The sequence below is a fragment of the Vicugna pacos genome, unplaced genomic scaffold, assembly GCF_048564905.1.
Source record: "Vicugna pacos unplaced genomic scaffold, VicPac4 scaffold_21, whole genome shotgun sequence".
In the NCBI taxonomy this organism is placed as follows: Eukaryota; Metazoa; Chordata; class Mammalia; order Artiodactyla; family Camelidae; genus Vicugna; species Vicugna pacos.
The window spans coordinates 14,865,079-14,936,841 of NW_027328742.1; the positions used below are offsets into that span (position 1 = coordinate 14,865,079).

The following is a 71,763-nucleotide window of genomic DNA, read 5'->3' on the forward strand; positions in this document are numbered from 1 at the left end:
TGATCAGCCGGCTGTAAGGCAGTGAGGGCCACAGATTGAAACCCCTGCGCTGCGGAGTCCAGACCGCAAAGCACAAAAGGCGGGACTTCTGAGTTCAGAGACTGTTTCAGAAAGTCTTCCCGGGGTCGGCCTTTAGCTCTAGAAGATGAAGGACCCTGGATGAGACACAGGCACCACTGGACAGAGTAAATACTCACTTACACGTGATGCTCATGCTGCCTGGAATGGGTGACGGGCAGGTCCGGGTGGCCGCTGCCCGAGCCCCAGACTGCCAGAGCCGCACGTGCAGAGCAACCGGAACAGTCACAGCAGGTGCTCGGCGCACGTTCTCACAAGCTCTCACAAGCTCTCACAAGTCTCATGCTTGAACTGTTCGCTTTTCACTCTGGTGTAAATAAACACACTGTGTGTGTGTGTGTGTGTGTGTGTGCAGAGAAATCCAGCTCACTGTTTTAATTTAACAAAGGTCGTGAAGTGCCTCCAGTGTGAAGGCCTGGCCAAGGAAGAGGTGGCTCGCAGGAGGCTGGCATCACTGTTGCTCTGTGGCTGAGGTTAGGCAGTCGGACGTCAGGGGCAGAGGGAAGAAAGGCGGGGAGTGGGGCTGGATTGTTGTCAAGCTGGAGAGGGGCAGACACCTCCCTGAGATTGTCGGGTGATGTCAGCCATGTTACCACTTGACCATGTCTTCACAGTCTCTTAATGTCCTGCATTCTGATGCTTTGACATCTGGGCCTTGCTGACACTGGAGCGACTGCCCCTCCCCAGGCCAGCCTGGTTCTAGAGGGAGAAAACCCCAACCATTCTAGGACCACACCCCAGCCACCCCCTTTATCTGCCTCTCCCTCTCCAGGCCACTGTCCCCCTGCCCTGGGCCAGCCACCAGACAACCAAGGCAGCCTCTGTACCTGAGAGCCAGCTGGAACGACTGACCCGTCACTGCCACATACGCACACCCAGCCTCGTGTTCCTCCCCAGGAAACCACAAAACAAGCTTGCCGCCCTACCCCCACCCCGCTTCCACTGCCTCCAGCCGCACCCGGGGGCCTCTCCACATGGCACCCCACCCCCGCCCTGCCCCCAGTGCAGTGTGGGGTTTGTGAGTCTAACGAACTGTCTTTGCAGTGGAAGTCCTCTCCTGATTTACTGGCCTGTTATTATTCCTAAACTGACATATGCCTGCCTAGGAGTTACACATGAATAACCACGAATATCTTCGTTTTACAGACTATAGTTACCAAAGGGGAGGGGGGAGAGGAGTACATTAGGCATCTGGATGAACAGAAACACACTACTACATATAAAATAGATAAACAACAAGGACCTACAAGGAACTATATTCTGGTGATAATCTGTAATGGAAAAGAATCTGAAAAAAATACACATATATGTGTGTGTATATGTATAAGTGAATCACTTCGCTGTACACCTGAAACTAACATCGTATACCAACTATATTTCCATAAAAAATAAAATTCAAAAAAAAATTTGTTTTAAAATAAACCATAATGCCTGAAGCTGGCAAGATGCTGTGAGAAGAATGTAGGAAGGGAGGCCGTGGGAATGAGACGTCCTCCTTGCCCTTACTTATCCAATCAGGAGACGGAAAAGTTTGTGCAAAACAACATGACCAGCACATAAACACCAGCACAGAAGAACAGAGTTGTACCCTTTTATTGCCACAGTAACTTTTCAAAGGTGGGTATGAATACAAAGTTCCAAAGAGCAAGACATGATGGTCTGATGCCAGTACTCAGAACTTCCTAGCAGTGGGCCGAAGCCATGGATAAGCAAGACCTGTGCATCCAAGGAGGCAGAGGGTTCGGGGTGGCGAGCCATGCAGGGAAGCTCTGCAGGGACCAGGTCTTGTGGAGCAGCCTGGCCGCTGCAGCCAGAGGCTCTCAGTGTGCTGCCCTGCACTAGGCAGACCTTTGAGTGGACACGATCCCTTCACGCCCCAGCTATGAATCTGAAGCCCTGTGAGTGAGTTGAAGCGAGTGCCTCACTTCCTGTAACCCCTGCCCAAGTCAGGAGATGAGATTTAAGTAAAGAGCTCCCAACCCACATGCCCAGAAATACGAGGCACGGGAAGGCACCGCCTGCTGACCAGTGAATGAAGCAGAAGACATGGGATTGCAGCCAGGGGTTTGCATGGCTCCACACGGCGAAGCAAAAACAACGATACCGTCTCAGCGTTTTCAGGTACTTTACATTAAAAAAAACAAACATTAAAGGTATGTGGGAAAAAATTCTAGAAATGATGTTTTAAAATCTGTATTTTGAAGAAAGGGAGCACCACCAATTGCATAAAGATATAAAACACAGTAACAAACGTAAGGAACGATCAGGATCGGAACTGCAATAAAACACAAACACCTACAAAGAAAGAGAACGTATGTCCTGTAGAGTGTGTCCCAGGGTGACCGGAGCACAGTCGCGCGCGGTCGGACCGCGCAGACACGGCTGCGCAGCGTGCGTGGGCCCCTCCTCCCTGGCGTCCTCTCCCTCCGCGGCCGCCCTTGGCCCGGCCTCGCTCTCGCTCCCTCGGGGTCGCACGGCCCGGGTCCGCGGGGCCTGAAAATCCGAGCGTACCCCGGGTGGGAAAGCGCACACGCACACACATGCATGCACGCGCGCGCGCACACGCCCGGGGGTCGCGTGCACTTAGCGGGCTGCCCTGTGCTTTGCGTGGAGACGTGCGGCCTGAGCGCCCCGATGCTCCCGACGCCGCCCCGCCCGCGAGCCCGGAGCCCGCGCCGCCTCACAGGGTGGTGTCCCAGAACTGGGAGGGCATCCGGCTGCAGGAGGCCCCCTCGGGCTTCTTCAGAAGGGTGGGCTTCTTGCAGGGAGGCGGGGGCGGCGCCCTGGGCTCCGAGCGGCGCAGGATCTGCGGCCAGTCCCCCCGCTCCTCGCAGAGCCGCCGCCGCCAGTCCAGCAGCGCCTGCAGCGCCGCGCTCTCGTTCTCCGAGAGCCGCAGCTGGTGGATCACCTGCGGGAGGAGAGGGGGAAACGGTAGCACCAAACACTGCGGACGCGTGAGGAGGGCCACAGGGCCACCCACCTGGACCCGGGGCGCCGGCCGGGGCACACGCACCCCGGCCCCGCTCGGAAGCCTCCCGGCTCTGCTGCCCCGGGAGCAGCGCGCCCAGGGCTCGGCGGCGGGCTGCAGAATTAAGACAATAAATGGAACTTGTGGAACAGTTAGGAGGGGGCCCTGGTCAGCATCTGATGTACACCCAGGGATACTAGAAGGAATGCAGTGTCTGTTTGCCGTCTCATTGTATACACTCTTACAGCATCACCCACTTGGTCATTTAATGTATCGCAACTATAATTCCATCTGTAATAGATGTGCGTGGATTTCTGAAGTCTCACCCCATTCCAGAATCCACTCCTCTGCCTACTCAGTTACTAGTCGACATCTTTTGAGGTCGTGTGACCCCATTCTGACCACCATGCATTAACCAGGGGGTCCGCAGAGATGGGAACTTCAGGGGCCGTGGGGGCAGGGCATCACAACGTGCAACTGTATCGGCTGCTTCATCGGCTTCCTTGAGGTCCCTGGAGAGGCAGAGCTTGCCCGCCGGGGGCGACTGGGATCCTTCCAGACAAGCAGGCTACATGGTGTGGGTTCTCTCTACTGCCTGCAACCAGTAATCTGGAACCGCTGTGCATGGCAGAGACCGATTTTTCTGTCAATTCTACAGTGAGTATGCTGGTTGAAAAAAATGAGATTCTGGACATCAGAATGGGGTACTGGGGAGGATTCAGAGGAAGTGAGACGGCTCAGCCCGCCTTCAAAGCACCTGCTACTTTGTTCCTGCGTCACCTCCAGCCTCTCCATCAAGACAAAGGAGAATGAAACAAAGGCACCACTGGTTGGCTTAGGTGAGAACAGTCATCTGAAAACAACAAGGACCGTCAGCGTCCCAGGACAGGTCTGGGCACCCGGGCCTACAGCCGACAGAAGAAGATTTTTAAAGCCTAGAACCAAAGCGATGGGCAGAACGTTGAGACATGATGTTAAAACACAGAAGCCAGGAGGTCAAATGCATGTCTGTAGTGCAAAACTAGATTTCTGGAACTGGTTATTAGCAAAAGGGGGTCGCCCCAAATTGAATCTATTGATAACCACATTAAAAAAAGGAAAGCAAGACTATGATTGCCCAATCCCTAAAGCAAGCTCCAGGCACTGATCAAAAGTGAGCTGCGCAAACACTACACCCCTTGAAAAGGGTGTTTTTCTCTAGTTTCCAGGATTGTACCAGAATGACCTGCAAACCAGGCATTTTCCTGCTGGGAAGACTCTTGTGGAAGCCGGAAAGCCTCCACTGTCAGGGAAGCGAGCCAAGAAAACAGGGGGGAGGGCATGCATAAAATCAGTTATGGAATGAACACTTCAGTGCTAAGTGTGTGTCAGGTGCCTTCCTGAGCACCTTGCCGATATGAACTCGTGCAGCCCTCCCAGGAACTCCGGAAAGCACTGCAAGCCCTTTGCAGGTGGGGACACTAAGGCGCAAAAAGGTTAAGTAATTTCCCAAAGCCACATGAAAATGGTGGAACCAGGCAGTCTGAATGCAGAGTCTGTCTTCCTAACTCTTGTCCCACAAGGCTGATTATTTATGTAAAGAATTGATGTCGAGGATCTGAAAGACCAGGGTCCCTACACCGTCTCCCTCTTTCCTTCTTTTTCTAATTGGGATTTGAGTGAAGCATGTGTTTCTTTCACTCATGTATTCTAGTTCCTCTATCTTCTCCACTGGCGGATGCTGTGTTGATTACATTTAGCATCAGTTTGATTTACCCTGTAAATCAAATTGAATATTGAATATTTGTATGTATGTTCCCTGGCACACAGTCAGCACATAACAGCAACCTCTGAAAAACACTGTCCTTGGATTTACTCTTACGGGAGGATATTTAATGGATGGAAGTGTATCCCTCTCAGTTGTTTATTTTCCCAACATTTCATAGAGATCTCATCTTTCTGAAGTAACACAACTTCACATCGATCTATTTAGAAACAAAAGAAGGACCCTCTACATTGGATGTTTAGGTCACGGCAGGTTACTGCTCCCATTGTAAAAGTGCAAAAAAGGGGATAAATTACAAAAATCATATTTTTGAAACACTGGAAAACTCTGGTAAACTGTGAATTAGAAAAACTAACATAATGGATGGGGAGAATCTTTCCCAGCAAATGGATAACTGGATAATTACCAGCTACTTTTTTGGTCTTCTGGGGACATGTGGAGTCCTTCTGTAGGTCTCGAGAACCCTTTTTAAAAGAGAGAAAATCCATATGATATTTTGCAGCTGGATGAGACTAGATGAACCATTTGAAAACTTGAGAACCCCCAGATGCACGGTCATTTTCCCCAAGAGACGTTTGTTGAGTTCTTCAACTGCATGAGTGAGTGGGGCCCTGAGCCAAAAACTTATAAAAAGCAGAGTGAAATCGCCTAGACGTGCTTCAGAAGCAAAAAGTATGACAGGAGAGGTGATAGCCTTAAGTATCTGACAAGCCTCATCTTCAAGACTTGCAGATTTTGGAACTGAGTGGGGCACACAGCAGGAGAGCCGGGCCAGGGGCTCTGAAACGCACAGCTGGAGCTACAATAATGTTTCAGTGCTGATGAGCGCACACTGTCAGGGTCTCAGTCCGCGCACAGGAGGGCGCGGCCGGAGGATTAGCGGACAACCAGAGGTAGGCTGGTTTTCCATCACAGCTCAATACTTGATTGGATTAAGGTGATCGCCTCTTGCCTTTGCTTCCTGACGCAGGCTGGTGAAATCCTCTTAGGGAGAAGGCGTCATCTGTGGTGTCTGTAGTCTGCTCACCCACAATGCCTACTATGCAACCAGAAGTTACTATACATGTGAACAGACAGGATATTTACCCAAAGCCAAAAGCTAAAACAGACTCATGGATGGTCCAGGTTTAGAGTTAGCAGAAACAGACTTTAAAATTACCTATAATTAAATGCTTAAGAAAATAGAGAAAAAGATGAATAAATAAAAGAAACAGCAGAATAGACATGCACGTAAAAGGAGCAGAAATGTAAAGAAAGTGGCAAAGCAATATTCAAAGCAATAAGTTTCCAGAACCTGGGGTGGACAAATTATGAAGTTCAGCAAACCGCACACAAGATAAATCCACACACTGCCAGCAACAATAAGGACAATTTGTAATCAGTAAGACACTGTATTAAAAATGCCCAAGGTCAAAGACAAAGAAAAACGTTTTACAAATCTAGAGGAAAAAAACCCAATTACCTTCAAAGGAGCAATCATGAGAGTGAATGCTGACTTCTAAACAGAAACGTTGGAAGCCAGAAAACCACAAATTGCAGGTTAAAGCACTGAAAGACAGTAGTTCAACCTAGGATTCTATACTCAATCAAGACATCTTGCAAAAATGAAAGAAAGCTGAAAACAATTTTTTGGACAAACGAGAACAAGGAAATTTGCTATCACAAGTCTTGCCTTTTTTTTTTTTTTTTTTAAGGTGAAGAAAATGATCCAAGGTGAAAAATGGAAATTTAAGAGAGAATTAAGGACACGGGAATTCAGTCCATGGGTAAATATAAATGATATGCTTGCAGTGTCTTACAGACTTTACATCGTATGTAGAACAGCACACCAACAGCAACTGCAAGAGCCAGGAGGGAAACGTGGAGCTTAGAGGGTCGAAGGTGCCAGCGGTATTAGGGAAATGACCAGAATAACGTAATTTATTAAGGTGAAATAAATCAAGGAGTCACGCCTTATTCTCCAGCAAAAGTACAAAAAGAATAGTGAGAGGAGGTATAATTAACAAATTAATATGAAATAATAAATAATTAATCTAAAAGAAAGCAAGTAGAGTGCAAATATATATACATGTAAAGATGGAGGCCAGTTCCTAACAAAACAGAGTAGAGCATGAAAACACAATCCCAGTCTCCACCCAGCAGCTGGAGATGCTTTTCCACGACCTGATGGCTTGTGCTGTATTTATGCCACTGCTGGTGTGCACAGACCCTCTGTCCTCGTATGAGGCACAGAATCTATCCATTCTGTATTTCTTTTCCATGCTAAACTCTTTTCAGCAGCTTTTCATAATGGCCAAAAATATATACTAGGTGTGACCCTCTGCTAAGACCTTCATAATAGGGAAGATTTGGAGAGTGAGTCACACCGCAGAAGCAGCCCATCTGCTGAGAGTGACTTTCAGCGGCTGCTGATCTGAATTAGGCTTGTGGGGAGGGATTTTGACATAAAATGTCCCAAATCCCCTGAGTCATTGCTTCCCTGGGGAAACAAACAAAAAAAAAGCTCTCTAGCCTTTCAAAGCTTCTCAGCATTTACTAAAAATATCTGAATTCCCCAGCACATTATAAAAGGTGGAAAATTTAAGACACACAAACCATTAGAAGGCATTTTCTTAATGAGGATATCGATGTCTTGAATAATGTAGTGGAGACAGAAGCCCACCCTCTTTGAATCAACCACCAAGAGCTCTCGATGCTTCCGTGATAAGCAAAAATTTGACTGATGTTTGCGATAATCAACCAATGCTCAGAATAAACCTTCTCACTGAGAGATCCCATGACTGTATCTTATATTATGGAGATTAATAGGCACTGAGTAAAATCTAAGAGGTATATAAAAATAGTTGCCAGAGTGGCATAAATGAGATGCTGAAATATCAACGGTATTGATCTTTGTTAAAAAAAAAAAACACACATACAATGAATCTTCACAGGTTGTCCTAAATTAAGGCTGAAATTCTGTGTAAGGACATATGCTCGGCCACCCCTTTTGACACAGTGAAGGTCAGAGGGCACTTGAGAACTATGATCTGTGAGACAACGTGGAAAAGATCAGAAGACAGGGACCGTGTGCCCTGACTAATGACGCTCAATCTGCTTCATTTAGATTTATTAAATTTACCAGGTTATGAGGCACACAAGTCACATTTGTCAAAGACACTGTAAGAGCTTCAGTGTTTTAGAACAGCAAACACATGCAACTCTGCATGTTAGTTAAGTGGTGGTCAAGTAACCTATGAGGCAGAGAAAGTATTTGCAATATTATCCAGCAGCATAGAAAATATCAAAATCGGTGTTTGGTCATTCTTTATATTTCACATCCCATTGGTGGTAACAGAAACCGTTACAACATCCCTTGCCATCATTTGCTATTTCCCAATAAATTGAATATGATAATTTATTTATTTATTTATTTATTTATTTATTTATTTATTTATTTATTTAAAATATTTCAATTATTTATTTTATTACTGGCAGGGGGCAGGTAATTAGGTTTTCTTTCTTTTTAGAGGAGGTATTGGGGATTGAACCCAGGACCCTGTGCATGCTAAGCATGAAAAATTTGGTTTGGGTATTGAAAGGGAACCATTTCTTTTCAGAAAGAAGAGAGATGACTGTGGGGTCAGGGGTGCCCCTGGCAGTGTGGCCTGGAGTTAGCCGGCTTCTCCCTGGACCTCATTTATCCTGGTTTGTTTGAAGCATAAAAGGAGCCATACCGGTGTCTTCAGTCTGGTTTTCCATTGTTGCCAAAGATGTATCTCCCCCCAAGTTATCCCTCCAGACAGCTGGTCCCTTACCTAGTTTTTCTTCTGACATGTTCTATATAATCGTGTTTGCACACAAAATCATTATCTTTCAGAACCAGAGGGCAGCACTCCCGCTGGGAAGTAAGACAGGACCCGGACCGCGGGGCTCTACGCGGTAGCACCATGAAAGTGACAAGTGTCCTGCTTCTAAACGAACTGGTGGACATGCCAGCCGTGCAAGTGTCTTGACATGAGTGGGTCAACAAGAAGGAGTCTTTTTAAGCTTTTTTTCCTTTTTTTTTTTTTGTATCATTTACCTGGAGAAGGGGGCTCTGTAGAGGAAGGTCTGGAGAGACTTCAAAGAGGTGGTAACTTTGCTCTGAATTTTGAAAGACGAGATGGGCCCCAGCTGGAAAGAGGGGTGGAAAAGGCCGGGAGGCATTTCCACGGGGCTTGATGCAGACAAGTGCCGGTAATGACACTGAGCTTCCGTCTCTAACAGAGACTGGCAGACCCGCGAGGACTCTGATTCTGGTTTGAGTCTGGGTGGGATGTGGACAAACCACGTCTCTCCAGTCAGGGTGCCTGGATGGGAATCCTGAATTTGCCACCTAATGGATGTGTGACCTTGACCAAGCCCATCAGCCTCCTCACCTGTGAAGTGGGTTCACAGTCATCGTCAACCTCAGAAGGACGGGGGTGGGGGTTATATGGATGCCATATGTGAGCTGCCTTTAAGTGCCTTGAAAATGTAGGGAGCATTCTATAAATGTGGGCTCTTATGATTTTGTCAATTGTTAACTCTTTGACTCGAGAAAACCCTCAAACATACTGACTTATGATTATCTTGATGACTCAATCGGATAATGTTAAATCAAAGTAGTTTGCATGATTTGTGGCCCTATGTAAATATAACATGTTCTTTTCCTTCCTTATTAACAAGAAGATCTCAAAATACTGGATTTATAACATAACTATGATTTCTATATGATTTAAAATAAAGAAAATTATGCAAGAAGAAAATGACAAAAGGTCTAGATGTCTTTTAGATTTTGGAGTAAGAGAAAAAGCACTAAAAATCAGATATTAGTGAGTAATTTCAACAACTGTTACCTGTTTCTGAAATTGAGATCTGTAAATGTTTTTCCAGGGGTCCTCAATTTCTTGGGACAATCTAAAATTTTTTTTGCTTTTTTTTATTTTTATGATACTTTAAAAAAATTGGTGTAATTGTGCTTTGGACCACTTGAATGCCTGCTTTTTAAGCTAGTGCTCAGTGAGATTTCATTTTCTGATGTATTTTATTTACAAGCAGACTGACACAGGTAACATTATTTACATCGTTGCAGGTTAACGAGGAGAGAGTAAATGGATTTAATATTCAGATAAGGTGTTTTCCTCCAAGAAAATGCTAAGTGATTTGACATTGTAAGGTAGGTTGCCTAGGAGTTCAAATAGAAAAGATGGAGACGTGGGTCAACCAAAGGCACACGACAGTAGATCTCACTAAGGTGCAGGGATCAGAGTCAGAGCCAGGTTAGTATTTTCAACAGCAATTTCATTTCATCTAAACAAAGTCATACTTCAAATAAATGTAAATGTTAGCTTTTTTGGCTTTTGTAGGTTTTGGTTTCACTGAATCAGCTTTGATTTCTTAGCTATACTGAAAGCTAAAAGAATAAAGGGATTTTATGTAATGATGTGGATGCAGGTTTCATTAACATTATAATAAAATCACTTAAGAACCGTTAAGAGTCAGGGATAACTATTATATGATTTAAAAAGGGTCACAGACATAATGCAACTGGGGAGAGTGCTGGTCTGTGCGGCTGGGACGCCCCGCGGGCAAGATTCGTTTTTGTGTGGTGAGACTCTGGGTGTCTTTTGGAGACCGAAACTAGTGAGTTAATCTCTGCCCAGCACAAGGCATCCGGTGCACTTACTCAGAGGGTCTGAGCCGAGTGAGTGTATGAATGTTTGGATGCACGTTTGAGAACAGGGACAAATGTCACTACAGTGTATTAGACTTGTGGTGTCACTGTTTTGGAAACTTAGGGGCAATCAGGCACCTCACCCCATCGAGGCCAGGGAAGTGTGAACGAAAATACTGCAATGTGAGTGAAAATACTGCAATCATAACAGTAAGCAAAGAATGCTGAAACCAAGTCATCAGCGGCTGCCACCACCCCCCAGTGAGGACAGGCTTGCAGCCCAGCCTCTGCAGCCACTCACAATGGTGCACCCTGAGCAGACTCAGAATAAGAAAGGACAGGACCCTGGCCCTAGATAGCAAGGTGCTTGTCAAAGGAATGAATTCAGTGAGCCCAAATGTTTGCTTCCTCCCATACATAGAAAAGCACTAGATTCTTTAATTTGTGATGCCTGATTTTCTTTAGATAACAAGCAATATTTTATTGTTCCAACTACCTGGTCCTTGTTGTAAAGCTCCTATATGTCCTAGCTCCTCCCCTACCTCTTGGGATCAGTCCCTCAGAGCGATCTGAGAGGCTGTCAGCCCGGCTCGAGTCCTCCTGCCAAATAAAATATAACTCTTAACTTTTAGGCTGCATGCTTATTTCAGTCAACAGAAGGGAGCCTTGCCAGATTGACTGTGGACAGACTCCCACCCTTCAGAGGTAGTTCCCATCTCCCAGATTCAGAGAAGACCCTTTCCAACACTGTAAAGCCCTGGGAACTTGTTAAAAATGCTCTCTGGCTCTGAAACCCCAGAGCGTGTGCGGGGTCCCGGACTCAAGTGTGGCTCTGAATTCGGACATGCCTAGATGGGTTTGAGTGGCTGGTGAGGGGTCAGTGACGGGAGTGGGACAGTCACCCTAGACGTCAGGGTGGCCAAAGACCACAATGCCTTGGCCAATCAAATAAGCGTCTCCTATGCTATGGTCTCAATGTTCGTGTCCGCAAATTCACACATTGGGATCCTATGCTCCGAGTGATGGCATTTGGAATAAGGCCTTTGGGGTAATTAGGTCATGAGGGCGGAGCCCTCACGAATGGGATCGGTGCCCTTCCACCGTGGAAGGACACAGTGAGAGGTCTGTGACCTGGAAAGCAGGCCCCACCCAACCACGCCAGCTCCCCGACCCCAGACTTCCAGCCTCCAAGACTGGGAGAAATAGATTTCTGTAGTTTATAAGCCACCTAGTCTGTGGCATTTTGTGATAGTACCCCAAATGGCCTAAGACACCTTCTACCCAGAATTATTATTTCTGGATGGCATGGGGGAAAATGGTGCTATTCAATGACAGGTGTAAAACTCGGGCTTCTAGAAAAGGGCACAAGCTATCTGTCAGCTTAAATGTCTTTGAAAAAAATTGGTGGAAGATCTAATAACACACTTGGAGATTATTCTGATTTTCATTTTTATAGTTGACATTCTAAAGAGACCTGGAAGCTGCAGAGCTCAGGGTCCACTTGGATCCAGGATTTGCTGGGAGCTGGGACTGTCTGACCCTTCCACAAGCACCGGGGGTCGGGCAGCATCACCCAAGGCACTCCCCGACGTGGGCTGCACTTAGGGGAGCTCAGCATTCTTAATTTACCCCCTCCAGTCAGTTTAGACCACCAGAAATGCAGCCTGGGTGGCACCCATAGCCCCACCTTCTCCTTTCTGCCTTTAAGGAAGGACTGCAGAAGGGAGACGCGAAGCCACGTACCTTCAACATATGAATACGCCTCTGAGCAGTCTATTTCGAGCTCCCAGAACATGAGGACAGCTGCAGCAGTGACCACAGTCCACAGTCACTTTCCTGTGCGCTGCGGTCCTCATCCGCAAACGAAATCCCTCCCTTTCCGCAGATTTTTAACAAGAAGATTCCTTCTTCGAAACTAATCTTTGGAAAACAGTGCTACTTAAAACGTTGGTGATCACAGCCTGGACAACTCAGGACGGGAGTTAAAAGTAGGGTTTTTTTTCTGTTATTGAGAAACTCTGGCTGATCTGATATCTAAAAGTTCAAGACAAGAACACAGTCTCCATCTCCCACTCCCCACCCCCATCCTGCCCTGCACTCCAGATTTGTCACCTGTTTTGTGTCTTCTGATGTCCAGGAAGTGTCAGTTAGCTATGAAGATAGAGTCTGATTGATCAAGTGATGTGAGGACCGACTTCATGCGACCTCTGTGTCCCGCCGTGGGGCGTCGCTAATCCCTTCACTTACTCTAGGGGTTAAACCCCAGGAGACCTCTCACGGCCCAGGGGGAAGCACAGCAGGATGCAGAGGCTTAAATGAGCTTTATCACTTACATATCTGTTTACTCATTTTCAGCGGTTTCTTATTGCGTCATTATTACAGTCCTATGATGTGAACTAACTGAAAAGTGAGGTATAAATTGTCTTACTTCCTGCGGGTGTGCATTTCTATGGATAATAGTAATAAAGGTAAATTAATAATTTGCTGCTGATTTTTACCTTAAGTCTTTCTCTCCTAGGATAAAAATAACCTTTGTTAAATAATTCGTGTGTAAAATCATGTTGCTGTTCATTTGTCACAGAACTGATTTTTCTATTGACTATTCACCCAAAGGTGAAAAGAGGCATTAACTGACATTTATGGAAATTAAAAGAAGGAAGCATCTCAGCTGACTGAACAGTGAATATTAGTGTTTCAGATGCAAACCCCATTTGCACTCCTGCTAACAAGATATTGGAGGACAAAACATTAAAAAAAAAGAAATTTGAGCATCAGTTTGTAAAACCATAGTTTACCTAAACAGATCCCAGCGACAAAGCTTAAAATGAAATGCGATTCAAAAAGTCTTTGACTGAAGGGAAGGACACGTCCATACATTAAAAAAAAAATCAAGAAAATGATCGGAAAGTGAAAACAGCAGGTTTGGTTCAGGCAGGCAAGAGCGGCTCCTTCCGAGGTGAGAAGCAGCCATTCACACCGCAGCCCAGGGAAGCTCATTCCTGCGCTCTGGCTCCCCTGTTGCCGAAGGGTTAAAAAAAAGGGAAACTATCCCTTCGAAGGAGCAAGTTCTCCTGGAAACAGGAGCAACTGATCTGGGCAACAGGCAGCGAGGGAGGGAGACAGGATTTTAATGTTTTACCTTACCTGCACATGTTGATTTCTTAAAAAAAAATTTTACTTTTATAATAACTAATATTATACTTTACTTTTATAATAAATAATATTATATTGGAACACATTTAATGTAATTTAAGTGAACATTAATTTGCATTTTGCAGCTAGTTGTAAATTCATAGCCAAGAATAAAGACTCTGATGAGTGAATGCATGTTTCTTCTTATGATGGAAAGTTATAAAACAGAAGTTCATGATTATACATCACACAGTATAATTCACTTGTGACACCTTAGGTTGTGGATTTTATATGAGCTCTGGTCTCTTACCTCAATTCATTCAGAAAACATGGTGGCATCAGTACAAGTGACTAGCAGATTGTAGCAAAACCTGGTAACACACATGCAGAATATGTCTGTAGTGATGGCGTAGTCATGGGTTCAAATGTGGAAAAATACACATCAATTATATTGGGAACACAGAGAGTCAGAGATTACAATTCCTTTAAAATTATTTTTCTGGGAATTATGTGGGAGGCTCACTGCAAATGTCAGGAGGTATTATTAGGGGCAAATGATCTACTAGATTTTTCTCTCTCCAAAGAGTAAATCTGTTTATATAATTCGCTTGCTCACAAATCCTCAGTGCCGCCTTGCCCCAGCCTAAGAGCCAGCACAGGAAGTCCCGTGCTCTCTGACCACTCCGATTATCCCAGCTTCATCAGCACGCGATCTCACCTCGTCTCTGTTGGTTCACTCAGATGCACCCAGACACTCTGTAAGTCCACCTGTCTTCTCCACAATAGTCCCAGTTTGGATTCCCCATGTAGAAGCTCGGAGGTCTCCCAAGCCCGTTTCAAACATCGTCTTCATGGTCCTGCTGTCTGTTCTGAAAGCGTTTTCACGTGCTGTTCCAGCAGACTCTCATAACCATGGGAAACAAGCCGGTTAAGGAGCCTTCGCCTCATTTCATAGATGCTGAAATGCATCCTCACAGCCCAAACTCACCTGGCTGATCAGCAGTAGAGTCCAGACACACATTCAAGGATGCTGAGTTTCGTCAACCCTCTGAACTAACCTTGACTTTCGAGAAGTCTCCCGTATCTGCTAATCAATCTACACGTGTGCTTTCAATGATCAGGAGAAAGAAAGTGCTGTGACGGGTTTCCCAGGGCTAGAATCACGCTTGAGGACCTGCTCCCTCAAGAGGCTTTCATTCAAACTGAGCCACAAGACATAGAGAATTAGATGAATCAGCATGCTCGTTATAGCTGACTAGTAAATCATAGACGCAGTCACTGCTGTCGGAACACAGAGGGGACGCGACTCATTTCAAGGCATCGTGGCCCAAAGATTCCTCTTGGGCTGTGGGCTTTGTTCTGGACTGAAGGAGGGGTAGGACACAAAAAGAAAGGAGCCTCCTTGGGTGGAGTGGTGTGAGGAATGGCGTCCACATTTTTGTTCACATCTGCGTGTACAATTACCAAAAACACGAGAGGGGAAGGCACTGTGCCACGTACAGCTTGAGAGTCAGCCCTGAGCCATCAAGAGAGACGTGAATTAGCAGAAACGATGATCTGGGTGTGAAAGGCAGAAAGGCAAGGGCCACAACCGCGGCAGCTGAGTGCTCCACAGCCTCCAGAGGATGGAGGTCTAAGTCCGGGAACACGCATCCATTTTCCAAGGAGCCAGCGTGGTCCTTTGCACTGTTTCGTAGGGCAGAGTTTATCTGTTAACTTATTAATTTCCCCAAACATTTTTTTTTCTGGAAACAACCACATTCTGTGTGTTATAGTATTAAATATAATTAAGTAGAAATGAGGAAAACCATTTCATGAAACTGAATGCTAATAAAACCACTAGCCCAATCCAGGTAAATTTTAAAAATCAGCTACAATTAGGAAAGGGGCCGAGTTTCGCAGCTGGGACTGACTGAACGAGGGGGAAGCACCCTCTCTGCCACCAACCTTGGTTCTCCCTCCAAAGCTTAGCTACCAGCCCGAGCCACCTGCCTGAGGACTAGCGGTGAGAGAGGTGATTCTTTCTAATCATTAAATCCACAAGAAGGTCCTAAAAGGATTAGAATGTTTCTCCAAGGTGCCCAGTTTACTCCCGGGGACTGATTTTGTCCCTGAGTAAAATTAAGTCTATTGATTTTGAGGAATTTCTCAACATCCATTTCTTAAGAATTACAAGCTTTGGTTTCATGTATTTATGACGTGGGGGGGCACCACTCATCGTTATTTTGCATTAAACCATCTGATAAGCCACACTGCAATAATTCTATCATCAGAAGCCATGAACAGGCATGTTTTTTACTATCTTAAGGAAAAAAGGTGGCTAAAGAATGGGGGCTGAGCCCAGTTAATTAAGTACTATAAATAATGCACAGCAGCAACACGTGAAACACTAAGCCAAACACGGGATAAAGGCCGTCAGTTACTGTTACGCAAGATGCCATGACAGGCAGACCGCCAATACCGGGGGGCTGACACAGAAGAAGTGTACTGCCCACGTCAAGGCTAAAGAGGTGCTTCTGATCAGCGGATGACCTCCCATGTTGGCGTGAGTGGACTTTGCATCTTCCGGGGTCTTAAGAGTCTTCCGTATCCAGCTTTTGGTTGGGAAAAGGCATGGAATACTGTAGGGAAGGGGAGGTTTGTGTGGTCAAGCTTGGGAGCGGCTCACATCACCATGGCTCCCGTTCCAGTGGCTGGACCTCAGTCACGTGACCACCCCTAACTGCAAGGCTGCCGGGAAACGCGGTCCAGCAGGGGCTTCAGGAGAAAGGGATTTGGCGGGCACCGTGGCTGCCATGGTGTGGCTCCTCGGGTCAATTACAGTGTCTTTAAGGCCCAGTCATGGCAAATCGGGTGGATGCAAATGCTAGACAAGACGGGGGAAGGAAAACAGGACGGATGGGGAAGAAAAAGATAAGATTTTGCCAAAGTAGGCAACGTGTGAGAGCACAGCTCTTTGATCAAGACTTCTTCCCCAAAATAGATAATAAAACATCACCTGCAAGTGTATAAAATTAAATCCACTTGGGCTTCATATCATTTTTTTATATCATTGACTTCATGACACTTTTCCCAATATCATAGTTCATCTGTTTTAGAACCTATTTCTGACAGAGTCAGAAATACGAAATGACAGTTTCAAATAATAGCATAATCATCGAAATCAGAGAAGAATCAGGTCTTCGAGGTCTACTGAGGTCATAAAATAAATTCCTTCACCAACGTTAGCTGGTTATGTTTCAACACAATGCAAAACTTTCTGTTCCTTTAGCCTGGATCTTTCTTTCAAAGTCGTCAGGTCACAATAATGTACAGAGCAGTCGGGAAGCCCGGGGCCCAGGTTCCCAGGGGCCAGCCTTCCAACTCTCTGTTATCTTGAGCAGGAATACAGCTATCTGTCTCCTATTTCCCACTTGCAGAAAAGGCAACTGTCTACCCTTTACTTGTCTTCTGAGCAGACCCAAGTTTCCAGACCTGGTCAGTGGTTTTCCTGAACGACAATGCAATCCCATCACAGTTGGTATTCTGCATTGCACCTCCCACTGTAGTTTGTAAGTTCCTTATTTCTTGAATTAACACAAACTCATGGCAATTTCAGCTGCTCTGCATTTAGACGCCTAGTGACATGCAGTCACTCCTCTCCAGCCACCTGGCTGTTGAGATTCAAGCAAGCTCCTGCCCGGATACTTCCCCACCTGGGGTGCCCCCCCCCCCCGACCTCACATGCCTGACTCCTCAACTTTCTTACTCCATCTTTGCTCAGTGAGGCTTTAACTCCACCTGATTGGAAATTCCAACCCAACCCAACCTGCCTCCACACCCCTCTCGTCACTCCCAGGCCTGCTTATTCTGTTTGACTTTTTAAAAATATGTTTTATTTCCTTTTACCATATTAAACATATTATCTAAACATTGTATAGTGTTTGCTTTCCCATGCTAGAATTTAAGTTCCAAGAGGGCAAGGATGTTTGCTTTGTAGACCGAAGTTTCCTAGGTGCCCACACCTGTGGCTTGCACAAGCAGGTTCTCGAAAAATATTTGTTGAATGAATGAATGAATGCATGAAACTTCAAGTTCATGCAATCCACTTTCCCAGAATTCAAAATAATGTACACATATTATATGCTTTATGTTGTGCATGTTATGTATGAATACACACATCTAATTACACAGAGCTGCACACACTAAAGCCACGTATGTTGTTCCTCATGGGTAACACCAGGGTCTTGCAGAGTCACGTTCATTGTGTGTGACTTTCACATCACACGCTGACTTTAGTACCGAATCTGTAAGATGGGACTTGACTTTAATATCCTCCAACCACCGGGATGCAACTGCTTATGACCCTATTTACCAAGTTTACTGGTACATTTTTAACATGAGACTGAATCAAAATATTTGATAAAGCTAGGAAATTTTCTGTCGGTTTCTCAGTTCTTCTGAGGCGTCTCCTGGTTGCCATGGAGATGGCAGTTTATTGAGTGCTCTGGGTTGGGATAAAAAAATGACTGAGACGTAGTCCCTGTGTTCTCTACACCCTCCACAGTCCACCAGGGTCTACATCTACACACACACAATTATAACACAGCAAAGTAAGTCGTGTGAAAGAGACCACGTTGTAGAGTTACATAAACCAAATTACAGAGGCCACAACTGTGCTCGGAGGGCTGCTGGAGGAAGGCCATCAGGAGGAAAGTCACATCAAAGAAAGGTCTGCAAGGTCACAGGCAAAGGTGGAGAACAGCCCACTTCTGGGAACTCACCTAGAATTAGGAGCAAGGCAGGAGCAGAGCCCTGTGTTGTAAAAGGTGTGGGACAACCGTGACTGGGACAGAAAAACACACAGTTAGGTTGCTAAGTCACACTGCAAAAATGTGGCACCAGCAAGAAGGGTAAACTGTTAGGGTTTACCGAAGATGGGTGTTGCACTAGTCTCCATGCTTGCTTGCTAGGTTTATAATTTTCTGTAACAAAATTATTTTCAAAAATCACAAAAATGACATATTTATCAAAATCCCAGATAAGAGTGGGGTCCTGCTCATTCAAGCTCATCTCCTGCATATTTTTGATAACACCTGCTGTGTTAGAATTGGTATTCAGAACACTGACCTTGGGGGAAACAAAAGGGAATGCTAAGACAATAATGGCACGCATGTTTTGGAGCACTTACTATGTCGCAGAGAGCATGCTAAACATGTGGCATATATTTCCTTCAGTCAACCTGAAATAAAATGACTACTTTCCATACCCACAAGTGACATAACAGATCTGGGGTTCAAAGCTAGTTCTTCTCTTTCTTCTTTAATTTCAAAAATTAAATTAAGTTAATACTGAGTTCTTCTGTGAACCAGAACCTGCACTTAACCACCCTGCCCAGCGGCGCCGTCGCCGCCCCCCTCCGCGGTGGCGCCGGGCTCTCTGCGGCTTCCCCAGCTGGAAGGCGACGTGCAGATACATCATGAGAACTCTGTCCTCTTTAAAAACACAGTCACAATTCTGATTTCCTTCCTTCACTGTTTCTTACAGCTGAACTTTCCTCACTGATCACAGTCAAGGTCTTCACTGGAAAAACGTTATGTATTTGAGTGCATTTAGGATACACATATGGAGCGATTTTACGAAGGGAAAAATACAAAATGTAGCATTTGTTTTGGTTATCTTCCAAGTTTCTATGTATCTATACAGGGTATGTCCCTTCGCTGCTGAAAATGTTGTCATTTAAGTCACACCATCAAATTAATTTACTGCCCTGCTTTCTTGCACGTAAAAAGGGAGTCACGAGGGGTGCATGCTGATTTCCAGAAACCTCAGCTGGGTGGAAGGGCTTTCTGCGCAAGATCTCCTTTTGTTTGCAGCTTCCAAGTGAAATACAGATCATGCCTTTTGACACGTTGCTTACTGTCCATCCCCTGTCCCGTGTTTAGAACGGCCCCTTCTCGATGAAGGTCTACATTTTGTTATTTTTCTCTAACACTGTTTCTCTTCTGCGCCACAGTATATTTCAAGCAGACCACGTGACAAATAAAACGAACACAGAAGGAAGGCACTGGGCTTGCTGAGTGCTCTGCAACTCTTCATTTCTTTCGTATGTGACAGTACAGAAAGGTTTCTTTGATGGTTCAGTAAAACAAACCGCGCGACAGTCTGTTTCTCTACGCGCATCAGGCGCACCCTGACCGCCTTGCGGCGTCCGTCGGCGGCCGCGTCGGGAGCGAGCGCTCAGGCACTGGATCGCCGCTCTTTCATCAGAAACCATCCGTGATTCTTACAGTGAGTATTTGAATATGACGGATATTAATAATAACTTCTTGCGTTTTTTAAAAATCAAAAGAATTTCAAAAAAGGTTGGCAAGAAATACGGTAAATGCCCACGACGAGCGTCAAAGACCCTAAACCACACAACACGGCGGCGCAGAGCAGCTGCCAGAAGGAAGGAGGCGGCCGAAAGCCAGAGTCGGTCAAGTTGGAACGCGGGTGTAAATACAGATGAGCTCTGCTCCAACGAAACAATCCCATTTTTCAACGTCAAGCGCGGACCCCGGAGCAGACGTGTAACTCGCGATTCCCCGCCGAGGGCGGGCCCTCAGCGCCGGCCTTCTCCGCCCCCCCGGCCGCCCCCCTGCCCTCAGCACCGCCCCCTTGAGCTCTGTTCGCAGTCCGTGGGCCTCCGGGGGCTGCTGCCCTGGCCTCCGGAGTCAGCCGAGGGCGGCCGTCTCAGCAGAAGCACCAAGGGTCACTCCAGGGCGGCAGCCGGGATGTCCTCAGGACCCGCTCAGCGCTGGGCCTCTCACGCAGCCCCGCTTCTGAGGGGCTGCCTCATGCCGAGGGGCACAAACTTAGAAGCACTTGTTTACCATGTCACCAAAGGCAAGTAGGTAGACGGCAGGGCATTTTTATAAACGCTGCTTCCAGAACCAATCTGAAGTGGCTTCTTTCAATCTACGAATCCAGTTTCGAGGCCTGGGCCGAGGCACAAAGCCCCGCTCCAGGACCGGGAAGTGGAATTCCCTGACGTTGCAGCTTCACTGCGGGGTCGCTCGCGCCCAGCGCTGCAGACGGTCATGAGTGTTTCACGGTCTGGACCCGCCCAGCCTTCTCCACGAGGAGCACAAAGGAAGACAGCCGCGCACGCGATGCGGCGAGGGGCTCAGCCTTCGCTCGTGCCAACTGTTTTAAGGAAAATTAGTTTTTACTACCTTTCTGCTAAAGCCATTACATCATGCAAAGTCACAGGAAAAATGAGGGACTAGAACCTAAACTACATTTCCTGTATTCTGTACCTTGAGGAAAGAAACTGTTTACTGAAGGGCTACCCCTGTTAGAAAATGTTTTACATTCGTATTAAGAAGAAAGCGTTTGCTAACTACTATGAAACAGAAGAACAACGAATCCCTTCAGTATAGGACAGGGAACTATATTCAATGTCTTCTAGTAGCCTTTGATGAAAACGAACATGAAAGGAGTATATGTACGCACATGTACGACTGAGACACAACGCTGCACACCAGAAATGGACACAGCACTGTAAAGGGACTAAACTTCAATTTAAAAAAATGGGATCAGGCAGGTTAGCAAAATAAAAAAGTGAAAATGAAAACAAACAAAAAAAAGAAAGTACATGCTCTATGTAAAAAAGAAGAACACATGTTTGGTTATAAAGTGAATTTTATGGATAATAGCAATAAAATCAAATTGGTGTGTCAGTCAGAATTCTTATTTGCAAGCATCAGAAACTAACCTGAGACCCTTCACAGGTGGAAGCTTTACTGGAGAGCACAACCAGGAAGTGAGGCTAAGAAGGGAAGGTTTAGAATGTGGCCTGGACCCGAGGTGAATGCAGGGACCAGCGGTCTCAGACACGGGCTGGCTACCACCTGCGGCCACTGCACGGAGCCACCGTGGCTGGACGACACCCCTGCGGTGACACCGATTCTCACCCCTCCCACTGCGTGTCTCTCAGTCCATAACCCGTGGTCCATCAACGCAGCTCACCTCACATACTCTCGCCTTGCTCTCAAAGGAAGGGAGGAGCGGGGAGTCTCCTCTTTATATTTTTACTGTGGTAGGTGAGAAACTTGCGTGGCTGGCAGCCAAAAGCACAAATCATAAATATCCACTCTGGCCTCTTACGATTTCCGTACTGACCAAAAGCTCTTTAAATTTTATGTAAACGTGGGATGGCGCCTCCATCACTTTTAATGAGTTACGAGAAGTTCATTCTCGGAAACAGGGCCTGCAAACTTGACATCCATTCAAACCTCGGACTCTGCATTTTCCCTGTGATCTTTGGCAAATGACTAAATCCATCTCTTGTTTTCCCTGTCTACAATAATGCCCATACATTTTATCTTCCATAAAGGGACTTCATTAAAATCACTGCTAATTAAAATCTGGACATCCTCAAAGAGGAATTCAATTTTTAGCCAACGTTTAATTCTACTGCTACATACGCAATCAGCCCAGGAAAGATTTTATAGAATTCCTGTTTAAGTGCATCACTAGAAAACCCAGAATGCAGTGTGCCTGTATGTATCCGTATTTCCTCTATAAATGCCACAAGAGAGGCATTTACGCTGAGACGTGTGGCTGGTCAACGCCTAGTTTCACAGAACTCTTCCAGTTCCTCAGTGCAGAGGCGTGTGTCCTGCCGTGAAACTGCCCACAATTTTGCATGGAAGAAAATGAGCCTGGTTTTCCACTTCCTCAAAAACAAACCAAAACAAAAAACACTATGAGATAACTGGGGATTGTTTGCCTTTGAAAACGAGCCCCCACTGAAAGCTGGGAACGTGGAATTATTCCTGGTGACCTTCCCATCTTGCTCTGCTTTTTAGCTAAATCCATGAAAGATCAGAGGGAAAGTTCCAGAGATACCTGTTCTTTGCACCTTCTTTCAAAATTAACCCTTTTCTCTATGAATCACAGAGGAGTGGGAGCCCTGGGAAGGACGTCAGACGCCCCATCTTTCTTTCCAAGCAGGTCCCCCCCAGTGAATGACCGTGGATAAAGCATCCATAATGCTTCCGAGGTAGAGTGAATGCATCTCTAAGGAACAGAGGGGAGACTAGGACAATCTCTTACTGCAAGCAATCAGCATTTTTTTCCTGTTTCGATGTCTGTTTATCAGTGCAAGTGATTTCAGCAGATTGCCTAGTGTAAGATTTATTTTTAAGATTAAAATTATTGATTTTCTCACTACCTCCTCAGTGTTATTTAGAAAAATCTCAGGGCTAACTGTGCCTACTTAGTGTCAAATATTCAGATGAAAGCAGACCCTTAGCTGTATTGTTGGTTTCATGGAAACATCAGGATACTTAACTGAGTTTTTAAATGATCTTAATGTAGATATTCGACATAACAAAAGTTGCCCTGTAACTTCATGCACAATAATCTTGTTGCTAAAGTGATACTCTTTGAACATACTGATGATAAAGGCTTTGGTTGTGTTGTGCACCACCTTGAATGCACAGTCATATCTTTTTGAAGATAATTATTGAAAACAGTATTTTTTAATTCAACATAAAAAGAATACTAAATTATCGGATACAAATCGTTTTTCTCTCTACTAACACTAGTTTTTTTTTTTTTAAATGATTATCTTCTTTATTTTGGCAAGCGTTTTGAAGCTAAACACATTAAGCATACAGGTAACAGCACTGAAACACATCAAAACACAGTTTTGTGAACTGTAATCTCAGTTTGATTTTGCAGTGTTCGGATCACATGATATTTTTAAAGTGAATTTGGATGACACGGAGTGGGGAGGTAGTAACTGAGACACAACGGCCTGCCAGAAAGCCTCGGTGCTTCGAGCATTTTGTTTCCATGTTGCCGTCACTTTAAGTCTTTCTGTTCGAGCTGAGGTCAGCGCAGTAACACTAACACCCCTCGGTGGCTGTAATCCCCCTTCGTCTGACAGTGCCTTTAAAATGCCCCAGCAAAGATCACATTTATCAACTTCACTTAAATCATTTAATAATTTTCGTTTAGTTTGGACCTTTTTCTAATTTTTTTTTTGAAACCAGCAGAAAATAGATAGGTGTCAGCTGAGACAGAGGGAAAAAGGATGCAGAGCTGAAGAAATTCATGGCAGAGCTGAAAACACCTGTTCCCTACTCCGTGAGGAACGAACTCTCTGGGTCATGCCTTCGTGAATCTCTTCTTGTGATTTACCTTCAGTTATCACCGCAAAGGGGCACACCGAGGGCTCATTACCTGAGTGGTGTGACTCTCTCTGTGTCTCTGGAAGGATGAGGTTCCACCCCCGGACAACCTGGACAATCCATCCTCTTCAGGTAAACCTGTTGAGGTCAACACAAAGCAGCAGTCAGACTGTGAGACCTTCCCCCAGTAAAGGCAGCTGGGCGCCTACTGAACAGACTAAAACTGCTACATTTCCCTGGAAATGAAGGTCAGTGAACACTCACTGAAGAGTACATTTCCCAGGCGGCTCAGGAACACCAAGAGCTGCCTGGTGTTACTCCACCTGAGAAAAGGGGGATTGCATTGGCAAAAGAAATGAAATGAGAGTGAAGAAATAGGTCATAACAGCACAAAAGGGAGCAAAGAGGTCATGGAAGGGAGGAGGGAAAGTCCTGTAGAGCCTGAGAACAGACTGAGGGAGCCCCGACGTGGGAAGAGGAGCAGATGGACACCGGGGGTAAACGGGCTCGGGGGATTGCAGCGTGTGGCTCATCTGAGGCGGAGAAGAACGGAAGTCAGGTAAGGCGTGATCCAGGCATGTGTCGGATGCAGTCTACTGACTGCTGGCTTCGTGCGCTCCCCTCACACATGGCGGGAGGGAGGAGGCCGGGCAGAGACCTGTGAGGGAAAGGTCAGGGTAGCTGCCCATTCACACGCATGCTGTGATTTTGGTTTTTATTGGACAAATCCTCAGGGATCTGCTAGCTCTGAAACATCTAAGCTCTCATGACGTCTGTGTATAGGTGGTGTTTACTGAGCACTGATCTGAGCTGGCATCACCGTACTAGGTCCTCGTCACAATCCCACGAGGCAGTTCCTTTGATTTTCCCCATTTTTATGATGATAAAGTGAGCACTGGAGGGTTTAAGTCTTTTTCTCGGGGTCCTAGAGTTAGCAATAAGCATCAACGCTTGGGTCTGAACCCAGGCAAACAGGAAGCAGCCAACATTGCCAGGAACTGGCCGAGCCAGCAATTCAGTCCAGTCATTTTCAACCCGACTTCTCAGCTACGGTGGAGGACATTTAATGAAATGAAGTCCAAACCAGAAACCATGTAATGTGACTTGGAAATATTTTTAACTCAAAGGAGGTGTGGGGCAGGGTTTTCTGAACGCCTGAGGAGTTGCTGCTTTCTTTACAAGTCTACCTTCTGCTGCTCAAAATAGATAATTGCACAATATCCCAGCTTGTCAAGTGAAGGCTTGCTTCCCCTGCTGGTTAGGCTTTGAATCAGACAGCAGTACCTGTTCCAAAGGATCTACAATTCCCAGAAACCAAATGATATTGTAAAACCCGTATCTGAATAGATTTCGTGGATGCCAACCAAAGACTCCTTCGCTAGCGGTCTAGACCCATCAGGAGCTTGGCTGGAAAAAGCCATTCTCAGATGCTCTCAGAACCTGTGTGGTTCAGTGCCGCTATGGCACCAGGTCCAGCATGGCCCGGAGTCCAGCGTCTGCGCAAAGAATGCAGAGCTGCTGGGCCTGCAGACAGGCTCACCCAGTCCCTCCCGGTGGAGAGCCCTTCAGCATCACAAATTCCCTTACAAGACCTCGAGGATAAATACAGCGCACATAAAAAGAGCCGGTCTTCCCAGAGCGGTAAATGTAAAACCAAACGTGATGACTGCATTCTTTAATTGCCATTTTTCCTGATGCCCAGCAATAAAATGTATAGCCATCGAGCCGCAAGAAAGAAAATCACACTGAACATAAAATGGCCTAGATGGAATTTGTTATATCTTTATTTCCCCGCAAAATAAACATCTTTATATTCACAATATTTTGTTTGATATAACTACAACGTTCCAGCACTAAAAACTGTTCTCTAATCTAATGATAAATAACCACAAGTCCAGGGAATAATTAAGTATACAAAAAAAGATCCAAGTCTGTGTTCACATCAGTAAAAGGATGGCAATTAGAGTAAGTGATAGCTATAATTACCCAGACATAACTATATTTCAGCAAATGAACAAACAGATAATTATTTCTGGGAACAGAGGTAGCATGCAGATACTGGAATTCAAGGGAAATCATTTCCTTGCAAATACCACTACTTCTGATTCAATTAAAACTTCAAGTTATTTTAAACCTTTATTTCCATCTTGTGCCTTTATTTGGAACGCACATTGACTATATACTGTGAATTATGAATCAGCACTGCCAATTGATTTGAATTATAATGCTCATGTATATATCATGAGCTCTACATGTATAATATTTGCTCAATTTTTATCGTGGGAAGAAGGAGAAATTTTCTGATTCTGCCCCTGCACAGGACTTAGCGGTTCCTATGAAATATGTAACTTTGTTGCAATCAGGAAATGTCTGCCTCAGTATCCCAGCATCCTGCCGGATATTTTAATACTCATGGGAGTCTTCAGGAACCCAGGAATTCATGGTGGTCACACAAGGAGACCAACAGAAACACGCCAGGCTCCTTTGAAAGACTGAAATCCCAACTGAAATAATTTTCCTCTTGTGTGTATAATTCTTGAGAATTTCAAGTGATCGTCAATGAACAATGACACAGAGCTAGCTTTATTTTAAAATCTGGTCTCTATAAGCATTTCTGGGATAACATATAACCCTCTGTTCTAGGGTTTGAACGTACACTATCTGTTACATACTGAAGTTTAGAAGCCTGGTATTCCTAAATATGTAATATTATATGATAAATTTTGGGCAACGTATTCTATAAAAATTTCCATTTGGTCTAGAGAGATTTTTGTGTGTTTGTTTGTTCCACAGATTTGGGGGGTTTGTTTTGATTTTTAGAGTAAGACTAGGAATTTTCTGTATTAAGTTTTCTAGGATATTTCCCAAGTCGTAGCTTTTGGCTTTGACTCAAGACTCAGACAAACTAAATATGTTCGTGAAGGGGTGTTTCTATTTTTTCCTCTCCTTATGGTAGGAAAAGCATCGCTCAAGGTGAGCTGGAGAAAATGTAGTAGAAGGGAATGTGCATATGGTCATCTTTCTTAAATATGTGTATTCAGTTTTGGCCATCCAATATATTCTAAATTCCCTCTTTGTTCAGTGGCTAGTCTTAAAAACTCCAAAACTGAGATCTTCTTACTAGATACACACAACCCCTGTGACATGCTCTTCCATCATACTCTCACTGACTATTGCTATCACTCAAATTCCATTTTCGTTATTTTAGGAATTTTTAATTTCAGTATACGGGTATCCAATGTTTTTGTTGTCCTTACCTTTTTTTTTTTTTTGCAAAAGGTTATCATCAGCGATTTCAGAAAGCAATGGTGTTAAAAGAAACATTTCCATCTCAATACACACACTCGTAAATCTGAACATTACACATGAACATGGAAAGTTTTACAAGATGCCTGTTTGAATCAAGTCGGAGTAATCGATCGTGAACACTCAGTGTGATTTTAAGGGTGGAAAATTGGGGGATAATTCTAATATGCCACAAAAGGGCTTGGTGGCTTTAAACCTTGGCAGTCCTGTCTGATGAGACGTGAGGAATCGCACACAATTCATGGCTGGCGGTAGACAAGGCAATCTGAGTTTGTTGACAGATATACGCTACGTGAGATTCCTGAGGGGAAACCAGACAGTTAAAACCGCACGTACAGTGTAACTCAAACCTTGTAAAAACAAAACCAGACATATTACATAAATGCACACATATATTTGTATTAAAAAACAGGATTTTTCACATGGCAGAATATCAGACATGCTTAGAGTATTTCTAGCTAATAGAATGAGTGGTAGCTTTTACTCATTCTTTATTCTTCCCTGTATTTTCCAAATGGCCACACAAAACATGCATAGCTTTTATAACCTGCGCAGAGTTAAAGCAGCCCATGAACAATTGCATCTTATTTGAGAGGCCGCTCAGGTCAGACAGGAGGGAACTCAGGGAGGTGGACACTGCAGGACCCGGGCGCCCGCACGGGCTTGTCTGTTTCCGGGGCAATAAATTCCTGGCAACTGCAGTTCCTTTGTCCAGAAATCTCTCCTGCTGGCGTAAAAATGCTCCGTCTTCCCAGTGTCATTTCCTTCCGTTGCACCGAAAAGCCTCTGTCTTATGAGCCTAATGCTCCTAATCATTACGTGCAATCCCTGCTCAGTATGATGGGGCAGCATTCGTAAACATGTTCGGATTTTTCTCTGTGTGTGATGAAAATAATCTTTTTTTTTTTTCTGGTGCCACCAGAACATTCCCACATCACCCTGAGGACCTGAATGCTGAGCCTGAACAAACCCTGATCTAATCTGCTATCCACCTCCAGACCCCTCCCAAGTACAGCCAGCCCTGTGATGAACGTTGCCTGGCTAGTTCTCATCCTGGATCCATTTGCCCCCTCCTGCTGCGTAGGTCAGCAATGAACGTCTTTGGGTGAGCATGTGTTCAGATGAAAAACTACCTCCCCATTCTTCCTTGGACCTGGAGGGAAGCCAGAGACGGGACGACGAAGCCGGAATCTCTGACGCTCACGGAGGTCCTGGGCCCTGGACCTCTGACCTCCATTCGGAAATCTGCCTCCCTCTTTCTCTCCCATTTTTTTCTTTTCTTGAGGAATTGCAATGACCCTTCAGGCCAAGAGATGGAACACTGTCAGCCACCCAGGAGCTCCCAACAGCCTTTCTCCCAATCTCTGTTGGCTCTTTCTCCTCTGGGTAAAACCACTGCCCTAAGTGTTGTGGAAACCCCTCCATAGACCCCACTGTAATTTCATAGAGTGTGTCACAGGGTCACGTGGCAGCTCTAATTTGCATCTAATTATCAATGACGTTGGAGTTTATTAAAAATATTTGTGTGTGTATTCACTTCTCCTTTCTAATTCTCTATCCAATGGTTTTTGTCTGCTTTTATTTTAAGTAAACCCTGAACATGACCCTTTATCGGTTAAATGCGTTAAAAACGAGTTCTCCTGCTGCGTACACATTTTCCCCTTGTGGTTGGCACCCTTATGTCCTGTTAGCTTGTCTAAGAAGTCCTTTCTTCTCCCATCGCTGAGGGTGAAAAATTATTATTCTGTATTTTCTTCTACACATTTTATTTTACATTGGACATTTAGACCTACAACCTGTGAGGAACGTTTTGCGTGTGGCCCAAGGTAGGGGTCAGGCTGCATTTCTGTCCCTCACGTGGACAGCAGTTGATCGTCCCTTCCCCGGCGTCCCACGGTGCCGGTCCTGCCGTCACTAAGTGGCTGTTGATGGCAGCTGGGAGAGTGCTCTGTTTATGTATTTATTTTCCCCTTCCTCTTCATTTCTTTTCTCCACGAGAGTTTGTGTAACAGCGGAATTATTTCATCCTTAGAATTTTGACAGAACTTACCAGAAAAGCCATTTGGGCCTCGGGCTTTCCTTGTAGGAAGGGTTCCATGTACAAATTCAACGACTGAACGTTTACACTACCGGCTAGCCATACTCCGGCTTTTCTCCATTTTGGTAACTTGCCAATTTTTGTTTTTTGAGAAACGGCTTCATCTCAATGAACAAATTTATTCTGGCGTGAAACTGTTCAAAATACAATGAACGGTCATTTTTAATTTCTGCCCGATTTCTGGCGGGTCCCCCTTGTCACTCAGAGATGGCGTTGTGTCCACTTCATTTCTCTGTCACCTTTGAAAGAGAATTCTCAGTTTTGTTAATGTTTCAAAGATTGCTTAAAGGTTTACCCTTCGGCTGTGTTGCTTGTCTTATGTCTCAGTAACTTAGGTTCTCCCCTCTCCTGAATCTATCCATTTCTTACAGACGCAATTTATAACCTCCCCACGGACGAGAACTGTTGTTTTCAATATCTGTGTTTTTAATATCTTCCCCTTTTCTACCGATTCGCTTTTAAACTTTCAGCATCCTCATGTTTTTCAGAAGTTTCAGACTTTAAAATATTATACTCATCAATTAATCTTTTATGTGAACTTACACTAAGAAGCTTCTAAATTTAACGGAATTCAATTTAATTATTTTCAAATGTGCTTTTAGGCTTGCCATCTGAGAGCTTTCTATTTGTCTTACTTCCAGATATTCCCAGTTTACCCCTTTTGCTCTCTTCTGCGTTGATTGACTTCTTATGATTCTATTTTACTCTGCTAATTTGGAAATTATATACCCCATTACTATTCTTTCAGTGGTTGCCTTTGAAATTATAACCTGCTAACTTGATTTATCAATGTATAATATTAAATATTGTTTTGACCCCCTCCTGCCTTCACTTACATTTTTATTGTTGATTTTTCCTTCTTTTACCTCTGAGCATTCTGGGTCTGCCCATGTTTAATTCTTTCAGGGTTTTTTCCCCTAAAAATTTCCTTAACTCCTATTCATTCCTTCGAAAGTTTTTTATTGTCTATAAAATTCTAGGTTGGTAGTTCTTATTTGAGCATGCTAAATGTGTGATTCCATTGTCTTTAGACTTCAACTGCTTCTTTAAAGGTAATTTGTCTTTTTTTTTTTAACCTCTGGTTGCGTTTAAGATTCACGCTTAGTTACCCAGTGCTTCAGTGCAATGTGCCTAGTTTTCTCTTTATTTATTCTGCTCAGGCTTTTTTTCTTTTTTAAACAAAAGTCACATTTACAGACAGAAAGATGCACCTTTATTATACGTACCTGTCTATAAATTTATAGGAACACATGCACCCTTGTTTGTCGACAGCGCCACATGCCCCTCTGCAGCAGTCTGTGTCCCCCTCACATTCATGTGCTGACGCCCTAACCCTCAGGCTGACGGTTTGAGGAAGGGGGACCTTGGGAGGGGGTTCTGTCATGTGAGCAGAGCACCCACAAATGAGATTAGTGCCCTTATAAAAGGGACCCCAGAGAGCTAGCTGGCTCCTTCCCCACGAGGACAAGCAAGAAGCTGGCGACCTGCGGCCTGGAAGAGCGCTTCCCTCCGGGCCGGCACCTGACCGTGGACCCCAGCCTCCAGAACTGTGACTCGTAAATCACCGCCCTTTATCAGCCGCCCAGCCTGCGATGTCCGTCACCGGGCCCAGCCCCTGCCACTACACGCAGCCTCTGGCCGCCACTCGGCTGTCGCTGTCCCTCGGTATTGCCTTTTCCAAAATGGCATCTACACGGAATCGCACTTGCAGTCTTTGGATTCTAGCTTTTTTCACTTGGTGCACTGCGCTTGCGGGTCGCCCATTCTGTCCTGTGTAATAGCGGTTCATCATGTTTTCTTGCAAAGTTGAACCCTGCCCCGGTCAGCCTGTGAACTGGCCCCCGATGGACCCACCTGGAGGCACTCACACCTCATGTCACCCCCTCCCACGAGACGCTGGGACGCGGGATCCGAATCTGACAAGCAGGATGTGGCAGGAGTGCTGGTGTCCCCGCGTCCCCCGAAAGCAGGCTGTGCGGGAGCGTGGCTTCGTCTCGGGCGCCGTCCATGGACTCCTCGCTCCGGGGGAAGCCAGCTGCCCTGCTGCGAGGCCCCCGGTGTGCAGAAGCCCGTGTGAGTGATCTTGAAACTGGGCCAGCTCTCCAACCAGCCTCAAGATGACATCATTTTGGCTGACGGCTGACTGCTTCCTCACCAGGGAACCAAAAGTCACTCATTCAGCCGCACCCACCCAGACTCTCCTTGACCCACAGAAACCACAAGACAGCAGCCTCTGAGTTCGGGGCAAGGGGCAGTTCCTACAGAGCAATAAGGTGCAGCCACCAGCTGGAGGGGCTTCGTTTGTTTCCAGTTCTAAGTGATGGCGACAAAGACGGGAGACACACTTGCCCGCAGGTGCCTGTGGCATCGCTTTGATTTCTCTTCGGTAAACACCCGGAAGCGGCCGCTGGGTCATCTGGAAAGTGCACATCGAGCTTTGCAGGAAAACCGCCAACCCAGACCTGCTTCTCCATGCTCTCATCCAGGCTGGAAAATTCTCTCATGTCCCTCAGCAGGTCCCGTCTCTCGTCGCCGGGTCCTCCCTTCTCTCCCCGGATCCCCAGGAGCCTCCTCACCACGCCCGTCAGGCCTCCAAGCCATTTTCTGGCATTTCCATTCCTCTCTTTTGCTTCTTTGTGTTTCATTCGGGATATTTTCTGATTTATCTCCCACTTCCCTGGAATTTTTTTTAATAGCTGTGTCTAATAACTTTAGACTCATCTCCTATTATCCTTAACTTTACGACTGTATTTTTCAATTTCAGAATTTCCATTTGACACGTTTTATGGGTTCCCATTTCTGCTGAGAGTCTCACCCTTTCATCTCCCTGGGCGTAGTAAACAGACTTATTTTAAAGCGCGTGCTTTTGAACGCCAACTCTTTGAGCCCCCTTGGATCCTCTGCCATGGACCGGTATTTCTGCTTGTCGCTTTTCATCTTATCTGGTGTCCTCACGCGCCTGGTTCTTTTTGATTATGGGTTGAACTCTGTATTTGAAGAGCAGTTTGCAAGAACATTCTGAAGCCTGGGATGCTGTTTCTGCCCTTTGGGATGGATGTATGCGCTCTTCTCCCCTGTACCTGCGGATTCCGTCAGTCCGGGGGACCCTCAGCCCGGCCCCAGAGAATGAGGTGGTTCCCAGCTGAGCTGTGGTTCCTGGTTGCTCTTCTGGCCTCACCCTCTGACTCTGGCAGGTGCTAGACTCAGCCTGTCCCACAATCCTAGGAGGCACAGCCCAGCTTCGCAGCTGCCTCCTGTGGACTGAGTGAGATGCCCAGTGCCTTCGGAGAAAAGCCAGAACATAGGCCTTTTGGCTTGGCCTTCACTGCCCTCCACGCCCACCCCCAGTGCCTTCAAGAACAGACTGTCTGTTAGAGAACAAACCTATGGTTACCGGGGGAAAGGGGAGGGTGGAGGGAGAGACTGGGAGTTCAGGGTTAGCAGATACACACTACTGTACATAAAATAGGTAAACAACAAGGACCTACTGTACAGCAAAGGGAACTATATTCAATACCTTCTAATAACCTATCATGGAAAAGAACGTGTATAACTGAGTCACTGTGCTGTACACCCGAAACTAACACACTTGTAAATCAACTGTACTTCAATTAAAACAAGATTTGATGGTAAAGTTAAATATGTGTGACAAAATATTGAGAGACAAAATATTGTGACATCATATAAGACATCAAATATTCAATATAGAAACAGAAACATGCACGTGGAATAGAGAGAAAGCACACAATAAAGTTGCTGCTGTAACAGCTCTTAGCTCTGGGTGGTGGGATGTGAGGTCTGACAGCTTTTAAGATGTGCTAAATGTTCTACGATAAGTATGTGTCATTTTTAAAATCACAAAAATAACACTGAAAAACAAAATCTCCTGGCATGCCAGAAAAAAAAAATGAACACCATATTGTATACTTGGAAGGGGCTAAGAGAGTAGAACTTAAATGTCCTCACCACACACACAGACACACACACACACACACACACACACACACACACAGGGTAGCTGTGTGAGATGATGGATGTGTTAACTAAACTTATCTTGGTGATCGTTTGCCAAATACACATGTATCAAATCATCATGTTGTAGCCCTTACACTACCCAATGTTATATGTCAATTATATTTCAATAAAATGGGGGAAATTTTTTTTAAATGAAATAAAATAAAAGATAAGGTTGGTCTGAATTTTGCATTCAGACAATACTAGAAGCCCTGGGTTTCTTCAGTGTGGGAGAAATAGCTTTTTATTTAAGCCACTATTGACAGGTTTTGGACACACGTGGTCAAGAAGCCAATTTCTACACAAGTTCACCGGTGCACTCACATTAAATACTTAAAGCCAGTCTGGCATTTACCATTCCTTCAATATTACTTTTCTTCACACATTTTAGGTAGGAAAAGAAAAAGATAATTTTTCCTTAAAAATACCATTAGAACATCCATTTCCTCCTCCTGCTCAGTACAAGACTCATTCTCTACTGGTTTCCACAGACCAAATACTCCAGAAAAATCTCTGAAAAGTCAGCTAGTAACGAACGCAATTTTAATTCTTTAAGTTAAAAATAAGAAGTTGACAATATACCTCATGGTGATATCTCATGTTCTAAACCAATCCCCAGTGTTTACGGCTGCTTCATTCTTACGTCAAAAAGCTCAGTCTTCCTAGGCAGTTGGCACAGCTTAACGCTTGTACCTACTCGCTTCTGAGTTTGAAGGAGTGCCTACCATTTGAGAAAGGATTCCCATTTTCAGCGGTGTTGGCACTGGAGAGTGACTTAGATAACTGGATTCCGGGGTTATTCGCGTTTCCATCTTGGGTCTCTGATGCAGCATCTGGTGTACCAAGATCATCTCGGCTCGTAAGGTTCATGTTAGTTTCAAAACCTGAAATACAAGGCAGAAAAAAACACTATTCTTCTCTGATAAAATGTACTGAATAAGTTAATTCAAAGAGTAGAAGGAAGTCATACAACATTAGTTGCATTTGAAACAGTAAATAAATAATCATCCTTAATCAAGTGTATGGCCTACAGAACATTCACCAAATTTCGCCACAACGCTGTTAAACGTAATGGGATATGTGAGATGACAATGATGAATTTCCTGATCTGTTATTTTCAAGCATATCTATACAGAATTCTTGATGTCCTCGGTCTAAGAACTGGTCATTAGAGAACCGTCTACCTTGAGAAGGCTATTTCCTCCAAGAAGCATAGCGCTATATTCATGTTTCAGAAGCTTTCTGAGTGTTTAAATTAAGTCAAGCTGAAGCCACCTTATGGTTTTGAAAAGATAAATGTATTTTCAACATTATTACAAAATTTGTTACTGTCTGCTCAGGAGCACTAAACTTCAAAGCCCCACTTCTGGCTGCTGCGCAGTGACAGCACTCGCTAAGCGTCTGGTGCACATCCCACGTTGAGTTCTCCGAGGCGCAGGGACACAGAAGCCGCTGTCAAACTAGGCTGAAGAGCCAAAAGAAGGAGGTCCACCCGACTGGGGGATTTTTGTTCAACGCCAGGGACACGGTGCAGCTCCTGCCCCTGGTGGCGGGTGCACAGTAGATCTGCCCGGCTCTGGCTTAGGTTTTCTCAAGTTTTAGGTTAACATATTATTCAAAAAGGATAATAAGCAGAATATTCTGGATTCCACTTTCACGGGGCAGAACGGTTTCCCTCCCGTGGTCCCGAGGGCGGGAAGCAGGGGGAAGGCGGCGGCCGGCCAGCCCTTCAGAGCCCGACTCCGGGGTGGACCCTCCTCTCCTTCCTGGATGCCCCCCACCCCGGCCCTTGAGGCCTGCGCCCGCACAGCGCTCAGGCCGCGAGCCTGTCCCTAGGTGCTGCACGGGGACTCAGGTCTCGGGGCTGGGGACCTGCCCTCGCTCCGCCCAGGGGACCCGACCAGCGCAGCCCCCGCGGGGCGGCGGCGGTGTTAGACGAGAGCGCGGGCGCCCAGACCTGCAGGGGGGCTGGGGCTGGGGCTGGGGTGGGGGGGCTGGCAATGGTGGGGGGGCTGGGGAGGGGGACGGGGGCTGAGGCAACGCCAGCAGGGCGCTGACGCCCGGCAGAAGGGTTCCCACGTGCACCAGCCGGGAGACGCCGGAGCTCCTGACGCCTCGCACTTAAAACCCGGTGGAAAAGCCACGGCCCCGCCCGCGGCGAACAGGGGCCCTCGCGAGGCGCCCGCGGGACCCGCCGGCCGGGGCTGAAACAGCACCTGCTCAGCCGGGCCAGCTCTGCTCAGCCTCTCTCCTTCTGACCGTCTGAAAATGAGGGACGCAGCTTCGGCTTTAAAGCTGTGTCGAGACCCAGACGTTCACCTGCTTTTACTTCTCTTTGAGCTATTTTTTTTCACTCTTCAATTCAGGTGTTCGCTGAGTGCTGGCTCTGGGCCAGACACCCTCGGGGGGCTGCAGGGACAGGGAGCTTGGGACGCCCCTCCCAGGACGTGAGTGACGACGGACAAGCGGACAAGGGGACTAAGGAGCAGGTGGCGGGCAGTGGTGGTCTCCCAGTGCGGGGGAGCTGCCCAGGCGGCCCAGGGAAACCTCCCTGGGGTCTTGTCTAGGCTCAGAGGGGCAGCGGAAGCAGCAGCTGTGCGGACAGACAGCCTCCCCGCCCCCAGAGCAGGGAAGAGCTCCCCTTTCCCAGGGAACCGGGCAGAAGCACGCTTTCCAGAGGCGCGGGGCGCAGGGGCGGGTGAGAAGGCCGCAGGCGGATCCCCGGAGGCCCCCGCAGGCAGCAGCTGAGGTTTCCTTCCAGCGCGATGGTCGGTTCTGGGGGGAGGGGAGCAGGGAGCAGCGCCTGGGGAACAGGGACGCCCTCTTACACCTGTCAGTACAGGACTCAGAACTCAGAGGCGCTCTGGGGGCTCCTGGTACGAACACGTGACGCAAGCTTCCTTCATAACTGATTTCTATCTCATAAACAATGGATGTATTTAAATTACAGTCAAGGAGGAAGGAACAGCTCAAGTGGCAGAGCGCAGGCTTAGCACGCACGCGGTCCTGGGTTTAATCCCCACTGCTGCCTCCAAAAACAAACGAATAAATAAACCTAATTACCTCCCCCAAAAAGGTAAAAATTAAACTATATGCAAAACCTCCATTTTTACTCTTAAAGTTTAATTTTTTTCATATTTCCAATCAGCAGGTTAAACTGTAGCCAAGAAATGTTTTAAAAATTGATCACGAGTTAGGCTGTGATGCTTCTGTGATCCACTAAAACTTTCCTTATGTTTTTATCTTAAAAGCACACGTCTGTCCATCCAAGGAATGCTCTGGTGGGAATTAGGCAGTGAGCCCTTCCGAACCTAAGATGTGAGAACGAACGGTCAACCTGATGAGGCTCCTCCCCGTTGTTCTCACAGCATTGCCAGTCCCCTGCCACACCTGGGGCTTGACGCTCACCTTCAGTACAGTTCTGAGCAGCTGCCATTCTCTGGCCTATTTTCGAGATGAGGTCACTGAGGCCTGGGGTGGTAAACCTACCTGCAGACATTTCACAATCAGTCGGAGTTGCAGCCGGGCTTAGACCGAGGCCTGCAGGGCTCCGCCCACACTCCCGCCTCGGCGCGGCCCCCCCTCAAAAGCCCTCCCTCCTTCTCCCACCTGCTGACTCCAGGACAGGGCAGCTTCTTTTCTGCTCCTTTCATTCATCACCAGTGCCCCGGTGGTAACGAACTGGGAGCCCCAGGTTGAAAATGGTACTCTAGCCACTGACACAGAGCGGGACATCGACCTCTCCACTTTGGGGTTATCCTTGTCCATGAGCATTACCCGAGGGTTCTTGATTACTTCATTCTGTGTCAGGCTCGGCTCGTAGGCACCCTTTTCCTCCAGGCCGAATCCACGTGCAAGACAGTCTGCGCCCCAGCTCACTAATTTCTCAGTTCAGCCACAATGAGGGTCAAAGGCAGAAACTCTCAACCGTCTTGATTTTGCTGCAGTGCCGGCTGCGTGCAGGAACGGTTCCTCTGCTTACAGGCACACCCGCTCCTCTGCTTAAGCACAGGAGGAGACACATCAGGAACAAACCGAGAGGACTCTGGCATTCAGTGCAAAGAAGTCTCAGCTACAGCAGCGCAGCTGTGAGACGGATCCTTCACGGGAAATTAAAAACCGGATAACACAGAGCAAATGAAGTCATCGTAGTTGTTCACGTTTCCAGGCAGGGGTCAGCAGGGTCTTGAGGGTGAAGAAAAGGCACACCAAAAGAACATATTTGAGATTCTCACCGAATCTAAGCAAACAAGTGGGGGAGTGAGTGCTGTCAACCCCTCACAGTGAGCCTTTTTGCATCTCTGCATCTTGTGAAATCAGCGGTTTGTGTAGTTCCGAGGCAGCCCTCCCGTCGGGCACATCGTGACACGAGCTGACTGCAAGAGCTGCGGTATTTTCTTCCAGCCTGTGAACCGGGGCTCCCGGGGACCCGTCTGGGGCTGTTCTCACAGGTACGGGAAAGATGAGTCACTCAGGGATCTGGCTCAAAGACGAAGTCTTGGCCTTCACGTTAGGATGTGATTACTGAGCACAAGCAGGTAAGCAAGGCACATTTAAGCTGAGTATTAATCGAGTGAGAGAATTCTAGCAAATCTCTACATGTGAATACAGGAAAAAAAAAAAAAAAGAAGAATTCAGTGGTCCAGGGCTGGCTTCTGGATAACTGAAGTGTCACACGGGGTAGTTAGATCTTTTGAAAACTGTGGTTTTCAACAGGAAATGCTACTGCCCCCCTCAAGCCCCTGGGGACACTGGACAACGTCTGGCGACATTTTTGGTTGTCACCCTGGGGGAGGTGGGTGCTACCAGCATCCAGTGGGTAGAGGTCAGGGATTCTGCAAACCCCTTACGATGCACAGGACAGGCCCCCACGAGGACTCGTCCCACCCGGGGTGTCCGTGGGGCCAAGGTTGACAAACCCTGTTCTAAGCTAAGTCAGATCATGCCATTTGCCACTCATGTCTCTGCACTAGTTTCTTATTTTGTTCAGGTTCAGATGCAAAAGCTTCCTGAGGCTGAGAGATCCCCCCATGAATGCACTCCCTGCTGGTCCTGAACCTCATTTCCAACAACCCTCTTGCCACCTGCCCCGCCAGCCCCACCAGCCCCACTGGCTTCTCGGCCTCCCTTCACTCAGCCCCTCACCCTCCAGGCAGAGAGCGCGGGGCTCTGCTCCAATCACCCTGAGCAGAAAGGCCCTCCAGCCCTTTTGAGACGACAGCGCCTTTCTCCCCCCCCCCCCGGTCAATTTCTGTTCCCACAACCTGCTCTAGTTTTGCGCAAAGTCCTCACCAATGGCACATCCCATTTCCATTGTTTGTTTATTTCCCCTCTCCTCCCTCTAGAAACATGTCAGCACGAGCTCAGATGTGATACTGGTGCCTTCAAGGGTGCCTGCACACAGTAGGAGCTCAACAAACATTTGATGGAAAAAGAGAATAATGAATAACAAACAAATTAATACAACAGCCTTGCATAAAAAATCATTTCGTAAGAGAAAGCACACTTTCTGTAACTGCAGAAGAGTGGACAAGTTTATGAACCAAACAGATCATGTGAATTATGATACAGAAGTCATACATCACAGTACTCATTTGTCCCCACTCACATAAGATTATTGGAAACGAATAAAAGGATTTCCACTGTTAGTAACACACCTTTGAGTTCTAATCCCTATTTAAAATTAGAAGGTACGGAAAACGTCACAGTGTGTGAGTACGCATTTTACTTATTCGAAGGGCAGAGCTGTTTGCTTTCTACCTAAGGGCGTTAACTTGCAGCGGATGCAACAGGCAAAATATAAAAGCAACCCAAGTGCTCGCGGACGGGTGACTGGATGAAGAAGATGCAGTGTGTGTGTGTGTATATATATATATGTATATATATATATACACACACACACACATACACACACAGTGGAATATTACTCAGCTGTGCAAAGAATGAAGCCTTGTCATCTGGGGCAGCAGGGATGGACCTAGAAGGTATTTATTATGTTAAGTGAAATGAGTCAGGCAGAGAAAGACAAATACTGTATGATTTCACTTATGTGTGGAATTTAAAAAAACAACACAAGTGACCACACATAGCCAAACAGAAACAGAGTCATAGATTTAGGGAATGGACAGGTGGTTGCCAGAGGGGAGGGTGGTGGGGGGACGCGGGAACCAGGTGAGGGCACCTGAGAGGTAGAAACTTCCAGGTACAAAATAAATGAGCCACTCGCAGGTATGAGACGCCAGGGTGGGGAATACAGGCCACAGTAATGCAATGTCTTCCAGAAACAGAAGCAAAGGGCTAGAGCTGTCTGCCGTCCACCTAAGAGTGCTGCCTGCAGGTACTGGACATCTGTCCCTGACGGACGGCGGCACGCTGGGTATTTCCACGATGTTCCCACCAAGACCACCGATGATTCTTTCAGGACCGTCCTACCAACACACAAGGTCCACGCGGTCACTCCGCAAAGAATCTTACTCCCCATGGTTTTGCAATGTCTAACGTCAGGACACTAGAGGCAGTTTGGTCAGTGTTGACTCTGGGATCTCGGTGCCTAGAGACAGTCAGAGGCAGGGTGACCACAAGTCTACAGTGGGGGCTCCAGACCACCCCACTTGCAAGGGCCAGTGACAATCAGTCAAACGCCCACGTGAACATCTCCGGACCTGTCTGCTTTCTCTGACCAACTTTCTACAGCAACGCGGCTGCAGCGATAGATTTGTCATTTATTCTCTTTTCCTTTCAACAGACATTTGTGGAGCATCTGGTACGTGCAGGTCCTGTTCAAGGCACAGCACAATGAGTCCTTGGCTGTATTTCCTCATTTTAAGTTAATGTCCACTTTGCTCCCTAAATTTTTGTCCTCTTTATTCTTTCCCTTAAAAAAGGCCCTCCTCTGCCAATGGGACAAATTTCAACTTCTTGAAAATAGAGAACGCAGAACCTGTCCCGGGCACAGAGCGCTGGGCGGCGATGCGTCAGCTCAGATCCTGCGCCCTGGGTTTACTCTGGGGCACAGCAAGTGTCCCAGGCTTGCACATACATACATATGTTCGTTTTCATATTTTTTTCATTAAAGGTTATTACAAGATATTGAACATAGTTCCCTGTGCTGTACAAAAGAAACCTTTTTTAAAAATCTATTTTTATAGCTAGTGGCTAACATTTGCAAGTCTTGAGCTCCCAAATTTATCCCCTCCCGCCCCCTTTCCCCAGCAACTATCACAGTGCTGGCTGTGTCTGCGGGTCTGTTTCTGTTCAGTCTTTTGAGGCGTGTTGCTGCTTGACACGGGTCCTGGGGCAATGTCCTGGCGGGAAAGGCCGACTCCACGCTGCCCACAGGACCGCAGTGGCCGCTTCCCTGGACGTGAGAGGAATGAATATGCTCATGACGGGGGCTGCGTTGAGGAGAGGAAAGAAGACAGGGTTTTGTTGAGGGAAAGCAGAGGGGAGACGGAGGCTAAGAAGAGGTAGGTCTCTTGGGGAAGGAAAGCGCAGATTCTTCAGCGGGGGAGAGAAGCGTCTTTCTCGGGGCGGGGAAGACCCCTTGAGTAAGTCTGGGGGTTAGAGAAACACGCGCTGCAGTGAGCGACTCAGAGGCGAACTCACTCCCAGTCGACGTCCAGAAGACAGCGGCACAGTGGCCTCCCTCCCTGGGAAGCACTGAGATGGCCCTGAGTTGGTGGCCACTCTGGGGAGCTGATGGCGACCCAGAAGCCAACCACGTTCCTCCTCCAAACTGGGAGATTTCTCCAGGGCTTGGACACGTGTCTGTTAAGTCTGACACAATTCAAATTGCATACGAAGATGCAGCCGAGAGCTTTTAGAAAGATACGCCTCAAAGAACTGGCTCCTCAGATGCTCCCATCTGAGAGGGGCGACAAGACACGTAAAGGACAGGGATGCACGGAAGCACAGATGGCTGGACAACCACCTCGGGGTGCAGGAATGAGCAACCTAGACCAGCCACTGCAGGAGTTCCATCTTACTCGGCTGAATTAATGCTTGCTGGGTTTTTGTGTTAAAGCCTTTGACACATAAATTGCTAACACGTGTGGGAGTGACACCCAGGGTGCATCCTAACAGGTGCCCCTTCTCAAGCATCTGAGTGGTGACTCGACAGAAAAGGTGACCCAGCTCAAAAGTGGTCACCTCCTCAGCCCCTTCAGGGCAAACGTGGAGGCAACAGCGGACCAGAGGCTGAAAGGACAGTCATGCAAATGCCCAGGGGTCCACAGGCGAGACGGGCTGCGGCGGCTGGGGGAGCCCCACTGTGTGGGCAGTGGGAGAAAACCCTGGGTTTGGAGGCATGGACAGAATGTGGAGAGGAGGAGGGAGAAGGAAGCAGGAAGCAGGAAGCAGGAACCTTGAGCAGCAGAGTCAGGACCTCACGGGCTCTGCCCTCTCCCTGCCCTGGGAAGTAGGGGATGAGCCGCCGGGAGCTCGGCAGCATCACCGAGTGGGTTCCGGCGAGGATTCTGGGCGAGGGTGTGGTGGGAGGGAGGCTGGATTTGTAAAGGGCTATTCATCCAGCCCCAAAAGCGTACCGCTGACGAGCTTCGAGGAGAGGTTAGAAATGGAAAAGCAGTGAGAATTTAGACTCAGGCAGTGGCAGGAGGAAGGGAAGTTGGGGGTTCACCGAGCTGTGGTCCCTTCGGGCCGAGGGATGGGAATGAGTCAGGACTAGGCAGGGGCCTGGTGATCAGGACGAGGGTGGAGCCCTGGATGTGGTCTTTGAAGCGACAGCCACCTACCCACAGGGCAAACCGAGTGGCGATTATTTGAACAAGAGCGTTACTAGGACTGAAAAAAAAAATCTAAAAATCCTTCGGTAGGGAGGATTGCTTCCAGGAAAAGCAACATTCCTCCGAGTAAGGAGCCAGAAGGCAGAGTACAGGGGGTTGTGGGTGCAAAAGGGCAGGTGCGGGCTTGGGGGAGAGCACCTGGGCAGGGATGAGGGTCAGCGATCAGCAGAAGGAAGGGCTTCTTGTAGCAGAGGGAGGCTGATGGCACCAAATGCCACAGAAAGGTCAAGAGGAATGAGGAAGGAACGGGCCCTGGAGGGTTTCTTTAAGAAGAATGCTTAAAGACATCATTTCAGCCTCAGTTACCTTAACCTGAGATGGTTTGAGAGTGTATTTTGGAAACATACGAGATTAGGATCCAGGTTTCAGTAACACAGGAGAAAAACAAACTATAGCTGTTTGACTGATTTAATGCTGAGTGAGAGTGTGATGCAAGGCATAAAAAAATGTGAAAATACATTTTAAACTCATTACGTGTGCTGGCTGTAATTCATCCTGCAAGTCTATAGGAAAATTCCTCTGCAGAAAAGCTACTGCGGGGAGGGGCGTGCTTGTGTTTCCCTCTCTGGCATTAAGGAAAAGTACAAAGGCTGCGAGAGGAGCCGGGCATGGTCCTGCCACTTCTCACACCCTTGTTTTTAAAATTTAGAAGCTGCAGCTAGACTCTGCCGACAGACACACACAGACAGGTGGCTAGGACCTCTCCGACCCAAATCGGCACCTAGTTTGTGTTAAACCAAACTCACCCTGTGTTACAAGAACAACGCATGTCAAATCTCTGATTTCTCCGGAATCTTTTATCATTGCCCGTGAGGAAGAAACACACACAAGGACCTAGGGCCACTCCCCAGCACCTTGCACGCTGCTGTCACAGGCTTCTGAGAAGGAAGTTTGACTTTTTTCTTATACAGAAGAGCAGGACCAAACATTTGGCACACTGCCTCAGAGAAAGACAGATGTCAATCATAAGATTCTCATCGACCCGGAGGCTGGTCCTACACTCAAACAAGAAGAGCGGAGTCACGCGTGGGGTCGCGCATCGAGATGTAAGCTGCCCGCGGAGGGCACGTTACCCAAGGGAGACGCGTGCTAGGAGGGGCTTGGGTCTGGAACAGCGTGGTGGGGGGAGGAGGGTACAGCTCAGCGACAGAGCGCATGCCTAGCGTGCGGGAGGTCCTGGGTTCCAGCCCCAGCATCTCCACTAATTAATCAGTCAATCAATGAACATTGCAAGTCTGACCCGAAACCGGGCGAACCAGACTTTATCGTCCCTCTGCGAACAGCCCCAGAAATGCATCAAGAGAGGGCTTCAGTGTCACCAGTCCCGAGGAAACGGGCCGACACGAGGTTCCCTCACCACCACTCCTGGGACACGGCCGAGTCCCACAATGTGGTCATAATTCTGTAGGAACTGATTAGCCAAGAAATGGCAAAACACAACAGGGTGGAACTGGAAAGGCTGGGCAGGTTGAGAAAATGTCATCGCCGGCCCTGCTTCTTAGCAGGCTAGACCCCACCCCCACCCCAGCTTTCCTCTCTACTTCCTAAAATCCTCTTTGGAGTCAGCACCTTTGAGTGGCTCAGAACTGCTCCTGAGCTCGTGTCTGAAGCATCCTTTCCGCAGGAAGCCCCTCACTACGCATCCTCGGGGTTGAGCCGGGTGGGGCGGGAGTGCTCCCTTGCCCCTCCCCTCAGCGCCTGCCACCCCCTCCCCTGCCAAGTCTTCAGAGATGGTTTGTGCTAAAAACACCAACTGAAGCAGGAAATAGAGTGATATCTTCAACAACATATGTGCTGAGCAGGGCAAGAACGCACCATAGTAAAGCTAAAAAATGCCTGTCAGTATAAATAAGGTTTTTCACCCAAAAAGGCACAGAAAATTCTGTTGCGCCAGTTCCCTTTCAGTTTGACGAGCCGGATCTTTGGGAGCCCACCTCTGCTGCCCCGGCCGCCATCAGGGAAAGCCCGTCGCCATTCTCTCCCCTGCAGCCTGCCCGCCCCAAAACAGCTGAACGTGCAGCATCCACACAGCAAGCCGGCCCGGAGAGCCGTTCCTCACGTCTCATCGCACGGGCCACGGTGTTTGCACAGCGGTTATTGTTACATTCCCCCTGTGCCCGTGGCCACGGGCACCCCAGCGCCCCAGGACCCAGCACCTGCACAGCGGCCCTGGCTCGGGAGGGTGGCTCCTCCCCTCCTTCCCCAGAAAGCACAGGCGGAGAGCACGGTGCTCCTGTCCTTCCATCGGGGGCTCCCGATGGTCAGGACGCTTGCAGGGTGTTGCCTGGATGGGCAGCTAGGGACAGCCCCAACCTGAAAAAGACCCCAGTAGGTGTCCCTGCGGCACTCCCATCAGCCTCTACATCCTCCCTCGGGGAAAACCAACAGCCCGGCCCAGATCCCTCTAGAACCAGGCGGCTTGTTCATTTATTTATTTATTTATGTGCTTATTTTCATGAGAATCGTGTTGACTTTGTTTTGGCTCTTGGTATTTAACCGCCGTTAGGTGGAGCTCAGAATGGGGCCCCTTTTGGATTTTTAATAGACGAACTGCTTTCAGGATAACCCCTTCAGCCCTTGAGAAAGATACAATCTACATCTGCCCCATTTCGGGGCACTGCCTTCTGTTTCTGTCACAACATGCTGTTCTGGGGGCTTCCGGGTGTCCCGTCGCCACCACGTGAGCCTCAGCACAAGCCGGGATTCGGCTGCATCTCTCACGTGTCCCGCGAGGCAGCCTCTGACTGCCGGCATTCATTTCACTGACGGCACTGCAGCGCGCTCAGGGACAACCAGGGAGGTCAGCGAAAGGCAAAAACCAGAAGGCAGTGGTGGGGGTCGAGTCTTGCTCAGAACTAATCACAAATGTGTCCGCCCTCAAATACCGCACAGCCCAGAGGGCAGAGGCCCAGGCCCACGGGGCCCTGGGAGCCTCTCCCTGTGTCAGCACCTAAGGGAGGGGACGGGTTGGGGGGCAGGACACTGGGGACCGCGGGGGCTCAGGACAGCAGCCATCTCAGCCTGGGGCAGGGGCGTCTCTGCAGGGTGACAACGTGTGGCGGGCCCCTGCCCCCTCGGGACAGCCCCTGCCCACGGTGGCTGGCTGCCAGCCCGCAGCGCCTTCCGTCACACATTGAAATGTCTCTGTAGACATGAGTTCTTGTCCGAAGCCTCCTCGAGCCGCGTGCCTCCTTCTCCGCTGGCTCCTGCGACTGGGTCCCTCCCTGGGCAGACTGGTTGGCGTTTCTAACTCCCTTGGCCTCCATCCCTACGTGCAGGTGACTGAGTCTCCCGGGAGCTGTCACAGCGCGGATGCCAGTTACTCAGGATGGATGAGCCACTGGGACCCCGTGGGAAAGGGCTGACCGGGGTCTCCCGTGGGCCCGCCTTTCACCCCGGGCTGTAGGAGGAGACCCCCCGAGCCAGCCAGGAGATGGGGTCCCCTCCTCGAACGCCTGCAAGTAAGCGTTTCTCATTAACCATTTGTGAAGTATACATGTTTACATGCAAATGAACATAGAAGCGCCTCTCCACGCACCCTGGTGTCGCTCCCCCAAGCGTCACTTACTGATGGCATCTGCCCTGCTCTGAACCCTCCTCCTCACAGTCCTGATGCAGCTCACGCTGCCTCAGCCGGAGGGAGGGGTCTGCCTACAGTCTCGTCACCCCTCCATCTAAATCCTACCCTCCGGACCAGTGTTTCAAAGTCATATTTGGGAAATCAGTGTAGTGGGTCACAGTAAACATTTTAAAACGAAAGAGAGTTGCATGAATCGAATAAAAATGCAGTGTTTCACAGGCATTAAGGGTAGGCAGTGTTTGGAGAAACATGAATGGTGTCCTCACTCACTTCCTCCCTCGCTACCTGGTGCCTTGGATTTTCCATGTTTCCCTGCTGTGAGCGGCTTCCCAGCAGACCCTGTATTTCACTTTTAAAATCCATACAACTTATTACAATGCCCAGCGCAAAACAGACCCTCAATGCATTTTCTGAACAGATGAATGAAGCTCCCCTTTCTTATTAAATGACTTTTCCAAAACCTTTTGAAAACTTGAGGCAGGTAGCAAACAGCAACACACAATTCTACGGCGAGTTGAATCTCTTTGCCTGAGGTGAACCTCTGATGGTTTAAATTCTGAGAAGAACTGTATGTCTTGGCGGCCATGTCATAGAATGATTTTATTATCTAAAAAATGGACCGTCTTCCCTAAAATCATTACAGAGTTCCTAGGATGGATTCGATCCCTGCAGCAAGGGGAATGCTCTCTGATTGGCAGCTGGACCACATCCCTGAGTTTTCTAATGATCATCAGATTAAAAAGACATTTTTTTGATCCCTCCCCATCATCTAGAAGCATAGTGCCGCTGTCCCATGTCAGCATCCCAGCCTCCGTCCATCAGACGTGATTTTAAGCCTGAGTAAGTGAGCAGAGGAGACTCCCCCCGTGGCTGCAACGCCATCAGTGAAATGAATGCCAGCAATCAGAGTTTGACTGTCTTGTACGACACGTAAGTGATGCAGCCACATCTCAGTTTGTGCTGAGGTCTGCTTGGTGGAGACAGGGATGCCCAGAAGGCACCAGGACAGCATGTGAAGATGGGAGCAGACGACAGTGTCCCTGAAATGGAGCGAGTGCAGACTACATCTTTATAAAGGACTGAAGGAGTTATTCTTAAAGCAATTTATCTGTTAAAACTCCAAGAGGGGCCCCATTCCGAGCCACACATAGAAGTGGTTAAATACCAAGAGACAAAATAAAGTTAATACAATTCTCATGAAAAATTTTTGAAAATCACTCTTTTTGCACTACAGATCTGCCACTGAGCATCAGTCATTTACTTGAAAAAAAGATAAAGTGAACGGGGAGAAGTATTGTGGGGGTCACCCTATGTTAAACTAGTCCTTTGTGCTCTATATGCCACCCCCTCATCCTGCGTCTAAAACCAGCCTGGCCCCATCGGCTGGTGGCCTCACCTGAGAACTGGAATTAAGCAAAGGTAACTTCAGCGAACAAACGAACAAACGTGACTTCAGGAAGTCATTTAAGGGCTGCGAGTTTTACTTTGCTTTTCAGTGACATGCAAATGCCTGCAGAGGGGCAGTTTTCACCCATTGCTTTGCTCAAGTCTTCCGTCTCTTACCTCCTGGGTCTTTCCACATCAAAGAGAGTAATAAAACCCAGATCCAAACATGCCTGGGAATTTTTCCTGTGGGACCTCTGATGTACCCGTCAGTCCTTCCCTTCTTTAAGATGGACATTTGTGGGTTTTTTTTTTTTTTGGAAGAGTATATTTGATCATGAGCCGGAGTGGAGTTTGGGTGTGGAGTGGCTCTTCTGGAGGCTCTGCAGGACTCTGGGCGATGCACGGCCTCCCCGGGAACTGGCAAAGGGAGTGTTCCGCTGGAAACGCATGTCAGCGCACGTCCAGCTCGCACCTGCCTGGTCTGGGCCCTGCCTATTTCAGGACCTCATCATCTACATGGGAGGAACCGAACCAGATTGTTGTCTATTGTCCTGTTACAATTAACGTGTATTCACTGCACGTGAAATTGCGATGGCCCAGTAATTGCAAATGCACACTAAGTATGAAACTGCAGATTTTGAGGAGAAATCAAAAGAAGAAAGGAGAGAAAGCCAGGCTAAGAGAGGGTCTGAGAAGGTTTGCATACGGTGGGTGGGTGGGTAGGAGGGGGACTGCTGGCTCCTGGGATGGCGCACTGGGTACCGTGACCCCAAAGAGAGCTCACTCTCAGATGGTGTGGAGTTTTCTAGGCTAATCTGAGAATTAATCATAAAAAATGACTCAACTGGCATAAAGGACCTAAACACTCTTAGGTAATTAAGAAACAGGGTTTTTTCTTCCAGTGCTCATATGGAAGGAGAGAACAGGGTAGCAAGCCAGCCCATCTTTAGGAAAACATTCCACGCACCATGTCTCTTCCAAGCATTTCTTCACAAAAGGAAGGAAACCCCAGGACATTGTATTATGTGGCAAGAATGAGATGCAGATGGTCAGGAAGGTCTTTATTAACTTGCTTACGGAGCGTCTCCGAGTGGCTTAGAGGATAAAGCCCTGGGTTTCTCTTCGGAGCCCCCAGTGGGAGTTTAATTCAGAATCTAGCAGAGAGACCCACCGTACACAATGGCCGCTTGCTTTAACGGCTTGACGGTATGAAAAATATTTCCTGGTTATGAAAAATAATCCGCTTCTGAAAAGACTGCCTTTTTCCCCCAGATTTCCAGGTACAATGGAGTCTCCTCCCACGGACGGGGCCTCGGAGAACAGCCCAGCTGCGCCGGCTCCCCAGCCTCCTTTGGCTCATCTCAAGATGAAGAACTATTTATGCAAGATGCGAGTCCCCGGGACGGCTGCGTGCTACCAGCTGCAGCTGCACGGCCAATGTGTTAAGGAAACTTCCCCAGACAACTCACACTATTCAGAGGGTAACGTTTTGATCAGTTGATCTAAATATTTAATTGTCACAACTCTCCACTTGGTTTTGCTTCTGGGTTTCCAAGAATAACGAGGTAGCAGGACCCAGTGGAGGTGCCCAGCTCAGGAGACCTGAAGAGCTGAAGATTCTCCCAGCAAACATGTGCTGCAGGGCTCTGAGTCGGGGCCCGACACTAATTTCTCATTCAGCCGTGTTTCTAAGTTCACTGTTATCTCTCTGCTTCCGCAACCACATAATTTAGAAAACCAGAAGCTGCCGTAGAGATGGACGAGGAGAGCTACGCTGGGTGTGTCCGCTCTCCCGCCCTGCTCCCGGCAGCTGCCGAGGACCACGGCTGACCACCCTGCGGCCCTCAGCACGGCTCCGGGGACGAGGTGAGGGTCGCTACACCTTTACCTTCCGGCTGGTCCTGAGCAGGCATCTGAGATGCCCCACGACCAGGACGGCCGCTCACATCCTGCAGAGTCAAATACTTCCTTCAGGAAAGGCGCTGGGTGGGCACTCTGCAAAGAATGCAACCTCCGTGAGTGGCCGCTTCCCTGTAGGCAGGCGCTGTGCCCAGCAAGCCCTCACGGAGGCTGAGACAAAGGGAGACAGAAGGCCAGGAGCCGGTCTTTGAAGGTGAGGACGTACTCTGACGCAGCCTGTGTGCTGTGCGTCCCTGACCCAAAGCGGGTGCTTTGTGCGACAGGAGAGCGGAGAGGTTTTATAGAAAAGCGGCACTGAAAGAACCTCCTCTCAGGTGAAAACGGCCCTTGCATGTCCCTCAGGAGCATGCCCAGCAGCTGCATGTGGCTTTTTTTGAGTTTTCTGTGCCCTCGTCCCAGATCTCCCGGTGAGGAGTTCACGTTTACCTTCAGAAGGGAGTGACTTCCTGAGACAGGGCCTTTGCATCATTCCTACATTTTAATTGGTTTTTGTTTGTTTGTTTGTTTTTGGAGATGAAGAATGCTTAATAGGAAGAATCCAGGGTTTGGGAGAAAAGGGACGTGCTTGACTTCTGACCCTGGGAATGACTAGTTTCTGCGATTATGGGAAAGCCACCTAACCCCTCCGAGTCCCTGAGTGCTCATGAGTAAATGGGGAGGCTGACACCTGCTCCGCTGGTCTCGGAGACAGGACCCAGGGACAAGGGACGTCAGCACGCTGGCCGACAGGAAAGAGCCACTTACAAATGTCAGCTGTTCACAGAGTGCCGCGACCACGCGCTCCGTGGTGCTTCTGAGCACCTCCCGCTGTCGGAGGTCACACGCACGTACCTAGGACTGCTGCCCTCCGTTGGGTTTACCTTCGCCCTCTGGCTCCCGGCCGGCTCTGTAGGAGCGACCCCAGGGGTTAATGCTGAATGCTCGCAAGACAGAAGAGGAACGTGCGAGAGGATGCCGGGTCTTGCCGCCAAGTGTCCAGGTCGAAAACACACCTGGTCTGTGTCCATGCAGACCAGTAGCCCTCTCTGGTCTCATGCTCCCAGCTAAAAGGACCAGGTACCTTGAGCACACATTCAGGGGCAGGGCTCACCCCACATCAGCAACTCCGGCTGCCATATCTAACCCTTCCTTCTGCACCCGGGGAACTCCGTGCCCCACCATCCTCACGCATCACCTGTCCTGCTCGAGGTCGGCCCTGGCACCGGGCTCTCCTAGACTCCACAGTGGCAACGCACTCCTCCTCCCAGCCGCCGTCACCACCTGTGCCCGTCTGCTGCAGGGAAGGGCCCTGCACTCCACCCAGGTCGCCGACACTTTGTGAGCATCGGATGAAGCCTGTGAAGTCTCTCCCCAAACAAGGAACAAGCATAGCTCGAGGCCCCCAGGCCGCCTGGGGCTCAGCCACGGCCCCACGAATGGTTTGTGGCCCCCCAGGTAAAGCCGCTTCCTGCTAGACTGTCCCTCACTGAAATGGGGTGGACCCAGCTGTCCCCCGGTGTCTGTGAGAGGGCAGGGCACGCCGATTCTCTCTCTTCTTTGGTTCCCAGTAGCAAGCCCTGCACTCGCATTAAGTAGATGCTTCTTGGATGACTGCGAGGGAGTCCGCTGTACAAGTTAATACAGGTCGCTGGTTGCACGATCTCCCCGTGTGAATTCCTGAGAGAAGGCGCTGTAAAGTGTGAGAAAAAAACCTCATGAACATTCACAACAAAGCGTAGGTTCTTTTGTAAAAACTTCCAATTAACACAGAGGACCAAGAGCTTTGTGCTCCTAACGTAGGTCAGTTTGGCTGCTGATCAGCTTACACCAGCGGAAAGCTCTCGTCCAAGTGCAGATGGCCTAAGTATTGTGTGTGCTGGACGTCTGGGGAAGCAGAGACGTGGCGAGGCACGGCTGAGATTTCCAAACTCAGATGCTGTCCGTCAGCGCGGAGGGGCCAGGACGTGGGTGAAGCAAGCCTTTTCTCACAGAGAGAGTGACTCTCCTTACGTCAAAGCTCAGATTCACTGACACACGGCGGAGGCGGGGGCCGGGGTGGGGGGAGCACCTTTCTCTGGCTCATCCTTGCCTGGCGTCCACTGAGTGACAAGCAGAGGACTTGCCCAAAGACCTGCTCATTTGGAAAATGAGGGAAATCTCGTGTTGATTTCAAACGGCTCCAGAACACGGAGGCATTCCTCACTCTCAGGGGAGGGAGATCTTCATGCGAGGCAGGAAAACACCCCACAACACATCAGTAAACTATGTGCCTGTCCGTCCACGCCCTCTATAATTTTCCTGAAGCCTCCGGCTACCGCCCTCCCCACAAATAAATCACCATGGAGAGAAAGCAAAGCGTGTGGGGAGTGAGAGGGGAAGGGCTCGGCACAGGATGCAGCGCCGGCGAGGCGGCACGAAGCCTCCGGGGCGGCAAGCCCTGCATCCCGCTATGGGATGTGGAGATTTGCCTACGGAGGACCGAGTTCTCAGGCTGCAATCTCATTAGACTGCATCACAGATTAAGTGAAGACACCGTCGAAACTTCTGTTTCAAACACCAGGAGCAGAGAGTGGCAGTTTACCGACACTATCCCTGAGCGGACCGTAGGTCTCCGCCTGTGATTCTGTGATATTGTGGTGATTCTGGAGCATCTTCTTGTAACTAAACAATGCATAAGTAATTGTGCTTAATTTGGCAGACAAACATCAAGACCTCATAAAATATTGATTTAAGATGCAACTATATGTCCGATGAAATGCTGACATTTCGTACTTAGCTCTGTTTGGATGCGATACTTAGAAATCCACATTTTTGTTGTTGTTGTTGTTGTTGTGGGAAAGTGGTCTGCATGGCTGCCCACGGCCGGGGCTGTGCTCTGAGCCTCTTGAAGTCCCTGTGGGAGAGCTTGCCGGCCACTGTTGTTGCAGGGGAAGCTCACTCCTGAGAATTATTTTGTTTATATCATGAAAAACGATGTTCCAGTGTCCAGAGGCAGGCTTCCATCCTGAGCAGAAATCTCACATCCGTGAAGCTCAAACGGATTGATTGGTCTATGCTAATTACAGTGACTTAAGAATAAATATTTTATTTTTTAAAGGACTTCTATAATAAAATATTTATAAATATCTATTAATAAATTGATTTGACATTGGGACATACTTCAAAACAATCTGATGACGGCAGAGGGAACTGGGCAGGAGTGAAGACGAGACAGAATTGGCCCTAGAGAGAGTTCGTTAGTCTGTTCTCCTTACTTTTAAATGTGTTTGAAATTTTCCATAAAACCAACTTTAAAAAGAATTCTTTTTAAAGTAAATGGCTTTATGGAATCAAGTATCATACTGTAAAAAAATTCATTTATATAATACTCTGATTTAAAAACTCAGAACACTCTTATTTGGAATGTTAATGCAATAAAATAAAATGCTTGAAATTAGGAGTAATTTCCATTTGGCTTAAGTGGTTTTTTTTAAGTAAAAATGCCACAAGGGCTAGATTTATCAGATATATTTATAAGTCAAACTGCTTTTTTAAAGGTAGGTTTTCATCAAATGCATTTAATAAATACCTACTATATGCAAAGAAATATTGTGTGTACATATTTTGTTGTCAGTATGATTTTTAACTACCTCTGTACATCATATAAACTAAACACACACAGTATCAGAAAGTAATACAATACTGTCTTTTACAGAGTATTCTGCAAATCAAGCTCCTCCACTTTCTTCTCAGATTTCCGAGGGGGCCCGCATCTCTGTCAATGTCTGTGCATCCTGATCTTTTTCACTAGGTCCAGAATAACAGACTCATTTTATTTCTCCTTCCAGATAAACAACCAGCTGCCTCAGTGCCATTTGGAGCAATGGCACACCCTGGTGGCCCAAACAAGCCAATGACTCTCCCCCTTCATTTGAATTTGGTCTCATAATTTTTGAAACTGAGCAACTATCAATAATTAGCATAAGAACATCAATCATATTATAGAATCAGTTGAAAAACACTTTGTGAATGAACAGAATAAACAGAAAGGCATAGACAATTTTAACACTTAGTCGTTCTTACTTTTAAGGGCCAAGTGGCCCCCAGACAGTATTCCAAAATTGTATACATACACCCATGGGCTGTAAAAGACACATATGGCATTTTTGAGTTTGTGGAACACGTTCCACTGCATTCAAGTCAGGCTATGTCTCTCAAAGGAAAGAGACTTTGAGCAAGTTTAATCTCTGTGCCTTAGTTATCCCATCTGTCAAATGGGATACTAGCAGCAGACAGCGTTTAGTCTTGCGAGAATTAAGCAGGTTATTAAAATGATGCCTGGGGCAGAGCGGGCACTTCTGTGACTTGCTGCTGTATGACTTGTCTCAGGTTACAGACACACCTACCACCTGCACAATCACCATTTTTCTGTATCTGCATCCTGGATTCTTGGAATTTCTGTGACTTGGTGTGCCTCAAATCGAATATCCAAGAGTCTATAGAGAATGAACTGTTTTGAGAAACATCGTGTTTATAGAATCCCACATCTAAGTCTATGGAGTGGAATTAAACACCAAAGGCCCTCACTTCCTACCCACAGTTCACCCTCCTGAATATTTTAACTGGAATATCTCTAGCAGGGTAAGAAGGAGCAGTTTAATCTCCTCAAGGTCACTTTCCAAAGAAGCAAGGGGAATATTTTGAACCCTTCTGCAAACGTGCAGTACAATTTCCCCATCTCACAAATATCCAAGAAATGAGCTGTAATTAATTTAGGTGCCTTGAGGCTGAATTAGCCACCCACTGGGTTCTTGGGTAAGAAAGCTATTTCAGGTGAAAAGACAAATCTCTTTAAGTATAAAGAAGGGAAGGTAGAAGATTTAGAACTTTAAAGGAAAGGAGTCCCAAGACGACAGTAAATCATTAATAACAGCCACGCAATTCATTCAGAAGAAATGGATTACTGGCTTCAGGATCAAATGGTGTAAACCTTAATAATCATATAAGCAGCTCCAATGTTAAGACTATCTTTTTCTTCCATGTCTTCTTATTAAGCCCCTTTTACATTCTAAAACCTGCCCATCCCGTGAGAATACAGCCTGCAAGCTGGGAAGCGTATTCCGCTCGCCGTGGACCATCCAGAACCACAGAGTTCTCAGCTGCACTGCTGGAACCCCCGACGCCTGGCCCATGGGGCTGACCTGGTCTCTGACTGCAGCGCCAGGGCAGGTGCTGCCAATTCGTCTACTTGTGAGAAAATCCTAAGTGGCTCAAGTCAATCTTTTCAAAATAAAGAACGTTCTGTAAAAGCCCACGGTAGGAAAATAGATGTTTCGTAATTTTAGAGTTGCACTAACGATGATGTTGTTCTTGAGGTTTGGCTGTGTGTTCTCAAATGCTGGCTAGAGCCTCCACGGGAAACATGATTAGCACGTCCCTGCACCCCGCCTGGGGGCCTCCCTGTAACCCACTCTGCTCAGAGCCTAGACTTAGGGATTTCCAAACCATGACGCATGTCTAGAAATTCAGTAACTTCACTTTCTTGAATAGAGCCAAGGTGAATTCACCCAACTCCCATCTATAGTAAAATGAGGTTTATGCGGTCTTAATAAGCATATATTAAAATACATATATATATCTAAAAGCAAATATTAATTTGTTCCTTTAATGCTGTTCCCTTAGATTTCCATGTCGTTCATTGGAATGAAACACATGATTTGGGAAATTCAAACAATCTCCTGCTTACAAGGACAATTTCATTTATTAATGGCCTATAATTAAGAAGAAATTGTTAGCTAAACAATTAGTTGATTTGTCTGAAGAGTAAGAGGGAGTAGGTGGTTCATTCATTTGCTAAGTGTTCTTAGCTTTGACCTACTTTTCACTTATTCAGAATGTTTTCTAGATTTGCCGGAGTTTTTGGACCTCCTCAAATGAGGAAAGCCAACGTATTTGTTATTTTCTTTAGGAGAAAGAGCAGGCTAATGTCTACAACAGAACATTACGTCATAAGTCAAATTTTTATTTCCACTCTACCACCTGACCTTAAGGAAGGTGTTTAACCTCCTCGCTTTGAAGCTCCCGACCTCTGTAAAATGCAGATGTTAAGAGTTGGCATCCACATTCGGGTTAATGGCATCATGACTGAGGGACCTGGTACAACTTCCTTAAAGAGAAGACACTTTATATTGATGTAATTCTTCCCTGAAACACAGAACATTGGACAACTTTTTGCATAAAAGACTTAGGATGTTTTTTGGAAGATGACTATCTTTTTTATGATTATTAAGAGACTCTGTGACCAAACAGCACCTTTGGCACAAAGGCCTCGTTGTCGCATGTGGTTAACTACAAACAAGAGATGAGCAGAAAGCTCTCAGTGAGGATTCTTCTGCTCAGTAAGCTCCGCTTTTACAGGGACACTAAAGAAACACTCTGTAACACAGGCAACAGCCTCCGGCCGCCGCAGCCTAGCCCTGAGCTCACCTGACTGGACTGTCAACGGCTAACCAGGCGTTAGGCTGAGCTGCTTAGGACAAGATGCGGATTTAACAGAACTGAGTTAAAGCGTTCTGAGTGCGGTATACAAGCAAAAGAAAAAAAAATCATTCGTTCAAAACAATACAAAGTGAGTGGTCCTGAGTGTAAGGCAGTCACTGGACAGGCGGTCAACCCAGGAACCTGAAGCGGAAGCGAGGTGGGAAACGAGACGGAGGACACTCCAGGGGCAACTGCGAACTGCACAGCCGAGGGGCCCGCACCACAGTGTCACAAAAACGCCGTGTCCATGTTGGAAATGAGTATTATTAGGAACCAGACATCAGTGGCTCAAGCTGAATCTTGCTCTGTCTAATTCTTACCAAGTCACAGGCTGCGTTAAACCCAGTTTAGCGCTACGTATTTTCAGATGGTAAACTTTTATCTACAAAACAGAAATACTCGTTCTTACCTCCTTGGCCTTACGGGTTGCACAAGACTTTTTAAGTCGTTATCTGCTCATAACGACCACCACCATCACCTCAGACATGACTTAAATTGGATCTGAGCGGACATCCGCACACCTAGACCCAGGAACCTAACGACCCAGTGCGCGCGATTCACCTTCGGGCTCGCGGATTCTCCTCCCGGCCGCCGACCTCCGCAGCACGCTCCGTCCCGAGTTGAAGAGGCTGGCCAGCTCGTCCAGGGGGCTGCCCAGAGGCCTGGAGTTCGGGGGGCTGCAGGGCACCGGGGAGGGGGCGCCGGGGTGGGCCTTCCTGTGGTCGGCCCAGGCCGCCTTCCCAGGTGAGTAGGGGATCTTGGAGAAGGGACTGCAGGGCGCCCCCGCCTGGGCCAAGTCCAGCTTCGGGGGGCCCTTGGGCGGGTCTGCGGGGACCCCGGGCCTTCCCACGCCGGGCTCGGGCACCAAGGTGAAGTGTGCGGGCGGCCGGGGGGCGGCGGGGGGGCGCGGGCCGGGGCGTGGGGGGCGGGGAGGCTCTGTGCGCGCCGGGGGACACAGGCCGGTCGCCGTCCCCCTTGGGGTTCTTGGGGTGCTGAGGGGACAGGGGGCTGGCGCCCTCGGGCTGCACGGGGTACTTGAGGTTGGTCTCCAGGACCGGCAGCTTTTTCACCTCCAGGGGCGTCAAGGGCGACTCGTCGGACGCGGGGGAGCAGGTGACCGGGGTGGGGGGGAACACGAGGAGCGGGGGCCGGTGCGGCAGCAGGTTGGGGAAGGGCGCGGGGATGTCGCACGCGTCCCTGCCGGGCCCAGGCGCGGGGCTGCCGGCGTCGCCGTCCTCCGGGAGGAAGGGGCCGCGAGCCTCGCGCGGCAGAGGCGGCGACGCGGACGCCGCAGAGGCGCCCACCCCGCGGCCGCCGGGGTCGTCGGGGGGCGCCAGGTACTTCATCTCCTCGTACACGGCCTCGGCCTGCTCGGGGCTGCCGGCGCGGCCCAGCATCTCGATGTACACGGGCTCGGGCTCGGGCTCGCGCGCGGGGGACGCGGGGACCCCCCGGGCGCGCTGCGGGCCGGACCCTCCGCATCGCGCGCCCCCGGCCCCGGCCGCGCCCTGCCGCGCGCCCGCGATCTCCTCCGAGGAGCCGCTGAGCTTGGTGTGCGGGCTCCTCTTGGGCTTCCGGGGCGGAATCTTCTTCATGGCGCTGTAGTCATCGCTGTGCGGCCGCGGCCGGGCGAGGCCTGCGCGAGGGACAGAGAGGGTGGCTGTGCGAGGCGGCCCGGCTGGCGGAGCCGCCGGGACCCCCGACCCCGAGGACCCGGCCTGCGCCCCTCCACCTCAGGGGCCCAGGTCTCCCCACACGGCCCGCCGCTGCCAAGAGGAGAGCGAGATTTGATCGTGCAGCTGCAGGACAACCGCCAGGGGGGACCCAAGCAGGCCCAGGAAGGCCAGCCGCGGGCGAGGGAGGGGCCGCGCTGCTGCTGGCACCTGCTGGCACCTGCGCTCGGGCCTGCCGCAGGTTAGAACTAAGTGACCACTGGCTGCCCCATCCTCACGATTTCAGAGACGAGGAAATGGAAGCCTAGGGAGGACAAGCAGCGCAGCGAGTTGGCCCCGGTGGGTGCCTCCTGCGGAGACGCCTCGGCCGATCATTCAGACTGAAGCGAACACAGCCAACACCGACGCCGACAGCTACGTGCGTGGACAGACCAGTTTTCCAAAAAGGACCTTGTTAAAATTATGCCAAGGGCGAGTTTCACCACTAACTAATATATTTGAATCCTAACAGCTTTAACAGGGAAGTGAAGAGGCTAATATTAAAGAATTTAAGTGAGAACTTCTTAAGCTGAAAAAAGGGAAAGTATTTAAGAAAACAAATGAGCATAATATTATTAGTATGAACTAACTTTCAAAGAGGCAGAAAGACTATTTAAATATGACTCAAAACATTTATTCATGTTTAAGTTAAAAAATTCTAAAAGACTTCTCTTTCTCATTTATTTACTATAAATTATGGAAGATTTTATTAAATCTAATTTCTCTGGACACTGAGATGCTAATTTTAGAAAATTACTGAAATATCAAAACTTCTCAAAAATCTTTAACTACTTTACAAATTTGGTCTTTTGTGAATCTGTAGGAATTCTTGATATAAATAAGTACGTCTAACTGTGCTGCGTTCCTGAGTGATTCAGGGCAGCTGGAGTTTTCTCTCATGATGACTGCACATGTGATGGGAGTCCCATCTCCACTTCTGGGGTGACAACTCCACTCTGAGGGTTAACAAGAAAGGCTTTGGAATCAGATAGACTTGGATTCACGTCCCACTACGGCTGTTTTTTTATGGCATTCTAGGCATGCCTTTAGCTGGTATCATTCTAGGCATGCCTTTAGCTGGTATTTATTGAGACACATTAGTGAATATACAGAAAGTGCGCCCCGCCTTCCTCTGCCCCACTGGGAGGTGTGTCAGACAATAAAAAAGAAGTAAAGAGAACAAATGAGCAAATACTATAGCATGTTAGGGTGCACTATGAAGTGGGAACCATTGGCCATAAAGGGTCACAGAATTGTGTGTTTGTGTGTGTTTGCAGGGATGGCACTGGTGCAAATTACAATTTAAAAAGAGGTCTTGATCAAATCTCTCCAGGCTTCAGTGCAGTCATGCATAACGGGGTGATATCAGTGACTCTCTCAGAGGTAAAACAGACACTGCATGTCAGGGCTGAGCTCAGATGCTGACACCCTGCAAGCATGGAACAAACGGCAGCCCTCCAAGTGAGAATGGAAAAGGACACAGTTCATTTTCTAACTCAGGGGACATCTTTGAATGCCAGTATATTCAGGGTTTCCCCCAAAGCAGCCAACTTTTAAGAGCACAGAATACCCAAACTGCACATTCTGTCACAGAAGAGCATTACCCCAGGCTTTCAACGTGCTAAGACACAGCCACTCGTAAGCTTCTTCCAGAAAGCCAGTGAACCAGACACAATTGTAATGTTGCTATTACAGGGTCATGGAGACCAGGGGAGTCTTGAAGAGACTATTAGCAGAAGCGTGACCCTCAGGAAAGCTCTTGGTGAGGTTTAAAGGAAAGTGAGGAAGACACTGGGTCCTGAAGGAAACATAAGCCTTTTTACACCTTTGTGGAAAGTTTAGCAACACTGTCACCTGCAGTAAAGTGGGAACTGGATGACACACCTGTGGACCTGGATGATGTAAGTAGGGAGGTTTTTAGGGTGTAAAAGCGGCCCCCTAGATTCTCCCAGCTGCCTACAGAAAAACAGATAATCTAAAGAAAGAACTATTAACTATAAAGGAGTTTGGACTTTCTGAGTTTGAAAATAAAATTGTTTCTCACTGCCAGGCCATCCAGATAGCAAAAAGCTCTGAAGTTAAGAAATGATTTGTAAGCAGAGAATAAATCTCGGGCATTTTCAGGGAAACACGATCTAAAGATGAAGCCAAGGTGACTATAAACCCCTTTATTAAGACCTCAGAAAGATTTAAGGTGGCGCTTCACTGGACCCTTTCAAAGTAACAAAACCACAGGACTTCTAAGAATATCAAGAGTATTGCCCCACAGAAACCTTGCAGGTAAAAAAAAAACAAAAACAAAATAAAACAAACAAAAAAAGAAACAAAAAAAAACATAGAGAAGAGATTATCTTAAAAAGATTTGTGGATGTAGCTTTTGACTAATGAAGTGGATTATAAATTGATTCATAGGAAACTCACAAAGCTTTTAAAGGAATTGTATCAGCTATGCCTTGAAAAGGGTAGAGTTAATACAAAATAAAGAGGCTACGGTGCTTTAAAATTTTATGAGCAGCAGTCAAGCTGAGAAAACTACCAGCACCAAACAGGAGTCACCTCTTGTGGGTGAGGAAATAATATCCAAAGGCAAGCCAAGATTCCAGAGCATGGCCCTAACTGCTATGGAAAACACTTCCTAGACACTGGGACTACATCCTAATCAAGGCACAAACAAAAAGTAGTGTAGAGAACAGGTAACTTGTCTTCAGAGAGTTAGGGACAGTACTGGGGGAGCCTCCACCTAAGGGGCTTTACCCGAGCAGCCAGGATACCTGGATCTGATTTCAATGGTGTGATCTGGGCCCTGGACTGACTTGATGTGATGATGGACTGAGGCTCTGGGGGAGGGGTGGCGTGAGTGCCTCTTATATTTAGGTGGGATGTGAATTGTTTTGTCCAGAGGATGGACTGAGACTGTCTGTACTTTCTGAAAACCACAGTATGTTCCCAGTCCTACCAAGGGGTAGAATCTATTTCACTTTTTAAAGCCTAGATGTGCCTTTGAGACTGCCTGGTGGATGGAAGTGGTGGAAGAGATGCCGCCTGACTTCCAAGGCTGGTTCATAAGGGATAATACAGTTCCCGCCTGGGGCATTCTCCTTCCTGGCGCATGTGCCTTTGACTCACTGATTCTCCTTAGAAAAAGTCCAGCTGCCCTGAAGCTGCCAGGCTACTCAAACCAAGTGGAGGAGCCACCTAGACATAGAAATGGCCCAGGAGTCCCAGTCCCCAGATGTCTAGGACACCAGAGATGCAAGTGACTGGCTTTCAGGCGATTCCAGCCACCACCTGCAGCTTCATGGAGGACCTTGAGTGACAGCCACTCAGATGAGCTCACTAGACACCCAGAACCTAAGACAATAATAAAGTGATGACATTTTATTTAGATATCTAAGTCTGGAGGCTGTGTTAAGCAACAATGGATAGCTGATATGATATTCCCTCAAGGCAAGCTTTAGATGCAGACAAAAGTTTTTTTTGTATTAAATGATTATAAATGAAAGTAGCATGGCTTGTCAGGAAGTGGTTGAGAAACAGACTCTCTAGAATCTGACTGCCTGGGTCCAAAGCTCGGGCGTGTGACATGGGACAGGACACACACTGCTCCCTGACTCAACATCCTCATCTGGAGAGGGATGACAGTCTCTCTCCATCAGGTAGTTCTAGGGAGTGAAGACACTCAGCATAGTGCTTGGCACAGATTAGACACTTAGCAAGTGTCAGCTGTCACCACCATCATCATGTTATTACCACAGAACCGGAAATTAATCACGAGTTCTGCAGAGCGTGGTCTGGGGTCCCTCGGTATCGGGTCACCTGGGGTGCCTAACAGAGTGTGGGTAGCGCACTTCCTGGAATACCCCATGACTGCCGAGCTGCAGTGTCTGGGCTGGGACCTGGAGCGCTTCCTTCTGCATCAGCCAGAATGAGACCACCACAGTCAGAGAATCAGAGCCTAATCTGGCTTCATGGCTGTTCCTGTGTGCCTGCGTGTGCGTGTGTGCGTGTGCGTGCGTGTGTCCACACAAGCCCTGGATAACTGTTCACTTGCAAGTATGCACTTAAGGGCTCTTCAAAATGAATTCACATGAAGAGTTTTCTTAACAATTTGTTTGAGTCCTAAGACTCACGGGCAAAGCATTTGGGACGAGTTGATGATGTCAGTGAGATGGGGTCAGGTGGATATTTCATGGTCACAGACCACCTTTAGGCAAGTCTTACTGTCCTGACAGTAACTTCAGGGACAAATGCCACATTCTCAGCCCTCTCATTATTTCTTAAACTTGACTCTTACCGGAGTTACTGTGTGATGACTTGTGTCATTTTTAAGTTCTGTTAGGAGATAAAAATTTTCTTGTACGAAATACTTCCCCTTTGAATTTTTTGCCAAGGCGTGTCAGTGACTTTGTAACAAGACACGAGTTATCGGGGCCCCTTCTCACTCAGACTGAGATGTCTGCATATTAAATATGTGAGAAAAAAGAAAAGAGAAGCTTGTATATCAAGAAAATATTCATACAGCTCCATTTCCCGCAAAACACAGTTTATATACATAAGTACAAGAATGGGTTAGCTGTGTGGCTTAATTTGGAAATACTGTTAGCTTCCTTTTTTTTTTACTGTCTTGTTTATATATTTATTCTAGAATAGCATTTGGACCACAGTAGGCACTTAATAAATACTCATTAAGAACAAATAAATAAATGTTAGAGAAATATATTTCTTGTACTGCTTTCATGAAAATAGAATTCGCTTCTCATCAATCAATCAAAACGAGCACAATTTGGCAAGATCCAAAGTGTAACCCTTCATGTTTGCTGACTTATTTTTCACAGAAGCCCCTTTATATTTTCATCTAACACCTGAAATATGACAGAAATGAGGTTCTCCTTGAACGCTGCCCTGAGAGCGTGTCACTGGATGTAACAGGAGAACGTGACTGTCTGTTTCACGATCTGTCCATTCAACACGTATGAATTCAGTGTATTCCACGAGCCTGGCCTCTCCCCGAGGGCCTCGGAGACCAGGGGGAAGAAAAATGGCCACACGGATTATGACAGAAGCGGAGTGACAGCATGGAGAAGAGAGCGCCAAGGAGCACAGGGAGGCTGCACAGTGATGAAAAAATATGGATTCCTCCTCTGATGTTATGTGTAAGGGCTGGGCTACTGGAGCGTGAAGGAGGGTGAGTGAGGAGGTCACGTGGCCAGGGTTCAATGTTGGAGCCTACAGCTGCCCAAGAGAAACCTGACCATCCAGTCGTCGCCGTGCTGGGGAGAAGGCCAGCACGCTGGATTTAAAGACTCGACTTTCTAGAAAAGCTCCCAGCTCAGAGCTCCCTGGCAAAGAAAAAGTGAAGTGGGGACCCTGGTCTTCCTTTCCTTGTCTCCGTTTGCAAAGAGCAACCCCAGACTTTTAAAAATCAGACTTTCAAATAGTTGGCTCCAGCTTGTTAATAGTTTGCAAACAAGTGTTAAAATTTACCAGCCCATAAAACTGGTTCCAGCTTTTCAGGCGCAAAGATAGTGAAAAAAACCCAAGCCCACCGGCCCGCCTCGCTTTACGACTCCGTGTTTATTGGATGAAAACCTGAGAGAGAGGTGCGTGTGGAGGGCTGGACTGCAACGCACCCTGACCACGGGCTCCTCCAAGACTCTTGGCCTTCATTCTCCGCGGATCTCTTTTCACCTGACAATCTTCTGAAGGGATGAGCAGTTTTACTTGTGAAGGAAAAGGTCTTGAACTCTACTGGTGGTTCTTGTTCTTGTGAGGAGTGTTCACAGAGCATTTTTATCAATGAACAGATTTCCTCCCTAACTTTTGCAGAAGAAGGATAATTGTGGGACCTGTTACTAGGCGCAGGAAAAAAAAAACAAAAACTCAGCATTGCCCTGGTGATAGAAATAAGAATTTGAAATCAGTGCTGTCTGCTAGAACCTTCTGGCAGGATGGGAAGTTCCACACCTGCAGCTGTTGAGTACTTGGAACTAAGGACTGAGGCACTAAATTTTAAATTTTATTTAATTTTAACTATTTTAAATTTAAATGGCACAAGTGGTTAGTTGCGACTTTCTGGACACCTTCAGCATGAAGGTGGGAACAGAGCCACTGCTGACGACCTGTTTATTGAAATCCAGGGCACTGCTGATCTGAATTTAAGTCTGATTCCGAAGCTACAAAAACTAGCCGGCGCACCTGCTCCATCCCATCAATCAGGTGAATTTTTTATCCTTAAAGGCCCATTTAAAGCACATGCCCAAAGGCAGGAGTTCGCCCGCAGCCGCAGGAGGTGCGTGGGTGGCTGCAGGGAAAGCAGGATGAGGAGGAAGGACAAATGCAGCAGATGCTGAAGAAGGAACCAACAGCAGCCTCCGAGGTGTGACATCCCCTGGGGCGGGGCTGGGTGGGGCTGGGCGGGGAGACACCCAGAGCATCTCAGAGCCGCATGGGAGCTGAAATGAGGTTCTGAGAACCTGCAATTTATACAGAAGTCTTGCAAGTCTAGTGGTCACATAACACATTGTAAACAGCAGCCTTAGGAGCTCCGCGCCTTCTCGCAGTAGCTGGAGTCTCAGCGTTCCACACCTGTGGCCTTTCTTGCTTCCTCTTTCTAACCATTCCCCCCCCCCCGTCATTTGCTTTTATATAGATTTTTATCTCCTGTGGTTCTGGAGTGACTTTTTTAAACTGAGGGGTTGTTTTGTTTTGTTTTGGGGCTGCACATGAGAGAACTCAACTTTATACTCAATATTTTCTCTCCTTTCACACTTATGTGACACACTGGCACCTGAATTTCTCCGAAATCTCAACTCTAGGACAGGTGAACATTCCCTGTGCACACAAACCGAAAGCAATTTTAGACTTCCTGGGTATTTTGAGGCCTCCTTATCCAAACCTAGGGTTTATTTGGTGTTCAGGTTTGGGTGGCCTCCATCTTCCATACAGTGCAACTTTCGATCTTTTTTTGGTATTGTTTTTTTTCCATTTCTCATGCCGTCTTGAGTCTTTATTTCACATTTTCCCATCTCATCAGGCTTAGCCTTTGAGATGTGGTCTTCCTTCCCCAATATGCCCCCCAGTCTCCTGTTTCTCCCCATCTTTTTGAGATCTGCACTGTAAATCCACTGCACTGGTCTGCAAGTACTACTGGTGGAAATGGGACCAGCCTGCTTTCTCAGGGAGTGTGCACGACCCGCGTGGACTCCGGATCCCTCCTGGTTTGTGGAGTCCTTTGGGAGAACGGGAGAAAGGCGTGTTTCTGTGGACAGCCCTCGCTTTCTGCCCAAGCTGCCATCACTATGCACCCGAAGACTGTCCTCCAGACGATTTCTCTAACGTCATGTTCCCCTTTTGTCATTGTCCTTGTTACCAGCGATGCTAAAACGCACACACTTGTACTCTTCTCCCCAAAGAGATGAATTTTTTCTACCTCTCCACCTAAGCATTACCATAAGACTTTCTGAATGATTCTGGTTTGAGGCTCCTCATTCAATGCTGAAGTTGGGATAAGAGTTAAAGAAATGATACATAAGTAGCTTTTCCCTAAGAGGCTTAGAGATTTGAATAAATATTATTTATATTTAATGATTAAAGGGCCCCTGGCAAGCCGACAATGGATTTAATTTTATTAAAAATATATTAGGGCAACATGACTGCCATGGGCACTCCAAGGCTGGAAGAAAGTCAAGCATCTGCGACTGAGTGGGGTGGGCTCCTCCCTGCGGGGGGGGGGGGAGGGCGGACCCCTCCCTCCGAGGGTGGACCCCTCTCTCCCTCCCTCCCTCCCTCCCGAAGCTAACCTTCACCTGCCGAGTCGCTGGCTGCAGCCCACAGGCAGGCGCTCACAGCCTCATAGGAGGCGCTCAGCCGCGTGGTGGGGTCCCTCTTTGGCTTGGGCGGAGGCTGTTTCCGTGGTGACGGGAGGCCACAGCTGTCATCGAGGCCAAACACCGAGTGCAGAGACGGAGACCGGGTGGACGCGCCAGCCAGGGACTGGACCAGACTGTCCACCACCATGGGGACGGGAACGGAGCTGCAGTGGAAGTGCCTGGGTCCACCCTTGTCTTCAGCTCTGGAGGAGGGTAGGAAGCAGACACACACGGCCCCACCAGAGAGACCCAGATGCATTATTCATACGGTAACAATGAACCAGTTCAAGCAGACATAATCAAGGCTTTTTGGTAAAGAGCTTCCTGCAGTGGCTGGAGGATGCCTGCTGGTCACGGCACACGGGGGAAAGCCTCCCGCCCTTCCAGCCCCGCTTCAGGATAAATACGCCCGCAGGACGCTCATCATGAGCACTTAGAAAACATCTCACACAAGCGCAGACGTCTCAAGGAGGGCCACGTGTGCTCTCAGGCATGGGCTGAAGGAATTGTTCACACTCTGATTATTAAGCAAATCAAAATGCCAGGATTTCGATCTGAATGATAATTTCTGGGAAATCCATCTTAATAGAGAGCTACTAACGCATCAGATACTGGAGGCCGGCACTGCTTCCCCTTGCAGAGGTGGACACACTTTACTTCAGACTATCAGAGACTCACCTTCTCCCTGTCTCTCTGTCTCTCTTTTCCTTGCCACCTAAATTCCATCAGCAGTTATTTAATTATGTGCAGAATTATTATTTCTCTTCTATTACTCCATCTGGCTGCCCCGTGCCCAGGGAGCTGCGGGTGTTCAGTAAATAAATAGGCAGATGCTTCTTCACTTAATTTTGTATCGGGCAAATGCATACATAATGAAACTGAGAAATTGGGGTGGCTGGTTAGCTCCAGCAGAGAAGATAATAAATATTATTCTGGAAGTCATATAAAATTAATAGTTATCTGGTTTAAAAAAATTCCTCTGGCTTCACATGTCAATGTGATCATGTGCCAAGGAGATGCCAATGCGCGCTTTTACATGCAGTCTCTGAGCGTTTGTTTTTGTAATTACATCTCTGTGCAGCAGGGCACCAGCAGGGCTGGGATCCACTGCGAGGCCAAGTCAGACGCCCGTGTAGAAAACGAACTAGCTGAAGATGAAAGCGTGGCACTCAGTGGACAATTTGCTTTCCCTGTAATGTTTAATTACAGTTTTCCGTACAAAGGGAATTTTTTCAGTATTTAATCACTGAGATGTCTGAAGCTAATTAGTGAGAGACATCACCATTTCCGCTTTAATAAAAAATCCTTTGACACAGGCGGTCAAGGCGAAGGGGAACCGTTTTCTGGGAGAAACCACTAGACTTTACCAAGTTCCTGGGGAAAAACAAACATCTCTCTGACAGCAAATTAGGGCAGAAAGCACCCAGGTCCTTGGCCTCCCGGGGAGGGCTGTAAATCATGGGTGTCACAGAGAGGCAAGAGCGCTGAAGTGGAGAGGGGCCTGGTGGGCCCCACGTGTCTATTCCAATCTCAGCATCCGTGAACTTCAAAATAACACCTTCCCCAAAGTGCTCCTCCTTGGCAAAGATGTGGGCCTCTCCCTAGGGAAACGCAGCGCATGCCACTGTTGCCTGATTTCACCGCGCTCACGGTTTTGGCGTGGCGTCTCCACTCCGGGGAACTTCAGATTTTCAGAAGTTCCTGTGAGTCAGCCTTATATCCATGACACTTGCATAAAGATGGAGAACCCAGCTGTACATTTTCGCTAAGACAGAAATATTAGATGCCTTAAAACTGTGCTTGAGATGGTAAGAGAGGCAAGCATTGTAGGGGAATCAGTTATTTTATGTGATTAACTAGCACACAGAGCATCTATTTCACGGAAGGAAGGCCCAGGAAAAGCATCCTTTCAGATGTCAGGGGGTCTCACCTAACACACCGTGATTGCACACAGGCCTGTTCCTCTCAGTGCCAGCACATCTGATGAACTCTAGGCCAAGGGCTAGTTCCTTCGGCATCTTCCAGCTCCACGGGACCTGCTACAGGGGTGGCTGCAGGCGCACACAGTCTGGCCTTACCTCTTGGCTCCTCCCCCTTGCGTGGTCCTGGCCTCCGCCTTCTCTTCGTGGAAGGTCACGTTCACTTCGCTCCGCAGCCGGTCGTTTTCGCGGGCGATGTCCGAGGCGTTCTGAACCACCAGGGCGTCGTAGGTCTTCAGCCCCATGTCCTCTGTGACCTGCAGGAAGCTCCTGATGGACGTGACCTCCTGCTGCGTGATGCTCCTTTTCTGATGCAGATGCCGGCGTGCTAAAAACCCTCTTATAACTTTGGCAAAAGAACACAATCACGGGTCAGACGTGAGAAGCAGAAGCAAGAAACCCAGAGGGACAGCAACAGAAGTCACTGATACATTCACGTCCGGGCAGCTATGAAATAAAGCGTATTGAACCCAGACTAGGACTTGACTGAAACACTCTAATCTTGTGTTAAAAAGAGATACCTAAATTCAGTGATGATAACACTAGAGGCAAAAGTCCTCACCCCGGATGAGATGGTGCAGGTAATGTTATAATAATACCACATTTCTTGTGGTAACACAGGCCGGACATTGACGGACTGCATTCAGATCAGTGGGAACGAACAAAGTCCACACCCAGAGAATTCTGGGTGGAGCTCCGACCAGACCCTTTGGGGAGGTACTGATCACGCTTTGTTCTAACAGATTCTAACAGAAACGCCTGAGGCTCATGAAGCAGGCTTTGCAGACGCTACACACGTATTACCAGCAAGCCTGTGTGCTGCACCTCAGAAACGGACACACGGTAACTGACTATATACTTCAATTAAAAAAAGACTGTGACTCAACTCCTAGAAAGACTAACACTGCCTTTACGACTCCAGGAAGACATTGTGTAGAAATACGGGGCATCCTTCCTGCTTTCCGGGGAAGCAGGGCCAGAAGGTCATGCACGAACTGGGGGAAACAGGTGAATGAAGACACTCTGAAAGCACTGATATGTCAGTAACAGATGTAAGACTTGAAAATTAAAATCACGCCCACCGCTTAAAGACACTGCCGTGAACTCTAGTCCATCTTGTTGGGCACAAACTCAATGATCATTAACGTTCCGGTGTCTCCATTTTGTGCCCAAAGGAAGAGAAGCTTAGTGAGGCTAAGAAAACAACTCCAGGTGAACACAACCAGCAGAGGCTAGAGGTGGATTCAAATTTCTGTCCTTATGAGACCAAACTCTGCTGACCAGCCATGTAGCTGCAGTCTGTAGCTTTCAGGGAGCAGAGCTCAACAGGGAGGTCACAGGGGAGCACATTTGGGATCAGTATGAGGAAGAACTTTCTAACAGTGAGCACAGGTTGTAAATGCATCAAGCATCTCCTGGGAAAGAGAATCAGCTCTCAGCCCCTGGGCACACTCAAGAAGCAGGATGGCCCCTGCTCAGGGATGCCGTGACAGGTGCAGGGCGAGGAATTCCAGTTCGGGCCACTTGATGCTAGGACGCATCCCTTCTAAGTTTCTAATGGTGGAAGGAGTTGTTTGGATTAAGGGAAGAGCTATAGCTGCAGGGAAAACCAACACATGTAGCAAAGACACTTCATTCACATCTGGAGGGGACATCCCTGTAAAACGTTAAGTGCTTTCAAATATTCCCTGGCTACAGGACGGCAACTGCGCGCGTATCTGCATGTCTAGGATATTCAGACGCCTTTCCTTGAGCGGGATGTGGAAAGTTGGATACAACTTTCTATACTTTTGTCTTCAGAGGCAAATAATAAGCAGACATCTAAAACGCACAAGGCTTTTTTTTTTTCTTCAGACGGCAATACTAAATGTTTAGTTCCTTCGAAATGCGGTTGTATCAACTGTGAAAACAGCCGTGCTGAACTAATCTAAAAGAGAAAATAATTAAACAGTAAAAGGTACCATCAGACTTTCAGGAATATAAAATGCGCAATAAAATGCAGAAGTGTTAACCAGGTGACAGGCACACCGAGGGAGAGAACTCAAATTGGCCTGCTCACTTGCTCATTCTTGTTACATTAAAAAGACAAACTGAGACACTGACTTTCGGAAAATGAGAGTGAGGGTACATTCAAGACGTTTAATCTCTTGGAATAAAGGGAAGATTAACATGGACCCGCCAGGCTTCTGACTTCCAACTACAGCCAGACCTTCACTGGCTCCATGTTTACCCAGGAATCCACTGTCCTGCGTCTGACTTGGTTTTCCCACACTTCGTGCTCCCAGTCATCAAAAAGCCTTTAAAGTTGTTATACCAGTTGCTAAAAGGTGGTATCTTTTATAAGAGATAATACAGATACATTTGCCACAAATAGATAATTGATACTTGTTCTTTCTGACAATTTCACGGAGGATGGAGTGAATGCGTTACAGTCAGAGGGGAACTTCTGTTAGGAATAATTTGAAGTTGAAATGATTAAATTTAAGATGGAAAGTTACAGCTGTCTTCCACCCAATATTTACAAAGAAAAAATGAGAACTCTAGAAAAACTGGAAATGACTCCAGATGATACAAATTCTGAGGAAATTTCATACTAGCCCCAAGTACTGAAGCAACGGCTCCAAGAAATGTAAAAATAAAAATCAATAATTAACGCTTTGCATTGAAGAGCCTGTAATTTAAAAAAATGCTTTGATAGCCATTATTTCATTGATGCAATGGTAAGTTACAGTTTTTATCTTGACGCCATTGTTTTCAAAAAGCATTCCTGATTTTTGTCATTAGAGGTGAAGATGGAAGCAGAGGCCTGCTCACTTCCTGTCTTTCAGGTCCGTCAGGCACAGCGATTTGGTATTTGTAACCCACTACGAGAGAAATCTCTGGTGGGCACCCCGAGGGAAGACAGGGCACACACACATCCTTCACGCAGGAGGATTCCAGGGGAATCTGACCCCCGCCCTGTGTGCGTGTGACGCAGGGCCCGGTGGAACCCTCAGCTGACCCCGTGGCCGAGGGGCCGAGCACTGGCCTTGTGAGCGGTCCCCCTTGCAGCCTGAGCACGGTTATGATTTTTAGAATGTACCCATTTTCGATGGTCACTTGGGTTTCAATAAAAAAAAATTCTACATGGACGTCCTCAAAGTTAAAACGAAATAGATACTGTCTGCTATCAAAGGTAACAGCCCAAACATTATCACCCCTTCACGAAGGAAAAACGAAGGCAAGGATTTTCCCAAGGCACAGCAGAATGACAGCGAGGAGGTCTGGCTGCTTGGGGTGGCAGTCCTCCAACTCGAGCGGACCCGGGAGCCGGCTCTACAGCAGCACCTGAGGGCCACGTGGTTTTGCTGTTGGTTGGTTTTGGTTTTTCCGTCACTGTGGGTTGAAAGGCACGCTCTTCTTGTCCTGTGCTTCTTGAAGGATCAACAGGCATGAATATTTTTAAGGTGAGGGAAAGGCACATTGGTCTTGTCCTGTGCTTCTTGAAGGATCAACAGGCATGAATATTTTCAAGGTGAGGGATGCATAAATTAAAAGATATGTGTATCCCCTCTTCCAAATCATGACTTAGGTGAAAATTTGATACAGAATTGCAGACGGAATGACCACCAAACAAAGCAGGAGCCGACCCTGCACACTGATTTAGAGAGGCAAATAGCAAACTTAGCCATAAAGCTCCCTAAATTCCTAAATCTATTTATTTGCCTGAACGTAGTGTCTAGCCCTAACCTTAACCCTAACTCCAACCCTAGCTAACCCTAGCTAACCCCAGGGTTAGGGACGGATGGACACAGTGCTGGGTCAGGGTCCACTATAACGCAGGCATCACGAGCATTTAAACTCGGGGGTGCACTAAATGATTTTGTATTTCACACCTTAACAAAGTTCAGAAGCGTTAGCGTGGAGTTGTTACCTTTCTGGCAGGTGATAACTTTTCTCTGCAGCTGCAGGCACAAGTCATTTAGCTGGTTGGCATGCCAGTGTTTCAGAAACACTTTGCGAACTCCGATCTAAAATGCAAACAGCAGGAAAACATTTAACAGCATGAAGATGGGGAAATAATCAGGCAAGAGAATCTTCCAGAAGAAGATTAGAAGAAACAAACCTAACAAAATTAATTCCAGTACATCATCCTTATTTTTTTAACACGATTACATTTAGTTAAAATCCCAAAGGGTTTGTTCTAATAAGTATGTTTGCTGTGCGTACATGGTCACTAATGGTTGCAAATACCCAGACACTGCAGTTGTGGTTGTACTGTGTGGTGCAAGAGACAAACACTGGCCCTGACCCTTTGTGGGAAGAGTCAACCGTTCCTGTGAGTGAATTCCCAAACTCCAGGGCTAAACCCCGTCTTGCCTTTCACAATCCCTTTCTTTCTTTGACTCAAAGCAGGGAGGCTGAGACTGTGAAAAGGAAACGCGAACACACAAAAAGACCAAAACCAAAACCAACACAACTTAAAGCTGACACACGGAATTGTTGCAATTGTGTTTTCCACTACACCATGTATATTATACATTAGAAGCTTATGCAACTGCAACTACAGAAGCTCAGCATAGAGGTGGAAAGTCTCAACAGTCGCCCCTGAGCAGTCGGCTCCCAAATGCCTGCATACCCGGGGGCTGTACGATGAATATTCTCATGTAGGATTTTAAAAAGGGAATTTCAGCGTGTACCAAATCACTTTTTACTAAAAGCTCCGCATCTAGGTAAGCCTGTCCAAACGTGTTATTGATAAGGACAGCTGCCAAAGAAAATTCTCAAAAACATGTGACAGCAAGCCGCATCTGTGCATCGTGAAAATAGGTTTCTTGT

The 71,763-nt window shown here is 47.5% G+C and overlaps 1 protein-coding gene across 5 annotated transcripts; it reads right to left on the bottom strand.

Annotated features, from left to right (window-relative positions):
* Positions 1-1,793: 1,793 nt before the first annotated feature.
* LOC140694444 (unconventional myosin-XVI-like) lies at positions 1,794-50,523 on the bottom strand. Of its 5 annotated transcripts, none has more exons than XM_072957693.1 (4): positions 49,720-50,523; positions 33,927-34,085; positions 23,836-23,921; positions 1,794-2,986 (listed from the first exon to the last, which is right to left on the bottom strand). In XM_072957693.1, the coding sequence occupies exons 2-4, from the start codon at positions 34,069-34,071 to the stop codon at positions 2,759-2,761; spliced, it is 459 nt and encodes a 152-aa protein (XP_072813794.1). In that variant the 5' UTR covers positions 34,072-34,085; positions 49,720-50,523; the 3' UTR covers positions 1,794-2,758. The 5 variants fall into 5 exon arrangements, 4 of the variants coding, with proteins under 4 accessions (XP_072813794.1, XP_072813793.1, XP_072813792.1 ...); XM_072957692.1 differs by lacking the exon at positions 49,720-50,523 and adding an exon at positions 36,979-37,639; XM_072957691.1 differs by lacking the exon at positions 49,720-50,523 and adding an exon at positions 36,811-37,639.
* Positions 50,524-71,763: the final 21,240 nt, after the last annotated feature.

What these genes read in the sequence shown, in the direction of transcription:
- LOC140694444 (XM_072957693.1), bottom strand. Translation starts at nt 34,071, where the DNA reads ATGAACCTTACGAGCCGAGATGATCTTGGTACACCAGATGCTGCATCA. An exon ending in TGGGAATCCTTTCTCAAATG is followed by an intron (nt 23,922 to 33,926) that starts GTAGGCACTCCT and finishes TGACCTCAACAG; the next exon opens with GTTTACCTGAAGAGGATGGA. An exon ending in GAGAGAGTCACACCACTCAG is followed by an intron (nt 2,987 to 23,835) that starts GTAATGAGCCCT and finishes CTCCTCCCGCAG; the next exon opens with GTGATCCACCAGCTGCGGCT.